At 47.5% G+C, this 60948-nt stretch overlaps 1 protein-coding gene across 5 annotated transcripts; it reads left to right on the top strand.

Moving 5' to 3' along the window:
- Positions 1-26262: 26262 nt before the first annotated feature.
- Positions 26263-60098, top strand: XIRP1 (xin actin binding repeat containing 1). 5 transcript variants are annotated; one of them, XM_018089208.3, is made up of 8 exons: positions 26263-26345; positions 27719-27864; positions 29110-29164; positions 30546-30956; positions 31767-31848; positions 48379-48539; positions 49785-49838; positions 51424-60098. In XM_018089208.3, exons 2-8 carry the CDS (start codon positions 27737-27739, stop codon positions 59119-59121), a joined length of 8589 nt encoding a protein of 2862 aa, XP_017944697.3. In that variant the 5' UTR covers positions 26263-26345; positions 27719-27736; the 3' UTR covers positions 59122-60098. The 5 variants fall into 5 exon arrangements, with proteins under 5 accessions (XP_017944697.3, XP_017944701.2, XP_017944698.3 ...); XM_018089212.3 differs by having other exon boundaries at positions 30894-30956; XM_018089209.3 differs by having other exon boundaries at positions 26271-26345; positions 27725-27864.
- The last annotated feature ends 850 nt before the right edge of the window (positions 60099-60948 follow it).

Below are 60948 nucleotides of genomic sequence, written 5' to 3' on the forward strand. Positions count from 1 at the left end.
TTGCAGGACTCTCCTTGATGAGGCAGAAGAAAATCTTGGAACAACTTCAAGAAAAGCACTGAAGGCCCCTCTAGGGCTGCCAAAATGGTTACAGTTAAACCTCATGCTTGACTTCATCTTCAAGGTCCTCTTGCCATGGCAGTTCAGCAGGAGATAACAAGGAAAATCCCTCAGTTAATCTGGCTGGCCAAAAGTAGAGTTCAGTAAAAACCTGCTGTATCATCTCCCAGCTAACATATTTTTTTGCAGGGTCTCTATGTACACATATGTAAGTGTGTATATACCTATCTACAGCTACATCTATCTATATCTATTTGTCTCTGTATAGATATATATATGCCATGTCATGTTCCAGTCTGTTAAGCAGGTCAGATTTCTTCACATGAGTAATTTGCACAGCTTTGCTTAACTGAAAATATTGTGCCCATGAACAAGCTCAAAAAAAAAAATGAAGCTTTAAGAGGGAAAAATCAATCTTGGATGCAGACAATTTGCTGAAATATTCTTTAGTGTTCCCAGACGAATTTTTGCTTTTGTTTGTTGTTTTGCAAGACCCTGGCAATGGTCCTTTTGTGTTCAGAAGGGTTAGACTTCACAAACAGTGCAGTTTAATGCATGATAGTTAATGAACTTGTTTAATCTGACCCACTGCATCTATATGCAAATATACTCTCAAAGACACTGTGCAGAAAGTGACCTGCTTCCACTAATGCCCAGACAACGAGGAAATGAGGATTTATGCCTTCAGAGACACTCCCCCCTTGGAGCACATCCTCCAAGACGTTCAGTCAAGCAGTCACTTCAGCACAACCTCCAGAGGGAAGCCCAATCATTAAAACATGACATTTCTGTGCTGTGTGATGAATGACAAGTGAGCTGGCAGCTCAGCTTTCATCCAGACTGAGGACTTATCCCAGCAGAGCATTGATGTCAAGAGAAACAATCCCTTTGATTTAGGGTTTGGACCAGGTTTCAAATGCAGAGACCAAGGGCAAGAGCTCGGTTTCCAGGGAGTCCTGAGCTCTGTCACAGCACATCCTCAAAAACCTTCCACAAAGACATGCCATGGCTTAGCTCCTCTGGGTCTCTTTTCACTGCTCCAGGAGCAGGCATGTTCCAGTCAATCACAAGCCCTACAACTCCAGCAGCATCAAATTTAAAACCACAAACCACTGTCCTTTTGCACCTGAACCAAGACCCTTCTTGAAGGTGGACATTGGGAGTCAGGGCCTCCTGCTCAAAATCTGTGTGTACCTCACATTTCTGATATACCCAGAAGGACAGCAGTTTGATATAGATCCCAGCTAGGAAATACAATCACTCCCTAAGCCCAGATTGCTGTGGAGATGAGGGCAAGTTTATCCATCACAACAGAAAAAGTTGGAGCGCTGTTGTGTTAATGTTTCTCTTCAGTGGCAGAGCTGGGTCTCCTACAACTGATGAGCAGGAAAACAGGATGGGACAGGTATCAACTGGTTAAAGATATCTGAAGACACATAAAAGTGGGAGGGATAAGAGGAAAGGGAAACTCCAGCTGTAGTAATTCTGGAGTGCCTGCAGAAAAACTGCTGAAACTGATATAACTGGATTACTTAAGACACTCTTAACCAATTATTTGATTTCTGCTTTCCTTCCATTGCGGCTGGAGGTGCCAGATCCCATCACATTTGACAGCATGCAGAGCAAGGTCTGCACTGTCCCAAGAAATCTCTTTATTGCCAATACATTGCAGACCCCCTTGAAGATTCCTTGGGTGCTTAACTCAGCCAAGGAGTGATATATTGAAGAGTTTTACATTTTCTAAATTGCAGGGCAGTAGGAAAAAAAAAAAAAAGCCTGTAGCCACCAAAGCTCTCAGTTACTTTGAAATGGAAACTTTCCCCTTTGCACAATCTCCAAAGTATGGCATGTGGCCTAATTCTATAATTACACAATAGATCCGAATTCCTTCAAAGGAACTCTTGTGTTCCAGCAGGTACATAATAACTTTATAGTATCAGCTAATTACACTGTTATATAAGGGTCCAGAATGACTTTTAAAACCAAGGGACAGACTTTCTACTCTATCAAACACATATTGTTTTGTTTGGTGATTTTTTTTTTAAATACCTAAATATGAAGGTAACCTGTGCTTTCTCCATCCTTTCTAAAGAGGATATAAATGTTAATATGATGCAGAAAGCGCTGGCCTTAATACTGGGTTGGTGTACATCATCTCTACTGACATCAGCGGATCATTTCCAATGCCAGCAAAATCCAAATAACATACGTAAGTCAATGGCTCAGAGCCCATGTTAACTAGGATGGTGTCCTCACAATCAAATGGGAATTACAATGGTTTAAGCAGCTACTGCCAACTGTTGTCCATCTTGTGTCACGCTGGCTTGAGCTCACATGTTCAAACCCACAGGTGGGAAAGATGTAGGAACACACAGTTATGGGCTCAGCTGAAGGGGGTATCTGATCTGTCACAGCAGCTCAGTCCTATCCCGCTGTGCCCTTACCCTCTTCACCCACAAAAGACATGGAAATAAAGGTGGGGTTTGCCACAACGAGCCTCTTGCTGCCAACTTTTCTCATGGGTGAGACTCTTGAGAGCTCTGAGTCTCACAGTTAAGAAAAAAACTGTTTCCTTTTACAAAGTGGCATCAGGGCTAGGATCACTCAGAGTGTGGGCACCACTTCATTATGTAGCCTCAAGGATGGATGGCCAGGGTGGAGTAGAATCATGCAGAAGACCTTGAGAGGAGTCACAGTACTAGATGGGATGAGGGAGAGCTTCCCTAACAAATTCCTGTCTGGCTACCCACATCCAGAAAGTGCCCTGTCTGGCAGGTACCTGGGCATTACATTCAAAGGAATTTGAAGCCCTCTGCAAGCCTGTGCTCCTTTTCCTCTCCTGTGACCAGACCTGCTTCATGCACCTCATATAACCCCAGACAAGTCCCCACCTCTCAACACCCCACAGGGCATTTCCCCGTTACAGCAGGGGAAAGTCGAGATGTCTGTCCCGGCAGAAAAGGAAGGTGAGATCAGGAATCGCCCCACCAACCTCCCCAGAGCTGCTGTGATGTGAAGCCAGCACGATGGGGAGGGCTCTCTGACCCAGGGCATGCAACACATGTGCACTTTGTTATCAGCTCTTCACCCCTCGGAGAGCAGCTGGGATTCCCCAGCTGCCACAGCACGTCGGTGGAGCTATAACTTTGTAAACTCAGCTCAGCCTTTCAGGAAGAGATTTCTAATTTTATCCAGGCCATTCATCCACCCTTAATTTGCAATGAAAAAAAGAAGCTGTTGCAGGGTTATTATTAACTATTGGCCAAGACAGAATGAACTCCAGGCTTGGCTGACTCCCTCTTTGGTAGAGAGCAAGTGCACAGACAGCAGACACATTGCTGGTTTGCTTCCCAACCATTTCTGCTCCTGAGTGAGGATGTCTGAAAGCCAAAGCAGAAGGAAAACCTTTATTTCACAGGTGTAGCTGCATTGTCCAGGCTCCACCTCAGCCAACTGGGATTAGAGGCCTTTGGCTGGCCAGCAGTGTTCAGCCTTGCTCCACTTCCACACTCTCATAACACCTTTGCTTTACTAAATTGAGTGGGAAAAATCCCTACTGGCCTCACTCAGGCTCTGAGATCAAATCTCAGATACAGAGAGCAGTTTTTCCACCATCGGCTTGTGAAGTTCATCAGTCTCCACTCCCCCCAGCAGTGGTACCCCCAAATGCTCAGGGCACAATTCCTTGCAGTACAGAAGGACATTCAAATCACTACATCAAGCACACAGAATAATTCCTGGGCTTTGGTATGAGGCCAAGAAAGCAATGTTTTAGTCCTCCCACCATTGTTTTCCAGGATAGAGATGTAAAGTTCCCTAAACTGGATACCTAGAGCCAGTCAGGAGAGGACCTTCAGCCACACCCTCATATCCTGCTGTGCCAGACTTTGAGTCAGTCTGCCCATGACATGTTGGCAAGAGGTGATTAATGACAAATGTTCAGCTATGAGAAGTCTTTGTAATAAAATAAGTAAGGTAACAAATAATAGCAGAAAGAAGAGTCAAGAAATCCACATCCCTATTAGCTGGCCCAAGGATTGAAAAATGAAAGTATCTTAACCAGAAATATTGCAAAGGTTGTTACACTTTCCCTAAATTCTCCTAAAAAACCCTGGTTATTCTTATGCCCGTTGTTGCAGAATTTGCCACTTGCTTCATACTTTTTACTTTGATGACATAGTGGTTTCACCTATATTGAGCTTTTGGAATGTAATGAATATTCCAAGAGACAGAGCATGGAATGTAATATTTAAAAAACCCTGGTTCTAAGGGCACAACAATTTATCTTGGATAAATTCAAGTAGAACTCCCTTGATTTTATGTATTATTGTAATTCATGTTGTCCTCAACTGATAATCACACTTTATGAAATTTATATCTATTTATTGCAAATGTAAAAACTAACACAATTATAATTATAAATTCTTCTTTCCATACAGCTGCAAGAGTTTGTCTGTGATCAATTTTTATTTTTTTTTTTGATCATACTGCTTTTCCCCAGATTCACCCTGGGAAAAAATGTTCCTGCTAATGCAACATATATCCCATTGCTCCACCTGCTCTGGCTTGCAGATCCAAACAGCACCAAACAGCCCTTCACTGTAGACATAAATCAGCTTGCACCCAACATCTGCCCAAGAAACCTCATCCCAGAATTTCCTACCAATTCCTGGCCAAATGAGAGGGGAGAGGGGGGACAAATCAGGTCCCAGAAAAATATACCTTGCATATGTGACTGTGCAAAGCTGTGGGGCGTGGGGACTTCCATGGTAACTCTGTGCATAAACAGGACCAAACAGCTTGAAGTAGCTGCTTTCCTTGCAAGGCCGATGAACAAAGTATCTCTGTAGCTTGGCCAACACAGCAAGCTCCAGCCAAATGTAAATAGCCTGCGGGGCTTTTTGGCACTTTGCACTCTATTTTGCATACAGCTGGTAATGTTTTAAAGGCCAGACCCAGCCAAGGGTAATGCTTCCAAGAACAGTGCAGGAAACACTTTGTGTACAGCAAAGAGTCTCAGGAGAAATCAGTGAAATCTTAGGACCTTTTGTGTTTCTTTCTGCCTCCCCAAATCAGCAAGTTTCATTTTTATGTCAAATACTTCCAGAGCTCCAGGTAGGCTGCCAGGATGGGACCATCTCGTTCCAGGTTCCAAGTGCTTGGTAAGAAAGGTATTATCTTGGCTCCTGCAGACACAGAAGCACTTGCTGGGTGTGGGCAAGTCCTGCTGAGCACATCCCTGATGTCTTTCAGGGTAGAATCTCTGGAGCCGGCTGGCATTTAGTGCAAAGTATGAGAGATGGCATCAAGGGAGGATCAAGGTTGTATCAAAGCATTTAGTGACACTCTTTGAGTTTTCCACGGCACCAATACCAAGGAAATGCCACAATATTTCCAACTGTCTGGGTATCATTCAACCTTTTGGTAAGAATTAGCAGGACCTAAGGCTTAGGATGGGTTGGTGTGTTGGGGTGAGGCAGCAGCTACCTAAAATGTACCCCCGCTCTCCAAGGTGGGATGGAATTTCCCTCTTAGTTTTCCACTGGGGAACTGAGACTACACTATTTTGTTTGCCTTATCACCTTAACACCACTATGTAGGGTATGAAAAGGAGAAATCTGACTTTCCTGCAGCATCTCCTGCTCCTGTGTGCAGAGGGTTGGGAAGAGGATGCATACATATTGGGCAGAGCAGAACCACACTGAGCATGGAAGGCTGAAACAGGCAGTCACCGAGGAGTAATATTGCAGCAGAAAATTTGTTACCATGTTTTTAAAATCACAGAGTGTACCAGCACAGGCATTTTGCCCACCTGGTCCTCTCCTTTCAACCTCATTGTGTTTGAACGTGTTTGTACGTCAGGACCATCATGTCCTAGAGGGAGACTGTCCTTCTGTTAGCTGTCCCAGGCACTTGATTATTCAGGGTTGAGGGATGAGAGCTGGCTGAGTTAGCAGCAGCCGTCAAAGCTGGCAGCAAAAGGGAATATATGTCAATAACTCAGAGAAGAGAAGCAGAGACAACCTGGAGAGGAGTTATCGCTACACCCGCACGAAATCGAAAGCTCTGTTTATCATAATTTAGTGTCCTTTACTTTGCATCTTACAGATGTCTGTCCTTCCACAGGTAATTCATGTGTGCAAAGTCAAATCGCTGCCCTCCAGACAGGGCTGGAGCACAATGGAAGGGTCACGCTGCAGAGGGACCCCGGGGGACAGATGGGGGACTGTGAGCTGCTGTCAGATGCTACAAAGGGCTGTGCTTTCATGTCTTTGTGTTGCAGCTGCACATGGTGGGCCAGCCAGGGAACAGAGAAATGGGAAAAAGCAGAGCTGGGATCTATAATGAAAACCATGCATTTGACCCCTCTGGCTGGGGACACGGCCTGAATCTCATTGTTGGCTTTAAAATTACAGAATCAGGTCCTCTCCTCTCAGGCCATAGTCCCTTTCCCTCTGACCAGCTTTGTCATGTGTGTATTGGACCTTCCATTGGATTCAGAAACTCTGGTTCTGCCAGATTTCAAGAAACCAAACTGTCCTTGGCCAGGGGGATGTGATGACACACAAACATGCAGCTGTCCAGCCTGCAAATTGCTTTACATACACTTCTTATTTCCAGATTGAAAAGCCTCTTGGACCTTCCGGGGTGGGCACCTATTCTCCTCATCCCAAACCTTCTCCTTTCTTTTCCAGACCAGACAAGGAATAAATTCCCACTCCAGCTCTTCCTGTCTACAGGGATTGCAGAGCCTAAATTGAGATTAGCAGTCACAGGAAGATCCCCAAAATGCCCCTACTTCTTTTCTTGAGAGAGAGGAAGTGATAGAGAGAGGTGTCAGCACAGATCTCAAAAAGACATCCTGGAAGAAGCGAAAGAAAACATTTTCTTATCTCCAGTTTCAAAATGTCCTTCTCCAGTCCCAAAAAGTGGGTGGCACACATGCAAATGTGACTAAACATGTGCTTGTACCAAGTAACTTTTGAACCTGTTAGCCAGATGCAGGGGAGGATACTTCATAGGCAACTACAGTACATGAACAAAGAGGAGAAATTAATTTCCTGGAATCAATTTGCCCTTTGAATTTTGCAATCCAAAGGGATTCCTACAGTCAGACATGGTTGCTGGCAATGTGTGAGTATGAGAAGAGGTGATGGGCTTATCCAAGAAAAATGAGAGCTCAACACAGACAATTTCAATAATAATAATAATAACAACAATAATAATAACAGTAAATTGTGAGATACTCATCCACGGGGAAAGTGGAGAGAATGGTGCTCACAAAACTGTCACCTGGCAACACTTACCTTCATGAAAGGTCAAATTGTGGCATTGAGACTGTGATAGGGAATGAGTGTCACCTCTCAGACACACAAGTTTAAATCAAGGAGCAAGTCCCTTGCTTCCCAGAGCAGGTACTGATGGGCTGCACCAGTTATGTGTCTCAGCAATCTGCTGAGCACGTTTTGTCCCAGACTGCTGAGAGAGGTTGGGCTCAACCCCAGCAAGGGCCTGCAGAGCCACTTGGCTTGAACCTGTAGGAAAACAACATATAGGCTGGTTGGCCCTCACTGATGCCAAAAAGATCTTCTGCCTGGATGTCTCCAGGGAGCTCAAGAGCTGCCCAGGGTGAGCTGCAATATCAGAATTCAGCCCTTTGCTAGTCTGGGGGAACAGAGGTGGGATGGCCTTGCAAGACAAGCAAGCACAAATGGCTAAAAAAGCAAGATAAATATGGGACATAAATATGTGATGGTGCAGGAGGCGGTACCATAAACTTATTTTATTGCCACTTGTCTGCACAGGCCAACATAACTCACTCCCTTCGCCTCGCTCTGTCGTTTGTGAATAATGAGATTGCCCAAACAGATGCCAATAAAAACCTCCTCACACCCAGCACCTGGGCAAGGAAATAAAGGAATGGGGGTTTCTAACAGTGATCAATCCCCTGCTCTTCATAGCCTGCATACCTGATGTGGTGTTTATCGATTACCAGTACAATCAGGTCATTCATGTTAGTTCCTACGCAGCTGCCCTCTGGCTTAGCCCCTGCCTTAGGAGGTCTTCAGTGGTGATAAAAGTACAGCTGAGCCCAGGTCCTGCAGGCAGAGGTCTGTGGTGTTCATAAACTGCTCACAGCCAGTGCAGCCCATGCTGTGGGCTGAGCAGGTCTATGCTAAGGCAGCCAGCACAGTGCCAACACCCATCCTGGGGCTGAATTACTCTTCCCAGACTCTCTGCAGGGTCAGTGAGGGGTTTGGCTCATTTTGGCTCACCACAAACCACACAGGCGTACTTGCAGAGCCAGGCTGTGCCCAGAGGTGTTGACAAGGGCTTGATCCATGCCTCCAGCGGAAGCAGGGAATCTGCCTCATGGTTTTAGAGATGCATATTGAATTACAAGCACTGTGCTACTAGAACTAGCAATGAGAGGTTAATACTTATTACCATTTTGCTGAATATCATCTTCCTACCTGCCGCAGAGGTCTGTGGATTCAGATGTATTCCCCTCCCTCCCTGCCCTGGCCAACCACATCCCCACAGCCTGCTCCAGCCCCTGCATAAGCCAACATCCACCAGGAAATGTGACAGGCATGTGTGGGACTGACTGTGCCAGAGCCAGAGGGGAGGGAACTGGATCAGGCTTCTGGATATGCAAAGCCACAGACAGAGGTTTCTGGTGCCTGAGGTGTCCACGGCTGCATTCCTGACCCATCACTCTGGCACATGGATGTGTGGGAATGCCAGAGCCCACATCCACACAGCTTCTGCCTTCCAAGGGGAAAGCCACTTCAGAGACAAATGTCTCTTCCCTGCACCAGCAGTCTGAGCCTCGCCAAGCAGCCCCTGTAGGAGTCAGAGCCAGAGTCACTCACTCTCTCTGCCAAAGGGCAAAGCAAGAAAAAGACAGTGAAACAGGGAGCAAGGGTCAGCAAAGAGACCCAGAACCTTTTTCCAGAGCCCTCAAGGGAAAATTGCCATAACCCTGTGCACAGAACATCAAAGGGCAAGAAGTGCCTGATGGATGATGCACACGCAGAGAGCTCATCCCCAGAACTAATCCTCTGTCCTCCTGTTAGGGACCAGCACTTCTGTGTCACCATGGTCACAGGGACAAAGGAAAGCTGCCTTCCCATGAGTGGGTGGCAGCAGCATGTCCCCAGCTTGCATCTCCCCAGCATCACCTGCTCCATCTGGGCTGAGAGCTGGAAGCTGTAAATCAAGGCATCCGGTGGAGGTCGTAAGGGGATAAAGCATCCATAGTAAAATTTCTCTGACAAGTAGTCACAGCTGAGATATCATTTGATGAATGGCAGGAGAATTCCCAGCGCAAGGTGATGGATTCTCTGTGGTTGTGAGCAGACTGAACTCGGTTGTGGCTGACAGGGCTTTAGGACATCTGCCACTTGAGCAGGTACATGTGAGGACGTACCCAGGACCTGCCCCTGAGGACACTCAGCAGGAAGCCAGCACAGGTAGCTTTATCTTCCAGTTGCCTCCAGCTAGGGAGAGCTGACTTTGCCATTAAGCCATCAAACACACAGGCATCGGTTTTAGTCCCATCTTGAGCACTTTGCTCTTCTCCACCTCCTGGTCCACACAGGTAAAAAGGAAACAGGTAATTGTCTCATCTATCAAGGGTGGTTTCTCCAGAGCAGAACTACCTACAGGCAGTGACAATCACAATGTGCACCTCAAAATGGTTGGATCAGTGCATAAAGAATTACAGAAGGTGTTAAAAAAGTGGAGATATGTAGACCATGACAGCTACACCAGATGCCAGGACATGGGGCTCACACTATATCAGATTATGTCCCTAGAACTGGAGTCAACACCAATGCTGAGCTCTGTCTTGATGGCCTGGTTCCCAGGGGTGAGCTCAAGAGATACAGGAGAAAGTTCATGTCCTGATTAAAGCCAAGCATCCCAAGGGTTATTTTCAGGATGGTGGGAATGTCCTTGGTCTCCTGGAACAATCCCCAGACAAATCAGGATGTACAGCTACCCTGCAATAAATACTCATCCTCATTTATGGTATGATCATAAATGTTACAGCAGGAACTGTAACAGAGAAAATAGTACCAGATATGGCTTGGAAAAAAAAAATAATCAGGGCAGGGCTTTCCATTTCTCTTTGCTTTCCTGGAGATACCAGGAATTTCAAGAGATATGGTACATCTCTAAGATACTCTGGTACTCTGCATGCTGAACAACAGGCCTAGTAGTTATTTGGGCTGTAAGAAGTGAGGTCATCATGGGCAACTTCCCAGAACTAAAGAATTGCATTTCAACTTCAAAACCACTTACAGTATCTCAAAAATAAAATACAGGCGCCTAAATTCACTCAACTGGAGTACATACAGGGTTGGGTTTACTTTGTTTGTTTGCTACCTGGGAAATTTTCAAATGAAAGGTAAACTGTGGGTTTGGTCAATGACTTCTAGGGGAATTGCTGGGATTTTGGTAAAGTTTCCTCCTGGGTTTTGGGGTTTCTTAGTTCTGTACTGAACAGCACTCACTGGTGGTTCTCCCTGGTGAAGGAAACAATTCATCACAGAGTGCATTGCTCCTGGCACACAGTTTGCTTGGGTATCTTCACCCACAGAAGGGGGAAGGAGCAAAAGTTACCACTCTGATCTACTCGTATCACCAATATGCCCATGTTACTCTTATCAGATCCAACACAAAATTGTCTCATATGTTGGGGAAGAAGATTTCTGAGAGGTGAGTCCAATTTTTCAGCTCAAGACTTCAGTGCTCAGCAGATGTGTTTGATGGAAGAGAAACTTGGACAAAAAACTGTTGCTTCTCATAAAAAAAAAAAAAAGGTAGTATTTTATTTATTTATTTATTTTTGGAAAAGATCCAGTGTCATTTTGTGACTGCCTGTGGGTGGTGCATAACTCAAGCATGCTGGAAAACCAGTCTGGTCTGCACCAAGGGATAAAAATGTACATTACAACTGAGGACCTTCCACCAGTATCTCCCTTTCTGCAAGGCCCAGCCACAGAACAGGAGACCACTGTGTTATACAATAGTCACACACCACTCAGGGTTTTACATGCTGTGGTGATGCTCTAGATACAACCTGCACACGGCGAAAGTCTATAATAAACACCACTGCAAGACAATCTCTTTCATTTCAGTGCAACTTTTCTCAAAGAAAGGAAAAAGAAATTAAAATCCAGAGGTTCAGGAAGAAATACTCAGACTAAGATGATACTTGGATCAGGTCCTATTTTAGGTTCTGTTTGCTGGAGCAGAGATCTAGGCTGCATTGTGTGATGCCCAGACATCCAAATGAGGGACTTCTGGAGACCTTAGAAGTCACTGTTTGAGTGCCATGAGCTGCCAAGCAGCACCTGGGAGCTACAATTAGTTACCAGGCCTCCTCAACCCTCTTCTTTCCTTCCTTTTTTGGATCAGGACAAACTTTTTAGAGAACTGAACTGACCTTGCACTGCCCTACGTTAACCTTCCACTCTCACCATGCTTTCCCCTGCTTTTGGTACCAATCAACAGTGACAGCACATCATTTAAGTGAGGGGAAGGCTGACATTTCCTAAGCATTTGGGCTTTCTGAGGTTTGATACACATGACAAACCTCATCAGGATGAAGATCTGGGATTTCTTGTGCATGACCCTAAAACTGGGAGCACAAGAGACCCACATCCTTGGCAGAGGGGGCACAGAGGTGAAATTGTTATCAGTTCACCAAGGTGGGGTTGCAGCACCTCGAGTCTTCGAATGGTCCCCACTGGTGTCACAGTCACCTCCTTGGTGAACACCAGGGTGTGCTCAGGGAGCTGAGATTTTTGAACAGCTAGACCAGGGATCAGCTCAGGCACTCAGGAGGATCTCAGCTGTGCTTCCTAGCAGGTGATGCTGAAGAATTACATCCTTCTGACAGACATTGTAATCCAAAATCTGTCACTGCTACAGAAACTGCTACACAGGAAAAAAAAATCATGTGGCTGTTACCCTTTAGCACTTTGTCTTTCTCTTTGCAATAACTTGCCTTCCTGTTAATACAGATTAGATCAACACTGACAAGGAACATGATGGAGTCTAACCACGTCAGACAGCTGGAGAGCTGCTCTGATGATGTTTAAACCAACCAATTCATTTGGGAGGGGGGTTTTGTTTTTGCTTTAATGTTGAGCACAGGGCCGACTTAGAACTATGGGAATAATGGAGACCTGAAAGTTTCCAAGTATCTTTGCCTGTATCTATTTTACCCATGCACTTAAAATCTGCAGCCAAAATGGGAAATTCCTAGAAATGCCTCCTACCTTTTAAGGCCTTCTATCTCCAGGGTCACATCATCAGCTGGAGTATGTGGAGCTACACTTAGATGAGATACACTTAGAAACTCTTTACTGTGAGGGTGGTGAGGCCCTGGCACAGGTTGCCCAGAGAAGCTGTGGATGCCCCATCCCTGGAAGTGTTCAAGGACAGGGCTTGGAGCAACCTGGGCTAGTGGAAGGTGTCCCTGCCAATGGCAGGGAGCTTGGAACGAGGTGATCTTTAAAGTCCCCTCCAACCCAAACCATACTATGATTCTATGATTCCACTGCAGATGCAGCTTTGAGTCCTTGTAGTAGCAGAGAAATTGGTCTGGAACAGTTAAGTCACACAAACTGGATACCAAAGATGGAATTTTTCCTTTGGGGCATTAAAAGAGTCCTGGGCTCTTTGATGGGATCTATCTATCCCACATTAGGTCGAAATCTCTAATGAATTTAAACAGTTGCTGTTTTCAGAATGCATCTCCATTTTTCCAAGACTTGCCCTCTTTCAGTGCTAGGCTGTATTATTGCTGATATTTTTCCTGTTTTCAGGTAAAATACTGAAAGGTTACATCTTGGGGGAAAAAGGGACAAAGTGTGAGGACTCTCTTCTCCTTGGGTTTATAACCTCTTGCATGCTCAACTATTGGTGTAATTTAAATAAAAGAGGAGGTTGGAGGAGAATTCCAGCCTAATTACACATTACAATGGTGCTGTTCTGCTTCTGGGAGACCAGCCAGGCATCTGGAAAGAGGTTCAACTCCCAGCGGGGGAGAACTGACAGGACAAAGGAGAGAAGGCTGGGGCGTAAGCACACAGAAAATACAACCAGGGGAGGGTGGCTCAGCTTCAACCAGGAATTGGCAATATTACCCACACCAGGCAGCGTGGACATGGCAGGCACGTGGCCAACCCCAGAGGTAAATCTGGGTCATAGTGGTTTGAATCCAGGTGCCTCGGGCTGACCCTTAACCTTGATGAAAAGCTGGCACCAAGAGCACACAGGATTCACAGCTGGGCTCCCCACTGGCCATGGACCACCCTGGAGGCCAGTTCAGAGAGTCATCACCACATAGTGCTTGAGAGTTTTGCTCCCTTCGGGTCAGCTTGGAGGACCTATCAAAGCACCATCCTAACACTGTGTCCAAGGCCTCTGGTTCCTCTCCCATCAACACAACAGCTCTGCACATTCCATGGGAGCAGATCTCCTCTGAACCTCACTCACTTCCAAGATGCTGTTAAAATTATCTCCCAGCTTCCCCTTGGACATGTCCTTCTTGCACAAATTCACAGGGCAGAGGTGGGAATATAGGACCACCTTCCCCACATTTTCCCTCTATCCACGAGGTTTCCCTGGGCAACACCAGCAGCTGAGGATGGTTAGTAAACACTGGACTCGTGTGCCTTGCAGACAAGGGCTGGTCTTGACTCTCTTGGCATACAAAGAGCAGAAGAAGGTGCCCTGGCAGCTGTGTTTGTGCACTGCTTAAGTGACTGCAAAGAGCCAGATGGACTTCAGCCCTGAAGACTCGAGTGCCCTATTTAGCCAAAAAGAGGGGATGCAGTGAGATTTTCTGTGCAGGCTGCCTCAGTATTCTCTAGTCCTGGTTTGGAGGACTCCATCCAAGCTGGGTCTCCAGATCCATTCAGACCTGCCAACAAACTGCCGGAACAAGCCTGGGGAGCTGAACAGTGAGGAGCCAACCCATTTCACCAGCCCTTCAGATGGTAACAATCCTTCCCAGCCCACAAGCCCATGAGCAGGAGAGGGGAAAGACTCCAGATTTCATTCTTAATCCTCAAAGTTATTCATGCTATCCCCATTCCCCAGCATTAGGAAGGACAACGTTGCCTTATACGGTCAAGAAGAAGTGGAGAATATCTGCAATACATTCTCACATCTGTGCTCAGCTGAGCCTGGCAGAGTGTCCTTGTGAATGCAGAGGTCGGAACCGCCAAGAGCTGTGGAGCAAAATGCCTCCACCCTGCTGTGAAAAGGCAGGCAAGGGGGATAAACAGATACGGGTGGAAACATTGCAAAATGGATCACATTAAGCAACGCTGCTCATGGGTTTATGGTATCTGATCTGGGATGTTTTCCCGTGCAAGCCTGGAGCCCAGTGGGAAAAGGAGACTTGCAAATCTGAAAACAACAGTAAGAAAACACAGCAGGGCCAAGTCCTGGAGGAGTAACTAGAATGGGGCACGTTGATCCCCAAAGGACCAAGAAGGAAACTGGTCCTGCTTACTCAGACAAATAGGTGCACGTTCCCCTAATTAAATCCTCCAACATCTTGTCTGATATGAAGGTCAAGGTTTGAAACTGTGGAGGTTTAGGAGGAAGGAGGGTTCCAACAGGCTCTTCAGGGGAAAAAAAGGAGAAGACCATTGGGGAGATCCTTCAAACAGGTAGCAATAGGGATGTAAAAAGGGAAATGTTACCACATACCTACTGATAGAGAATTTTGGAGTATTTAATACCACTATCTGTGCCATCTCGTGCACAAGACACATCTGAGACGTTGCCCAGGCAGTGTTTGCCTAATTATTGATAAAGCTCTTAACCACATTGATTTCTTAACAGCTAGATGTCCAGTTTTCTTTCAGAAAGGATCAGCTATTCAGCAGATGGGTTTAATTTTTGCAGGACCCTTGTATGCACATTAAAGAGAACCAACCGTGTTTTTAAGTGTAATCCACAAGTCTGAGAGTTTTCTGGGCTAATAAAGATTCAGCCTGCACTGCTGAAGTCATGGCATGTATTACATCCATACAGTGAAACCCAGAGCAATGTGGCCACTTCCAAACTCAGCTCAAGAACTGCCCAGGGTCACACTGTCCCAGGCCAGAACAGTGCCAGGGTGTGTGCTGATGACGAAAATGTGTTTGGCTGTGACCTGCTGGTCTTTCAAAAGGGTCTTTCCAGGACACAAGATGTCCCTCTCTGCCCTCCTACTACCGTGGCGGGGGGTCTGCAGCCAAAATTCTCCATGGTGATGGTTCAGAGGGGAGGCCATTAGGCACCAGGGCAGCAAGATGGGCTCAAAGACACCTTGGGTTTCCTTCCTGCCTCCCATATCCAGTCCTGTCAGAGGATGTTCCAGGCCCAAGGACAAGGCTGGGATCAGAGGTTGACAGGGTTTGTCTGGGGCTGAGGCATGGAGAGGAGGAGACAGACACAACCTCATCCTGACTGCCCCAAATTTCTTTCTTCTGATGAACATTTGGATTCGACCTGGGATGAGACAGTGGAGAAGAATGTTCTGTTTAAGTCACTTTTAACTGGCTGAAAAGGACACACAGTTTCAGAATCTGGAATTGCTGCTCATAAGCCCCCTCATCACTTCCAGCCCAAAGGAGCTATGGATGCTCTGAAAATCAAACCCTTCCTGTGTCAAGCTCCATATTTGAGAAACTAAACACAGGCATTCTGATTTTCAAAGGTGCCAAGAACTTTTATCTTCATTTTCCCCTAATGGCCTTTGTTGCTTTTTTAAAACTAGAACACTTTAAAAACCCCTTTAACATGTAAGTAGTGTTTGGGGAACATCCTGTTCCAGAGCACAGCTTTACACATCAGAAAATGGTCTGATTTTCAACAAAAACCTTTCCTCCCATAGAGCAGTTTTTGAAAGCCAAGCATCTTAAAAGTATCTTGATGCAATGGTATTAAAAAGAATAATGATACCAGGCAGTACAGTAACCCATCCAGTGTCCCCCAGCACTCTCAGAGAAGAGAAGCCCACCATTTCTACATCCTGGAGACTATGCAGCCTCAGGAAAACCTAAAGCTGTACTGTTGTGATGAAAAATACCCCAGTGTTTTGATTTTCTCCTGAAGGCTGTATGAGGAGACGTGGCTGGCAGCACGTTCTGTGCCTTCTCCGGGTCAGCCCTGCTCTGGTTACAAACATTCTGTCCCTTTCTGCCAGGTCTGTAGCAAAAACATCCCTGTCCAAACACAGGGAGGGAAAACTTCTTTGGAATTTCTGTGTTGAAATGGAGGTGATAAGACAAGGATGCACAGGAAAAGTTGGGTGCTGCCTAATTAGACTCCATTTGTGAGCAGGTAACAATAGGTGTAACTGCAGCACTCCCTGTTCTCACAGCTGCAATGAAAGATGTTCCCATTGCATGGATGTCCCTTAACTCTGTGCTCCTCTGGGAAAAGCCTGTCTGTAAACAGCCTTAGAGCATCCCTTGAAGGGGGATGGAGGAAGGAAGGCAGGCTCCAACACAGGAGTCTACATCCAGGTCCCAAGAGTGAGATTCCAAGATATTATCACTACTGTACAGCTTGGACATCCAGGCAGTTGGTCAGACACCAGATATGGAGCCTTTGGATATTAGAATTAATAAAAAGCATATTTTACTGACAGTCTCATGAAGTGTCTGTGCAGGTCAGCCTGGAGGTCAGGGGTACTGTGCTCTCCATCTGCAGAGCATGGCTGGGATACAGCCATCAGCAGAGCACAACCCTCTTGGGAAAAGGACACTTGGGAGGAAACTACTTGTGTTAGATGGACATAGACAGCATGGTTCCTCAACCTCTGGCAACTTTCTTACATGTTCTACCTCCCCCTTGGTGGTGGGAAGGCCATGTGTTTGATGTGCTCGCTGCACCCCCTCTGCTGCTGCACCCGCTGGGGCAGCGAGTACAGAATCCATTCCCTCTGCCTTCACAGGCTCCCACCTCCCTTTTTAAACCAAATTTCCCCTGAATCCATCAATTCTGTTGCAGTCAGAGAGGATCCCAGCGATGCCACTTTAACATCTCTGTGTTTCTCACAATGAATGATTGAAACCAACGACCTGTCTCTGAGCCAAGGTCTTCTGAGATACCCTTTGAAAATCCACCAGATCCTGAAGTAGAACATCCCCTATTTTAAACACATAAATATGATTTCATTTACACTGTGGGATGCTCTGGAAGTCCCTCAAGGATGAAGCTCCCTTTAGCTGAGAGCCTTGGAAACACATATGGAGACAAGTTCCCTGCTTCAAGGACCTTCACCCAACCTTCCCCAGCTGACTGGGTGAAGAGGAGAGAAAACCCTGCAAAAGAAGGAATGCTCCCCAAAAGTAAGGTGGAAGCGCCCTCTTGTGTCCTCGGAGTAGGTCATGTGGGTTCGTTATCCAAAAATAGATGGGTACACACTGTTCTCCAGGTCGTTTTGCAGAAGTCAGAAGCACGATGAGCACCTAAAGTTCAGAAGATGGGGAACAAGGAGTTTTCCCAGTGTGACACTCTGTTCCCGGGAGAAGCTCAATCTCTCATTGTAAACACAGTGAAAAAGACTGTGCAGAGGTAGAATGGAAATGAGTTGTATCACACTATTGAGAAACACAGCACAGACCCCACCATGCTCAGGGAGAGAGTTCTGGGGAGGAAAATGCCAGATGGAAGACAGCAGTGAGGGGATTTGAAAAAATAAACTGCACAGAAAGATGAAATAAACTGGAATTATAATTTTAAGCATATTTTTGCCTTCTGAATCCTTTCCATAATGGGATGTGGTTGAGGTACTGACTTAGGGCATCTTCCAAGAAAGCTTTTATGCCCTGAACAAGTTAAGCTGCTTTAGTGTTTCCCAATCCCCTCTTGGCATAATGCTCCTTCAAGGATGAGGACAGCAAAGAAGTGTATGGCACTGATGGCCTCCATCCATGGAAACAGGCTCTGACCAAGATGCCTTGTCCCTGGACACACACACCTTTGTAAGCAGGACCCTTGGGCATCACTAGAGGAGCCATGTCTCGGGCTCTGTCCCCTTTGCTCACTCAGCTGTGGGTGACATGCACCAGGGAGAGCAGGGGGTGGATGGAGCTCTCCATGCACAGGCAGAAGCAAACTCAGGGCAGGTGGTTCAGGACAATCCCAGCAGTAAAATATCTATTTGGAATAGTCCTATTTGGAAGCAATAATTCTACAGCCCCCCAAACCTGCCATTTTCAGTGTTCTGCCTCCTTTGTGTGGACAAACTTCCCAAACACACTTTGGGGGTACCCTTAGCCATTTCACAACAGACCCTCTGAAGTCAGGGGAGCTCTGAACCTCAGCCATTCGAGGTAAAATGATTGCAGCAACCCACATTTGGAGGAAAAATATTAATTATGGAAAACACATGCGAACTGCATGACAACCACTGTACTTGGAGTATTTGCTTCTGAAGATGTGACAACGAGACAGAACAGGGTTGTAAACAAAGAAACGAAGCTCAGAAATGCAAAGAGGTCAAAAGAAAGGAGAAGGGGGGATGCAGCAGCGGTTTGAGCCTGTGCAGTTGAGGGTTTATTCACAGCGTCTGTCCACAGGTAACCCTGAGTTTTCCACAGAGACAGCAGAAGTATCTGGTTGAGCAGGCAGCAGCACTGCCAAATCAACCTCCCCCACCACCGCGTGTGCTCCGTGCTCGCGGACTCCTCTCCATCGACAGCCCGCAGCTCCCACAGGGTTTGGTCTTGTCAGAGGCACGATAAGCTCCTGAGGGCACATGCTGTACACGCCTGCCGACACACTCCTCCATATGTCCCCACGCTGCTGTAGACAGACGACCTCTCTCCTGGTGGGGACGTCCCCAGGGCTCCGTGTGTTTGACAGATGCGGGATGAGCACAGGCAGCCTCCGAATCCCTTAATGCACCATTTCCCGTGGCTGGAGAGCACTTTCTGTATTTTGAGTAAATGGTGGCACCACGGGCTGGGAGGTTTCAGGCTTCACAAATCTTTCTCCTTGCAGGAAACAAAGAGCTGGAAGCGATCTCTTATTTTTACCTACTCTGCCTTTCAGAGACTAGAAGAAGCACGCCACTGTTAATAATAACAATAATAATAATACTGAATAAATCTCACTTGGAACCTACTTTGGTATGCAAATGATTCCTCCTTATTTGCATCTTTCCAAAGATGCATGCAGATATGAAACCAGATCTATTTTTTAACAGTCACATCAAGTTGGCACGTGAAGACCTCCAAGATAATTACACGGTATTCGGGAATACAGCTCCTCAGTGAGGACTTGCAGGCATTAAAGTGTAATAAAACTGATACCCAGCCAGTTCATCTATAACCTGTAAGCCCTTGAAGCCCACTGCAAAAAACCCAACAGAATACATCTGCACCTTTCAACCTACAGTTCCTTCTGATATCTGATCTCGAAGGTCAGACCAGGCTTGATGAAGGGGAAAAAAAAAGCTGTTTCTTAGGCTAACACGAGCAGTTTTGAGTCCTGACGTACACAAGGCTAATGCAATTCTGCCCCATTTCCAATCCCCTGGCCCAAAACCCTTTCCCTGCTCCTAACCACGCACCAGGAGGGAACTCAGCCCAAGAGGAGGCGATGACAGCTGCCAAGCGCCCCAGCCAGCTGGAGAGAGGCTGAGGATGGAGCAGAGCTGTCTGGGCTGGGCCCTGGGGAGGTGCCCCACCACCTCCCAGCATCCCTGGATCCTGATGCAGCCTTTATGCTCCAGATACGCCCAGGGCCAGACCCCAGCTGAGAGCGATGGAGCAACACACATTGCGCTCCTCGTGAGACGAGGCCGGCCGGGTTTGCCGCTTGCGCAGTGATGCAGGACTTGAGCTGCTTCTTGGCCCCTCGCCCACCCTGCTGAGCCTGACGTGGGGAGCATCTCCCCCTTACCTAGACACACATTTCCAAGACAGATCTTAACAGATTTCCCACATCTTTGCTGCAAGGCTCGTGGTCAGGGCTCTGGCAGGCAGCAGCTGTTCAGCCGGATTCCCCAGAGCTGCTCTGCAGTGGTGCCTTTCCTCTGAGTCTATGTTTTCAGGTGCAAGAATTTGCACTGCCAAGAGCCTCTAGTGCAGGCATGGAGAAAAAAAAAAGACATACCAATAGTCACCAAACCTTTGCACACCTTTCTAACAATCCAAAAATACACTGCAAACTGTGCACAAGGGCGTGTTTACCAGGGAGGGCAGAGATGCTGAGAGGTTTCTCTTTCCTTTAATATCAGTGCAGTGTGTATGCTCCAGGTCCCTAAAGAAGAAGGAGGAAAGCCTTATATTATGGCTTTTGCCCCATATTATGCCTGCACCCAGCCCTATGTATTCCCACAGAGTGCAACAGCACAGCACATGCACACCAAGTAGTTTGCACACACACGCATACACAGAGCCCCACAGTGTTTTAGAGGCAGCCAGGAAACATTTCCTCCTCACAAGAAACGTATTTTTGCTGGGTTTAATTTTCAGAGCTTCCCAGGGGGGAAATAAAAAAGATACTTTTCAATGAGAAGCTGAAGCCTGAACAATCTGCGGTTTCACATTTTGCTGGGTGGAAAGAGGGTGGAAGAAACATCCACCTCTGAACACTTTCATAAAACCATCTCAGGTAACCACTCCTTTTCTCAGTGAAAAACCTGTGAAATAAAAACATGATCAGCCTGAAGGGACACTGCAGCCCTATATGACAGAATATGATGGTTTATGCACCAAAGATTGAAAAGACAAGGTCTTTCCTTGAGAAAAAGCAGTGCTTGGGATGAGCAGAGCACTCAGCATAAGAAGTTATCCAGCTTTTAACTGCATAATCTTATTGTATTCAAAATTGAAGGTAGATATAGTTCTTCTCTTCCTTCCTTCCTTCTTTTCTTCCTTCCTTCTTTCCTTCCATCTTTCATTCCTTCCCACCATTTGTCCCATTCCAGCATTCATTTTTCACTGACATATAAATGGGCAGTTTTCCTTCTGTGATAAATAAGTGAAGAGTTAAGAGACTTGTACCTGTGGAAAGGAATGGAGAAAATCAGGGGGATTTGAGGGATGGCCATTTTACTTTGAGACCAGCTCAGGAAAGTCTGAAGCATTGATCCACAGGCACAGTTGCAGCAGTGCCTCCTGATCTGCAAAGGAAAACCAGTGTTCCCCTCCCAAGCATCAGCACAGGGGCCCCATGGTGCAGCCAGTCATTCCACTGGATCCAGGAAGGGTGGATTCAGCTCAGGATTCCCATGGATTTATATAGCCATGGGGGTAGGCACAGAATCCCCCTGGGAACAGAGTAAAACAGGTTTTAAGCAGCAGCATTTTGGGGAGATGAGTCAGGTTCTAACAGGGGGAGCTCACAGCTCCGTGATTAAGATGCACCACAAGAGGATGTGAGCATTGACAGGAGCCAGTGTCTCATTTTCCTACAGCCCAGAGGGAACTTTGTCTTCACACACCCTGTGTTGGTGGGTGAATTTGGTAGTAACATTGATGTCCTGAGGGCCACATCATGACTCCACTGAAGTCTAAGTTTTGCTGCATGGCATTCGCTGAGGCCAAACAGGAGCTGGAGTTGGCCTCAGATATCCCCATAACCTGAACCTACATCGCTGGCCGTCTCTGCAACTCAACCTCCACGTGAACCTGACAACATGGAGTCCAAAAAACTTGAAAATTTTCAATCTTCTTCTTCCCTTAAGGAAGCCAGAGGCCATCCGATGTCTTGAAGGGAAAATTACCAAACGTGGTATTTCCAGCCATCACAAAACCCAGCCACTAAAGAGGTCCCCCAAGAAAACCCAGTCCCCCGAGCTTTCCACCCTGAATGAAAAAAGAAAAAAAAATAAGAAAAAAAAGACTTGGCAATCAGGGAGTATTCAAACAGAACACACATCCATGAAGGCTCTTGCAGCAGTTTTCCTGTGCTTGCCATGGATTTGTGTTTCAACATGCTGGGGTGAAGCTGGGGTGAGACTGGGGTGAAACTGGAGCCCCGTGGCCCCGGGGGGCACGGGCAGCCCGGGGTGAGCACACACGTGGGCTCCCTCCCCAGCACGTGCTGGTGCTGTGGAAGCTCATTAAAATGGACCGAGGGATGTGCCAGCTGTAAATGCAAAGACAGGTCTTTTCAAATAAGCCCCATTAGTTCCACATGTGCATTTGATAGATAATTTTTATTTTTTTTTTTTTGGTTACGTAACATGAAACCAATAATTATGGAAATGACTGTGAGGATCCAGATACTCCCCACAAGAAAAAGACAGAGAGCGGAGAGCAAACAATACCAGAGGCTTTGCAGGGATTTTTTCCTCCCCTAGTGCAGCCATCCTTAGTAAACTGCTCGTGCAGAACCCTGCCCAGTGGACCAGAGGAAAGGAATTGGCTCTGGGAGCACCAGCTCCCTGGAGCTGCACAGGGCCTTCGGCTGCAGGATTAAAAACTCGCTATGCAGTCACATACCCGACCCTGAGGCCACACAGGCAAACGGCTCTCCTCACCCCCAAAAAATGTGGAGAATGTGCTGGAAAGAGTGCAAAATCTGGTTGTTTCCTCCACTGCTTGTGGCTAGTTTGCTGTAAATTCCCTGACCGGGGATCAAATCTGGAGGAGGTGCACATCCCAGCCGGAATTTTTCAGAAAAGTATTTATGCATCAATCTGTTTATAACAAATAGCAGATCTCTATTCACACCCAAAATGAGTTATTCCCTCTCATGCTCGCTCTCATCCCACCATCCCTGCTCACACTCATCTGACAAGCAGGGCACAAACCTGCTTGCAGCAAAGCTGGGCACATGGGGGAAAAGAAAGAGGAACACACACGTTTTTAGTGGGAATACAGCTATCAAAACAACATTATACAATTAGGAAAAAAAAAATAGAGGTGATTATGTAAACTGCTATCCCTGTCTGGTCAGCACAAATCTCATGTGGGCTTAGGTCAGTCCGTTTGACACAGCTAGAAATGATTGTCTGTGTTAACCATTAGTAGCTCCCAGTTCAAAGTTCCCTGCTAGCTGCCTCTGTCCCCTGACAGTATTCCCTCTGTCTGGCTCAGATAAGATGCAGGCAGCATTTCCCAGCCCTGGCCGTGTCCATGCTGGAGAGCTCAGCACTTCAACAGGGAATGAGACACCAAACCACAGCTTCCAGCCTGGATGTTCTGCCCCAGAACTGAGTACCCTCAGTGTCCCCACAGGTTGTCTGACCACAGCAAAGAAAACCAAAGAGCAGACCTTATTGTTCCTAGTGTGGTGGTCGGGAAGCCCTGTAGTGCCTGGAATAAAACCCCAGCCCATACCTTGGAAAAGTTGCAACCACAGGACAAGGAAGAGTGAATGGCTCTTACAGGTAAAGTTGTGACCCTATAGAGGAGCATGGCAGGGGCATAATTTGTTGCCTGTGGAAGCATCTGAAAGACTTTCTACTTCTCCTCTTATTTTCTGCAGGGAAATCCTCCTTGCTTAAGGGAAACGAGTGTGATTTGGTTGTTTTTCACTGAAGGAGAGAAGCCTGACTTCTCAAAACCTCTCAGCTACCTTGTCTCACAAGATGAAACCCCACAGAGGCGTCATCAGGATGGAAGTACACATAAGTAACATGGTTGTTCCCACCTTCTGCAGGAAACAAAGGAGGTATTTGGGGTTGGATGCTTTTTCTACTGGCATACCAGGCCACCACATTTTATTTAGTGTTAAGGACACCTGGAAAGGCCCTTCCAGAGGCACAGTCAGTGCTGAACTGTTTGCTGCTCTTGGAGAACAGGAGCAGAGCAGACAAAAGACAATCTGTGTCCCAAACAGGGCAAGGGCTGCTTGGGCTGGTGACTGGAAGGAGCATTTGGGCACCACAGGGACACTGAATGATCCTCACAGCACCTCTTTACTGCTTCTCCTCCACCTGGGGAAACTTCTGAAGCTCAAAAATCATGTCCCATCAAAGCTTTCAGTTTCTACACAAGATCTCTTCCAGCTTCTCACAAGGCAAGACACAAATTCCAAGAGTCTTCAAGAGTAGTAATTTCCCTTCTTTGCTTATGGGAGGAAAAGGTGTTTTGGGGACTGGTATATCCAGTCTCTCCATCCTCTAACTAGTCCCCCACTGCCATGCCTTGGTACCTGGAGGCAAATTCAGGCACCTTTCTATGTAAATCAGTGAAAATACTTGGAGCAGTGTGAAAATACTTGGAGCATCCTGAAAATAAGGACAACAAAAGAAGTAGCAGGAATTAAGACATCAGGGATTTTGTCATGGACAGCAGGGACTAAGAGGGCCAGTCGGGGCAGCTCAGCAGTGTGCAGGTGTGCATAGCTCTGACCCATTTCTCTCTTTCTAGAATGGGTCTCACCTCATAGATTACAGAAACTGTTTGGCATGAAGAATTCCTTCCCATCTTCCCACAGATTCTTGCCAACAGAACAAACCCAGTGCACCGCTAATAACAAAGACTAAAATCACTGTCAGCTGAGCAAGGCCCCCAGCAGAGACAGTAGCTGAGGAATCAGCCTAAGGCCCTGTAATCCTGGCAAAAACAGTTTCAAAACACACTTTATCTAACCAGTCTGCCTTAGAGCTATGCAGAGAATTGTTTCATGCAGCCTTTTTATGAAGAGCGGAGATGGATAGCAGTAGCTCCCAAAATAATTCACGGGGCTTTTAGCAGCTTCTATTACTGTTGGATGGACTGCAGTGTTCATTGTTTCATTCTGTCAGCCAAATCCTCCTCCTCCAAAATAAATAACTAACAAGGATGCATCCCAGCCTGAGAGATGTTTTGCCCATGCAATTAAAATCCTTCTACCCTCTAACAGGTTTGTGTATTTATAGTCCAGCAGCTACTGTACTCTACCGGTATTTTCCCATTACCATGCAGGGCACCCTGCACAGTCCTCCAAGAATTCGATCTGGCTCAGTGGGGGACATCCATCAGGTCAGGGAGCCCCTGCTTGGCACAAATCTGAGCATGTACAAAGCTGAGGCTGAGTTTTAGGCTGGTTCTTAGGCACTGCTGCAAGGAACACGACTGATAGCATGAGAGGAGTCTACCATGTGAAACCAGACTTGCTGGATCTATCCACAGGACAGAGAATTAAAATCATTAGTGCTTCTCAGTTGTTTTAGATGCTGAAATAAAAGCTCAATAAGGAGGTTTGTTCTAGTAAGAGCTGAATCACAACACACGGAGAAGTGCAAGCTATTATTTCACACAGCAATGGCACAGACACTCAATTTGTTTATCCAGATCTACTTTGCCCTGGCTCACTGGCTTCTCATCTCAAAGGTTCCTTGCTTAGCTTAAGCATTTCTGAGTAAATTATTTTCCAGCTTTTGATGTCACATACAGCTTTTCTTGTTCATTATAAACCAATGCAGTGATCTGCTCTTATTTGTGCACTGGCTTTGCTGCTTGGTCAACTTTCCAGCATGAGTAGAATAAATCCCTGAGGGAATTTCACAGTAACCCAGTTACTATTAGGTGAAAAGCAGCTCTTTTTGTGGCCATGATGTTTTCTGAGAGGGTGAGTAGGGTACTTTTGCCAAACTCTGACTTTAATCACGCTTAGACATCAGCTAAATCAAATCTCCTCAGGGAGGCCTGCCCTCTACTTCCCCCAGTAATGAAGTATTTCAATTCATTTCATCTGGACTCAGGCCTGCCTTTCGTTTTTGCCAGGAGGAGCAGTGTATTCCCTGGAGCTGTTAACATCCCAGAGAGATGCCTTCCCCTGCAGCTCATGCAGAACCTCCCCAGTGAAGCCACAAGCCCAGGGGACTAAGAGTTGAGCTGAAAGCTCTCTCTGGTTTGGAGGATGGATATATGACCTGGGCCAGAAGCACCCATTTAAAAATCCCCATGCAGACAAGCTCGTTCCTGCTCCTCCTGAGACAAGGTGGGGACATGGATTCCAGCAGATTCCCACCTAAATCAGAATCCAGGTTAGGGTCTTGATGGCTGTGGGTACCGCAGGCAGGATTTGAACTTATCGAGTGTTTTTATGAGGAAGAACGAGACCTCAATAATTGGTGACAGGCTGACAGGAGGAGGGAGGAGGCCTCGTCTCCTCCACTCTTCAGTGCCAGCTCTCCAACTCACACCATCCCCACTTGCACATCAGCTTTTAATATTTAATTGCAGCTTTGCCAAGGGACTTTGCCTCCTGTCTTGCAAAGGAGGGGGAGAGGAAGGAGTCAGGAGAGTGGTGCTGGAGAGCCCTGAGGAGACTATCAAATGGCAGCTCTCGGGTGGAGGGAAGCGCTGTAGCATGTAAGTGATTTTACACAAAAAACCCTCACAGATCATGGAAGATGGAATGAATTAGTATCAGAAAAATCCTGCAAACCCTTAGCAACTGGGGGATGCTGAGCTGGTTGTGGGAACTGCTCGGGGTGGGCTGAGGAGAGTATTTCCATCAAGTGCCTGTACTGTATTTAAGGAAAAGGGCAGATAGGGAGCACTTCCCTCCTAACAGGCTCGTTTTTGCCACGGAGTAAATCCCTCGAGGGCTCTTAACCTGGAATTGTTTAATGTTAGACACCACCGCAAAAACAGGAAACAATCCCCAAACTGTGGGAGGTGGGAGCCTGTGATCTAACAAACCTGTCTCTTCTCTAACATCGTGGGAAATGACCTGGAAAATAAAAATAAATTTAAAAAAAAAATTTAAAAAAAAAGCAACTAGTGAGAAATTTATCTCCCTCCCTCTAGACTTGCTTTCAGATGTCTTAAAGGCATGAGAAGGGAGGTAGAGATCCTCAAGCTGCTAAATGACACCCCTATCCCCCAAGAATCTGCCCTTCTTCAGTACATCTGGAAGTGGACACCCAAGCACGGGTGGACAATGACTCTGGACGCTGACTAATATTCAGGCCAGCGCCAGAGAAATCGCTGATGAAACATATTTTACAGGCAACGTGGCTTTTAGAACAAATACTTTCAAAATGTAAATACAAGTATTTAAAAATCCCGCAGTTCAAGTGTCTGTGTCAGTAATTAAAAGGCAATTACAAAGAACTTGTAGGTCCCCAGAGCTCTGTCTAAATTCAGAAAATGAACCCCAGATGACCCAATGTACTTCCAAGTGTCAGATCAGTCACTGCAAATACAATGCCTGAGACTTCTGCTGCACATTTTTGAAGTCTGGAAAACGAGAACATTTTCGGCAAAAGAGGCCAAGGGGTGCTTAAATCTCCAGTAACTGCCTGAATCCAGAGCTGGTTCAGGTCTATGTGACATTGGAAACATAAGAAAATTCTAGCTAATGATGAATATACAAAATGCCACCAAATAACTTTAAATTATTTAAAGCTAATTGTTCTTCACATCCTTTCCTTCTCACTGTCACAGAGATGAACTTGGTGATCTAAGAGAAGGGGATAAGTGGCAGAACTGAGTGGATAAAAAACATTCCCTGCATTAGGAGGGATTTAATTCAACTTGTGTCTTCTTTAACCCCATTTTAGTTTTTCAGAAGTGAATTTATGTGATGAGGTTTGCAGATGTATCAGTGAAGACAGCATTTGTTCCACAGCCTTTTACTGATGCACCAGTCCCCTGAGTGGAGATGGACACACTAACTGTTGGCTTCTTTCCCCTGAATCTTCACATCCAGCACCATAACCTTTGCTCTCTTGTTTCAATGCCAGCAGACAGAAAACATGGAAAAAGCTGAGAATCTGAGGCCAGCTCAGTCCTTTCCTTCTCTGTTCTGTTCTCCAAGGAGCAATCCAGAGCTCAGAGCAGTTCTTCTGAGGAAAGCTGTGTCCGTCTCTGAACTGGTTGCCAGGTGGGTGGTTAATCTGTGGCTGCAGTTGAACTCAGACCTGAGGGGCTCCAGGGTGGACTCTCCCTCTCCCATCTCCATAACAAAAAAATGTCACTCAGATAAAGTCTTTCCCAAGCACAGCATCCCAAATTGTCAGGTCTCAAGGAAGAGGTGGGTATTTTCTGCCACAAGTGCTCTTAGCTGTTATATATTTCCAATGCATTATTATGTCTTGGAAGACAAGTCCTGATTTAAAAGCCAGACACACTCGACAAAGATCACTAAAGACAATGACACAGAAGAATTTACCCTCAACCCCAATGACTGGAGCATTCCCAGGTGGACAATTTAAGCTTTTAATCTTGATAGTCTGTAAGGTGTCACGTGGGAAAGGAGCAAATGCTGGAGAGATAAGCTGATGAGGAGGCAAGAGAGGTATGGGCATTGCATCCCCTCCTGGTTTCTCTCAACTGTCTCTAACCAAAATGCTCCAGGGAGAGTCACATTTCAGTCCAGGCACCTTAAGGGCTAATTTCTCTTCTGGTTACAACCCATGACTGAGATCAGACCACAACACTGCCACGCGTGAGACAAATAAGATTAGGAACAGAGCCCAAAGGACATCCCCCTCAACATAAGAGTGACAGAGCAGCTGTCAAATCTGTCTCTTGAACTTCCCCGTGGGACAGTTTAGTTCTGAATATCCCAAACTTGGTTAATTTTCAATGTAAATAGCCATCTATCTGACAGAGTCTTTGGAGAAAGCTGGGAGTGCACTCCCCTCAGCAAGGAAGGGAAGGAAGGTGGTTTCTTCTGCAAAGGTCTCACTCATCACCTGTGTTGTATCAGGTCAGGTACTGACTTGGTAAATCACTTCATATTAGGCTAAAGCTGAATAAACTGACCTTCTGGAAAGCCTGACTTCAGCTCCAAGCTATAGGTCAGCAAAGTGCAAACCTCTTTCAGGCCATATAACCCCCCAACACATCCTCCAGCAGTGGAGAGATGGAGCGCTCCAGGGACACATCTGCATGGAGCTGGGGAGAAGAGGGCTCACATGGATCCAGCAGTACTGCACTGACCTAAAACCGGTCCTCTTTGGGGGGTTTCTCACATCTCTCTCACTTACCAAGATTTGTTTTGGAGTCTGTTGGGTTGGGGACTTCCAAAAGGTAGGGGGAAGGCAGAACGAGCCCGTCCACAATACGAAAAAATACATCCAGGCTAAAAAAGGTATTAAGGTCCCATCTCCTGTCTTCCCTGCAGGTACCAAAGCATCCTGGACTGTGACAGAAACATGACTAAGCAAGAACATCCCAAGGTGAGAGCCAAAGGGGGACAGGTTTTCCCAACGACAAAATGTTCCAGTTCTTGGCAATTAGAGACAAACCAAAACCTAACATTTTTTACAATATCCAGTGCTGTTCTGAGGACACCCCAGAACAGGTTAGATCCAATTGTCTTTTAATAGGTAAAGTTGGACTGGCACATATACCATGCTACAGGATGGGATGGAAAATTAATGTATAACATTCAGGTTGCTCTGGAGTGAGTACATTGCAGGGGTAGAGACCACCAGCAGCTGTAGGACCTGGCAGAGGATTTAGTACTGGTTAGAAAGTGAGGGAAGGATCCAGCCTGAGGTAAAGGTACACAAAGTCATTAAGGCACCCACTGGGCTGGCAGGGATGACACTCAGGCATCTCTACCCTCCTGCACCACCAGCTGGAGGTTTTTTGAGGTTGCCCTGTGTGTTTCAAATGACACCTACCAAAGAAAGTGGGTGATTGTGTCATTCTACCCCAGGGTGCAAAAATCACTTTCTTGGTGCTTTTGACTGTAATGGGACTTAGACATCAAGTCCACAGGTAGATTTTGCTCACAGCTACATTTAGATGTCTATTTCAGAATCTTACACAAAATTCCCCCCTAACTAGAAGCTGTTACTACTTTTCTCACATCATGGCAAAGGTGCATCTCCCACCAACCAGTGTCCCTTATGTCATACTTTGCTTGCAAACTCATTGGCATAAGGTGCAGTTTTCAGCTCTGTGTTTGCATGTTAAGTACTGCTTTGTCACAAGGGGCCACTTACACCCTGGAATATAAATGATAAAATAACTCCCTGGAAGGCAGATACTCTGGACTTTATTCAACTGATCAGAAAAAGCTGAATTTCACTTCATTTAAAAAAAAAAAAAAAAAAAAAAAAAAAAAAGGCAGAATCTGAAAATTTTTATTTTCAGTTCAGATTTTAAAGAAGAAACTTGAGGTTTCTTATGAAATGATATGGGGGTGGGGGGAGGTTTCTGGCTGAAAACACAGTTTCATAGAGTAGGGGGTTGGAGATGGGAATGGAACAATGATCCAAGAGGGAAGACAACCACTCGTCATATTTTTTCTACTCCAAGGCTTCCCTGCATGATCATGGACAAATGAGGAGGATACTCTGGAAATAGGCAAGACAGAAACTTCTTCCACACTTCAAAAAAGGGCTAGAGTTTAGACTGTGTCCCTGACATTTACTCAGAGAACATAAAGCAGAAAGTGATGGGATACGCTTTCATTCCAAAAAGTTAGGAGGTCAGTAGATGTGATGCTTGAAGTAGAAGAGTGGGAAATAAAAATTTCACATGATTTGTTACTGAAGTTATATAAGAACCAATTTCAGTGGGGTTTGGGGTTTGTTTGGGGTTTTTTAGCTCATGGAGAGAAGATATCCACCACAGGCCAACGTCCTTTCAATGGGGAAAACCTATGCCTTATCTCCAAGTCATCCCAGCAATATGTGCTCAAGCAAGTCCATGGAGGGTGTTCCCATCCCTAACATTGGTGCCCCAACAAGGAATCTCAAAGGACTCCTGACCAACTCTGACACTCCCAAAGTCACTCCACGCTGTAAGAGGTTACCTTGTGCTCCACTGAAGACACCATCTCCCAAAGGCCTTTTGAGGATGAGGGAGCCTGATGCCAGCACCATGACAACCATCCAGCCCCTGAGCATGGAGACCAAACCCCACAAAGACCCATCCTTCCTTTCCTCTCTCCAGAGCATCCAGAGGAAGGCACAGTGGAGTCCTGCCACCATTAAATGGAAAGAGTCTTCTGCAAAGGTTAGTAGATGTTCTTCAAAAGCTCCTGGAAATAATTTCCTTTGGGTGTCATCATTATAAGTGGTTGGGTTTCATGGTGGTGCTTCATCATCCACTGATGTCAATCCCTAGGCTTGGGGAATAGGCTTTCCTGTGGAACTTTATGTCTAGTGCCATCCAGCTCTGGGTGATTTAATGGTCTCGGGGGCACAGGTCATATGTTCAACAAACTATTCCTTGGGATGATCCTCTTCCTGGAGGCAAGGAATTGATAGGAATGGGCAGCCTAGATTGGAGAGAGACCCACATCAAGGAAACATGAGAGATAATATCAACATAAAATTGACATCATCTGGAATACTAATTATGGATGAGATCCTGCCTGAAATGGTCATGTTCATCCCACTGCTGTGTGATGCCAGCCCAGCCCAGTGATGGCTACTCCACATGAGGGACTGGTCCTTCACTGCAAATACAGCAAAGGGCATCTCCAATCACTACTGGGTTTGAGACACTAAAATCTTTGTGGGAGCTGGTAAAGGAAGTGGATGGATAATCCTGACTCTGAAAGGTGGCCTCAAAATCAAAGATGGGTAGAGAAAATACCAGTTAGCTCTGGAAATGGGGCGGGTGGGGAGCAAAAAGCTGTGAAGCACAGTATTGGAGAGAACAGAGCAAAGCCAAGACTGGGTCAGGTTTACAGGAAAAGAAGGCCACCTTTGCCTCTGGAAAGCCTCCTGTGCTGTCACCTTCCCCACACTGGGCCTTCGTGCAGTTCCTCTCCCCTATTTGTGGGAACTTACCTGTTTCCCTGCTGTTGTTGCCACGCAGGAAGGGAAGCTGTCCCACGAGAGGCCCACGATCATCTCCTCGGTGCCAGGCACAACCGGTGACTCAGCCCCGGGCACAAGCTGTGAGTTGGATTTATTTTGGCTACAGGTCATCACTGCTACTCTACTGCCAGCTCTACACTTGCAACTGGGAAGGGTCTACTTGTTCCTTACGCATAGTTGCATTTCCCACATAACCCAGTAGCAGACACCGACTGGGTGATGCTGGCTGGGGATCGTGTGGATCCTGCCAGGACTGACCATGCAGGAATATGGCCAAGGATAGGGAGCACAGAAAGCAGATGACCCTGTGACTGAAGCCTTCCAGCCCTGATGGGTCCCACTGCACAGAGCTGGCAAATCCCAGCACAGCTGGGATCTGGGCCAGTGATGAGTCCATAGAGCCATGCTGGCTCTCCCTGTGCTGTTATCCCAGCAGTTAAAAATAGCTGCTATTAAATACCAAGGCAGAAGTACGTCCATGTTTAGTTTGGGATGAGTAATATCTCCCTGCACCTCAGCCTTGAGGATAGGAAGAGGGAGAGGTTCCTTTGTACCTAACTAAGGAGCTTTGGCTGGGCTCCTCTTTGAATTTGGCAGTGGTGGTGTATCAGACACAGTCATCCTTGGCTTAAGATAGGACATGTAAGGGATCCCTAGTGCTATGATATCATCAGGACTAAAGCAGGTCAGGGATATTTCAGGGCAAGAGGCATCTGTGAAGAGTGACAGATCCAAGATTTGCATGAGAAAAGGCTGAATTTTGCCAAACTTTATTGTTTGATTTGGGGCAGAAAAGGCAGCTCTCCAAAAATCCCATAATGACTGGATTAGAGACCACTGGGCCATCCTGCCTTCTTTGGGCCTGGATCGGGAATCCAGGGACCCCTTATACCATCTATTTAGGATTTGTTCTCTTTCCTTCCCATTTCTTTCTTGTCTTTGGCACAAGAAGGGGATAAAAATCACACGCTGCCTCGATTTGAGACACTGTATTTAATTACCCAAATACGTGGGAAAAGACGTCTCTTACACAAGCACACAAATGATGGAGCTGAGGTTTCCACAGCATTGCTGGGAATTTGTTTTAATGTCAAAGCACATGATGTCACCACTCTATCTAGCTAAACACTGTCACAGTGTTATCTGTAGTGTGCCTTTTACAGCGCGAGGAACGTCTTTTCCTCTGGCTGGCGAAGGATGAATCATGGTCTATCTTAGAGCCTTACACCACTCCCCAGCCCCTGACTCAAAGGCCTTGTAATAGCAGTGGCTTCATGTTGTTGTGCTTCATCGGGAGGGCTTTGTGTGAGGTCCTTCTTGGGAGGCAATTCCATCCATGGAGACAGGAATATGACAGCTACCGCTGATGTAGGTGCTGGATTTGCTCAGAGACAGGAGTTGTAATGCTTCCTAAAAAAGTCCAGGAACCCGCTGTCCCAAATCTCTTCTGGGACAAGGCACGTCCCAGGCTATACCTGTGCTGTGTTGCATCATTCCCATGGAGCGAGAGAGATGTCAATGCTCCACGAGCCTCAGCAGGGACCAGGGCAGGTCTTGTATGGGAACTTCCTCACCATCCCACAGGGACTGCCCCACAGCCCTTCCCCAGAGCTGAGGAGGGGACACCCAGCCAATACAGTGACCTGGGATGGGGAAAGCAGTGTCTAGTGATTTGAAGCCACACAATAATGTAAGTTAAAAGCAGGGTACAGTTCTCAGGGTATGGAGGACAACAGCTTGGCAGTGTCCAAGACAGCTCTGCTGACTGGCATTGGGCTTATCAGCAAATGCATGTCCATGCCACAGTTCAGAGCTGAGTAACTACACACAAAGTCAAAGCAGCAGCTGCTGCACCTCTTTCCAGACATGCCACAGTCACCTCTGAGACACTGATGGAGACCAGAGCATTGCTCAAAGGGGGAGGCTCCTACACCCCTCAGAAAAGCCCATTCCTGGGCAGCTAAACTGGCTGGGCTGTATCCCTGGTCATGCTGATGGTATCAGATGATCCAGAGGAAGCTGCCACCAAAGACGTCATCAAGTCACTAATTAAAGAGGTACAAGTGGCTGTAGTCTGCAGTAATGAGATTAAACTGAGCACTGGAATACTCACACGATAGAACAAAATTCTTCCTAGGAATGAAGATGGCAAATCAAAGCACCATTTTTCCCAAAGGGAGATGGTTGAGAGCTTGAGTTCTTTAATATTAAAAAGGAGAAAGCACCAGCTAATTTACTGCAGGTAGAGTCTGCTGAGTACTCTGGGTTTAAAAATTAACAACTTCTAGATGAATTTTGGCAGTCAGAGAGAGGAAATCGCGGTCAAGGAAGAGAGAAGAGGAACATGCATGCGGGCACACACACATATGCTTGTGCATGTGTGTATTAACACAGCTCCATTATTCAGGGCTTTCAGCTGAAGGGCACACGGGGATGTCACCTCGGTGCAGAGCAAAGATGAAACAGGAGCCTGACGTGACTGCAAACCACAGAGCATTCAGGCAGCCTCCAAAACGCCTGTAACCCACTCCTCCTCCTCCTCTCTCTTCTGTGTTCATTTCGACCTCTACCCACGGGGAATTTTCAAAGCGAGGAGAGGAGGCGAAGGAGAGGGCAGAAAGCAGTGGGGTCCCCCATCCTGCATGCAGGGAGACTCAGGTTTGGTTCAAGGTTTGCTCGACAGGGGAGGCTCCTTCCCCTGCTCGCTGCAGCACCCACACTTTCTGCTGCAAGGGGGTGCGGTGCCATCTAGCGACAACGAAACCTCCTCACTTCGATCCCAGAATTGGTCTCCGCAAGGATGCTCCGGACACTGTGTCCCAGCCCCGGCGGTGGGGGGAGGCTGCCACCCTCCCTGTCTCCATGACCTGGGGCTTTCAGCCAGCATCCTCCTGTCTGCATCACGCTGTTCAGCAGACGGGCTGGGGAGAACATCACAAGTGAACTGGAAAGATCTGAAAGGCGGGGGGGAAATGCTGATTTAAGATAAAAGGCTGCGCTCATGCTACAGACGGCTCTGAGTTCAAGGTAGCTCTGGCACTTGCAATGATAGAGGCTCCTGCAGTTGCAATAATCCTTAAAAGCTCATTTCCTTTTCAGCAGTTGCTTTTCATGGGCATGACAGGCGGGAGTTCAATGTCAGGACTCCTGTAAGTGGTCAGTCTGTCCAGCTCTCAGTGCTTGGTGCCTCTGGGCCTCAGACAGGAGGGAAACCCTGACTAGAGCACTCCACATCACAGAAAGAAGGGGCAGAAGCAGGTGCCATCCATTCTCTATCATCTCTCCCAGCCTCTGGCAGCTGGTTGGGGGTGCTGGGTTCACAGGTATCTTCTGGGGGTGCTGCCATGGGAGCATGCAGTGGTTCTCAGGCAATCATGGAGGGCAGGGGGGGATCAGACTCTGCTGATCAGCCTGGCCAGCTCTGCCAGCAATCAAAGCACACAGACTAGTCTCTCCTATTTTGCTTTTTCTGCAAGCCCTAGCCTCTGCTCTCACTCAATCTAACCTAAAGAGCCTTTCCCCTGCTAAGACCCCCCTGTCCTCTTCATCAGGCTTCCAGCAAGAGCTATCCCATCTCAGCTGAGGGCTCAGGGTTGCCATCTACTCCCCACCCCCGGGCTGTTGATCTCCTCCATCACATTCTCAGTGCCTTTCAGAAAATCCCAGTGCCTCATTGATTTTTTTTTTTTTCCTCATTTCCTGCTTTGTAATTAGTTGCTGTCTCCCAGACAGGGGGAGGAAACCCTTTCTCCAGGAGCTGTGCAGATCTGTCAGGTAGCTCAGATCTCTCTGGGTCGCAGGAGCAGTTTGCAGGGACACTGATGGGGACACACCTGGAAGTCACAACCCACAGCAGACCAGGTCCTTCACCTAGAGATGGAGAGACACAGCAGCAGTGTGAACAACCAGCCATGTGTGCAGACAGGCCATACACATGTTGCAGATGAAGAGAGAGCTCCACATAAATATATTCATGCACTCCTTGTGTTCCTGCTGGGCACATGCACACCACAACACACACATACCCACTGAGAGCTGCTGACTGAGCTGATATGCTCTGCCCTTCACCTCCTGCCTTTATGTTGCTCCACCCACATGGAATAAATAAGATATCTCAGGCCCCAGCCTGTCACTGTTTGCTGACACCCCTGGCACCCACCTCACGCTACCTGAGAGAGTGTGTGTTTGCTGACAGCCTGTGCTATCCCCAGCCCTTTGCCTCACCACTTGGCTGGCAACCAAGGACCTGCCTATCACCCTCCTACCAGCTCTTCCCTCCGACCCCCATTTATTGGAGGAAGCAACAAAGAGCACAGAGAGCACTTCAGAAGGAGGGGTGATGATCTTCTGAGGCACCAGGCTTAACACAGACAGCAGGGTAATTCCTAGCCTTACAGAATGTTTAAAGAAGCTGGGCTGTGGTAGGGAGGAGCAGAGCCCTTCCAGGAGACTCGGTGAAAGCAAGTGGTCATCTGGAGCTGGATGTCTTGTGAAGTGATTGATGTGATGTGATGTGATGTGATGTGATGTGATGTGATGTGATGTGATGTGATGTGATGTGATGTGATGTCACGTGGTGTTGGGAAGGAAACCACGTCACGTGCTGAACTGCAGCCTGGTTGACGTGGAGCATCCTCTCCAGGGACTGACACCTGCAGACCCACAGGGAGAAGAGAGGGGCAGCAGCCTCTCCAAACAGCCCTGTAGAGCTCCAGCAGAGGTATTCAGGAGGAGGGCACCAAAAAAGCTAAAGCATCTCAGTAATTGAAGAGGGCTTTGAAAAAGAGGGAGTGACTTTTCACATGGGCAGAAAGTGATAGGGAAAAGGGGAATGATTTTAAACTAAAAGAGGAGAGATTTAAATTAGATGTTAGGAAGAAATTCTTTACTCAGAGGGTAGTGAGGCAATGGAATAGGTTGCCCAGAGAAGTTGTGGACGTCCCATCCCTGGAATTCTTCAAGACCAGGTTGGACAGGTCCCTGAGAAAACTGGTCTAGTGGAAGGTGTCCCTGCCCATGGAAGGAGGTTGGAACGAGATGATCTTTAAGGTGCCTTCCAACCCAAACCATTCTTTGATTCTACAAATCTGGAAAATCAGCAGCAGTTGCTTGGCCCTTTGGAGCAAAAAGCCCTTTGAGGACCAGAGTTGTGCTTCATCTACTCATCACAACTCTGCTGAGATCTCTATGTGACCAGTATGCCGAGCTGAGATGGAGATATCCCTGTGCAAAAACTGTGCAAACACATTGCAAGAAGGGTGACAGACCTTGGACAATCACCCTTACCCTGTGTTTCTGATGGTGCACCGGGGCACAGGAAGGCTAAAACAGCTCCTGCACTGGCAGATAAAACAGATAAGATTTTTGCCCCAAGATCACCTGGTCCAGCACAGCTCCCACCTGTGCATCTCTGTCCCCCACTGCTGCTGCCCCAAGCTGTCTGGCACTGGGAGCTGTGGGCCATGGGCATGGCCTGGGAGGGTATGAGCAGAGTGGGACCCAGCATGGGTCTCTTGCAGCCCTCACCCTGGGTTTTGTGATTCTAAGAACTTCTGAGTGAGTGTTTTATCACAGGTGATGGGAACTTCTGGTACTGGCACAGCCAATCCATATCTTTCATCACCACAGGGTGATGTACGCCAGCATACACTCTCTAAAGGTGTCAGAAAAGTAAACCAAAAAGACAACAGCTGGGCCTGATTTGATATTACTGGGTACATCAGCCATACCCTTATCCCAGCCTGCTAATGGTGGACTACTAAAACAAGCCCCAGAGCCCTTGGTTGTGTTTGTATTTATTATTCAGCACAGCCAGGCAGGGTCTCCAGCTCTGAAACACAGTTGTACCCACCATTAACACACTAAAAATCGTACCCATTGCCAAGCTGAGCTTTGAGGGCATCAACAGCCCTCTGGGGCTGAATGCTTTATTATTATCCCTCTCCAAACACTTCCCAGAGCAGCTGCCTGCGACACCACATGGCTACAGAGGGGTTGCAAGGATGGGGACAATCCCCAGCCTACCATAAAGCAGATAGTGTGGTTGTCCTTCTTTCAGTCACTTTCCTAAAGTATTTTTTTTTCTTCTTAGTTCTAAAATATCACAGCTTATGAGGGAACAGGGAACCAGAAAATGTGGTTAATACCTGTCACCTGCCCAGCTTTTCTCTTAAAAGTTTGGCTGTGGCCAGAGGTGACAGGGGCCTGGCTGTGTGGATCAAAGCCTGAGGACATGACAGTGAGTCAGGGAAATGCCTCTTCCCCATTGCACCATGGCCTGGAAGCATCCCCCTTCCCGTACTGGGTTACACCAGGGGTATTTTGAATGAATAAATTCTGAAAATAAGCCAGGGCCCCAGCCTTTCCCAGCCTCTGTGCAGGATTGCTAGGACTCATGATTGACTCAGCCTGGTGGAGGAGCAATTTCACTCTTCCCTAAAAATAGACCAAGTGGTTCATCCTCTCAACATAGCCCAGCACTCAGCGATAAAACCAGCTGCCAGGGACCACCGGGAGGCAGTGAACAGGACCGAGGGCGTGGGGAGTGGAGTGGGACTCCTTGTAGGATACACTGAAGGCTGCCTGGCCGTGAGTTTCTCATAGATTTTGGGGCTGTCTGCAGTGTGACACACCTGTCGGGACTACAGAGACCTTCCTGTAAGTAATATTGGGGTAGATTAGAGTGGGGCGAAGTGTTGCATGAAAACAAACCTCCAGCTGATCCTGAAATGCAGGGCAAATGAGGGTGCTTAGCACCTTGTGCTATGAAAGAGAAGCTGCAGCTTCTGGAAAGCCATGGATTTTATTCTGTTGGCCCAGAGCTTGGTGAATCCCACTGTCTGCTGCAGAAGTTGTGTTCCACAGGCGGTGGCTTTGGTCTGGTTCAACACCATCATCTGGGGCACTTGGACACGTCCTAGGCAGAAACAGAGCATTGTGCTCGTGTGCTTTTCCTCTGTCTCGAAATACTGAAGTTCACAGCTTTGAGGCTTAAATTCATGGGGACAGATCTCAGCGTCTATTCTCTCCCCCCAAAAATACTGTTATTTACCACACCTCTGGTCACTGCGACCCCAAATAGGGGTAAGAATCTGTATGGGATTGGGTTGAGCTGGATGGACACTGGGGGTGGAGGAGACCTTTTCTAGACCCAAACCGTGTTCAGGACTGGTAGTGGGTAGGCAGCAAAGTGGGGACTGTTCAGAAGCAAATGAGCTTTGCTTCATCTTACATCCCCGAGGAACAGGAGGCAGGGAAGGTTTAGTTAAGGAGGGAATTTCTTTCCTTCCCTCTTCAATTTCCATTCCAGAAGGGGTTGAGAAATATGTTTCTGACCCTGAGACAAACAAAGGCTTCAGGAGCCTGTTGAGTCAGCAGGATTAATACGGCCATACCACTCCCTGCTTGTGCTCACGTGTGTGGAAGGTAACTCCAAAAATCTGTGCCACTCTGTAAGACAGACCAGAAGTGTGTGCAAATGTGTGTCTTATACCTTATTATCCATTTGTCAAATCCTTTTGGCTCTGAGGTCTGTGTTGTGGTCAACAGGAGAGCCAGGACTGCAGGTCCAGCCCCTCAGTCACTATGGGAAGGGCCTGACCTGAGCTGGAATTTTTTCTCTACTCATTTTTTTTTTTTTGCTCATGTAATGGGCAGTAGTTGACATTTCCTTCTGAAATTCCCATCCTTCAGATTGCTGCAGGAACAACAGAAATTCCGTAACTTTCCCCAGTTCCCTCCATGTCTCCAGTTTTCACCTCAATCTTTGCCGAAAAATATGTGAAGTAGCTTCAGATTTTCATCAGAAAACAGAGATTTAGGGAAAGAGTGGTGGAGTTTCTTTTCCTGTGCTTCTGGTACAGATACCACTTTGCAAGAAGAGAGAAAATCTGAAAACCCATATTCTTGCCCAGGCAAAGTGGTAGATAGTTCATTAGTGGCAGTTAAGGGATCCAGCCTGGGTGGAATTTGTTTTCAGCCCTTGAATAGTTGCAGTGTTTTGTAAGACACAAAACCTTCCTTTAGGGGGGAAACCAAGCAAGGATTCCCTAACCTTGTTACTAGGAGGGTGAAGATCCTTCTTTCAGCACCAGCTAAAAGTCCCCAGTCTGGGTTTGAACACAGTAGCAGGAATCTCTGCATTAAGTACTGTATCTTACTGGTATCTTACCCCTTTAAGCCAAACATTTCTCCCCTCTCCCATATTCTTGCTGGCAATTTGCCTTATTCAGAAACAAACGGAAATTCCCGGGAATCTCAATAGCAACAAGCGGGTTGGGATTTTCTCTTTAGAGGATACTGCTAAATTAGTTTGGGGCATGGCTGTTTCTTCCAAAACAGCATTGAGTTTTCTTGGCTGTCTGCGATAAAGGGCTGACAGCGGCATGGAAACACCGGGATAAGAATAGAAAGCCAAGGCAGGGTCTCGCAGCTCCTCGGACCGTGTGGCATCCCTGCAATGCCCCCACGTAAACACCATGGCATGGCAAAGAAACCCTTAAAGATGCATGCCACGGCCCTGATCCCTGCTGGGCTCTGCATCCCAGGCAGGATGTGAGGCCGGTGATGCTCACAGGGCTCGTGCCTGTTCAGACATTCCCAAGGTATCTCTTCCAATCGGTTAGAGAGGGCTTCCCTTAAAAGGTCTGGTATTTGCGGCATGCCAAGAAGCCCTCTCCTCAGGCAGAGATTATTCCAGTGGGCAGCCTGGTGTTGCTTTCCCCGGGGGATGGGGATTTTAGAGGGAGGGAAGCTGCTGTCGTGAATGGCCATCCTGGATTGCAGCCTGCAAGGGCTGAGATGCTGCGCTGCTGCGGGAGGAGGGAGAGCAGAGAGAAGATGCTGGCAGAGGGGTAAAAGTAGTCCTGATGGTGGGATAGGTGAACTAGGGAAACGGGGGAATAAAAACAGCGCTCGCTGGATGTCAAGTGAGGGTGTTTATCACCATTTCAGTGGAAAACCGCTCTGTAAATAACAGATGAAGAGTCACTGGAGGGTACGAGAATGGTGCTGGCGTGAGCGGGGTGTGACACGATCCCAGCGTGTCAGAGGGTACTGAGAGCCCAGCGACACAAAGCCCGGGGAGAGAGCAATTAAACATCCACTTTGCCTTTATTAACCCTTTATTAACTTAGCAGAGGAACACTGAGAATGAGGTATTGCCGAGCAGACAGTCAGGTCTCCACTTACCTTCTCTAGACAGTTGGTACCCAAAAAGTGAGGTGATGGGGTGATGCTGGAGCCCTCTCTAGGGAAAGACATCCCACAGCAGTTGGCCCACTCGGGAAGGCCACGTCCCCAACCAGCAATGCCACTCGCAGCTGTCCCTCAGCAGAGCTTCTTGGCATTTTTTTGGTGCCAGGAATAGAGTCCTCCACATTCCTGGATTTTTGCAAAGCCCAGAAATAGCCCTGAGCTGCCTTGGGGCAGATACTCAGGTCCGCCTGAGGCTAAATTTTCCCAGCTCTTCTCAGAAGCTCTTTAAATTACCTGAGGGTCATGATGCTGCTCCTGCAAAGTCCAGCTGACGCTGAGGAGCCACAAACATTTGCAGAAGTGATGGAAGATCACGGACTTTCATTTTGGAGGCGCTGGAAGTTGCAAAGAGATCTGATTTTGAAACTCAAGGGCAGGAAACAAGATATTCCTCAGCAGCTTTTTCCTTCACCCCCCCTCCGCCCCCTCAGATTTGCAAATGTAACTTTATACACGTGCAAAATGTTAATTATTAGACTATAATTTAGTAGGCAATTCCTAAAGCATGAAATGATAATTTAAATCTTATTTCCTCTTCAATACAGCTGGTCTTTAGTTACATTATTTTATTTTGCTTCTTTGTTTAGCACCTTCCTCTGGTTCTGGCACTTTTCAGCCCATTTCCCACCCCAGAAATTCATCTATTAAATCTGCACACCAGAGTTCCGCAAGTGATTGCAACATATGGCTTGCAGACAGCACAAAATCTTTCTTAAAACCTTTCAAAATAGAATTATTTATATATTTTTATGTGTGTTAGTCATTACATTTATTTTCTATACCAGAGATGTCCCCCATCTCCAAATCAGGGATCTGCTGTACATGATGCTGTACAAACTTATTTGAAAGGGCAAGGTGTACTCATGAAAGTTTGAAATCGGAAAAAAAAAAGTGTTTTTAAGTTGCATGATTCTTTTTAATCATCCAGCTGTAATCAGTGCTGTTCTCTACATCTGAGTTGGTAGGTGAACTTGTGAAAATCTTAGTTCTCACTTTTAAAGGTTGATTCCTAGCCCATATAGTTATAACAAACAGGCAACTTGGACCAAAACAGTAAAACAACACATGATTTCTATGTAAAAAGAACATGTTTACAATTGCCACTCTGTCACATAATGAGACAACCCATGGCAAAAAGAAAAAAGCTTGAATTTCAAATCCTCACGGTCCTTTGTAGGACTGAAAATGAGAGAAAGTACTGCAGTTTTCAAACAGAACAAAGTGTGATCCTGGCGTCAGGAGGGAGCACCCATGAGGGTAAGCAGGTGTTTTAGAGCATGACTCATCCTCAGTCTTTACTAGAGTCTGGCTAAAATCCCATTGATGCTCCCTGTTGCATCTTTGTCCTACCTTTTCTTCCCCTTCTTTCGGAGAAAAACACATGACATTTTAACATTCTCTAAAGCCTCACGACCAGGTCATGAGGGCATTGAGAAATAGCTAGAGATACTCTCCTGTCCCCAAATCCTCACACCTCCCTCAGGACTACCCCTCCCTGCTCACCTTCTTGGCAGCCTCCAGACTAGGGTAGCAGGGAGCTTGCCCCACTTCCCACTCCTTCAGCATGTGTCTCCTCTGGAAGAGCTTCCCTATGGACCAGGACCACTGGCTCAGGGGTTGGGGCAAAGGTTTAAACCTTTCCCCGCTGACTGAGCACCCCCAGTGGGCTGCCTGGCTCTTGGATTAAGCTGCAGCACTGGTTTCCCAGCCACCTTTTATGGGTGCTTACCCAGCCATGTAAATTCCCACAGCCCAGCCCTGGAGCAGTGCCAGTATTTGGGAGTCACTTTTGTCAGGGAACTGATTCTCCAAGAAGAAAAGCTGGTAGGAGGATGGGACAGATGTGATTCTGTACATGCAGCTGCGACATCCAAGGGCAGAGGCACTTCAAAATGGGGTCCCCATCTGCAGGGATGTGCTTCCAGCTTCAGGAGGGGTCACTGAGCTGCTGAGGTTTCACTGACATGCAAGCCAGGGACAAGCAGTTGGGAATGGGGACACATGTCCAGTCACACAGCCTGCATCAGGGGGCTGAGCTGGTCATGACCATCCAATTGGGGGTAGCCCATGGCTAGTCCCAGGCAGGGGGGAATAGCAGCCCCAGATTCCCAGGAAACAGCCAGCCCAGAGCACCACAAACCCAGCAGTATTTCCAGGTCAGTTCACCTCCATCTCCCTGGAAAAGAAAGTTGCATTCACAATGGAAAGATATCTCTATTTTGTCTCTGATTCCCCTGGTACTAAGGAGTTCCAGGACACAGGTCCCTTTGCTCCAACTGGCCTTTGAGTACTGGGGTTTTGGGTTCTGCACCATGGGATGCACCAAAGGCCTCGTGGTACCTGAGCCGTGGCACAGCCAAGGGGTGAGATGTCTGTGCTTTGGGCACAGGACATGCCAGGTACAGCAGCCAACACGGCACACCCAAAACTGACCTGCAGAGGAGCAACGTTGGGCAGCCACACAGCAGGTGATGGAGGATGCCAGATTCGGGGTGAGATGGTCGCACAGCACTGCTCCCTTCAGCGAGTGATGGAGCAGGACAGGACCCTGGCAGAACTTGCCCCACTGGACTATCCCTCTCCCCCCGACTCATGCAAGCCCTGTGCGAGCCCCCAGCTGATCTCGGCCCCCGTTACACAACCCCCAGCTCAGGCACTGCCCGTGGGGCGCACAGGGCCACACAAAGGGCTTTGCTTAGCAGCTGTGTTTGCTCAGGGCGGCTGATTTTGGGAGCAAAGCCGATGACATGTGGTTGGCCAGGCGACCCGGGAGACTGGTGCTGAGCTTGCAGCTTCCTTTTTTAATAGGTGACTCAGGCGCTCGGTAGCTCACTGGGGTTGGTGGTGGGAGCTGTGAAGGAGTGCCAGCAGCAGAGGTGGTGGACACCAACAGGTGGGTAGCGTTGCTTCTTTATAGGCTAAATAGGTTTAAATAGGAAGCAGAGTGACACAAAGCTGCTGTGTTACTGGTGAGATGGGGTTTTCTCAGGGGAGGGCAGAGGTGGGAGAGGTTTTGTTAGTGATTTGTTTTCCACTTGTTGGGAGCTGACTGTCAGATGTAACATGATTTTACGGTTCAAGAGACCTGTAATATTATCTTCAGTTGAAGACAGAGCAGTTGAGTGATTTAAAGGCAATAATTGAAGAGGAAGTGAGTGAACTTTTAAATGAATATTTAAGAATCTTTTAGCCCCATTGCCTTGCCTTTCCCCCCTGTGTCTAGAAGAACCAGTGAGTACAAAGGAATACAAGGAATTATTTTTTCCCGTTGCAAGTTTCCAGTTCCCACAGCCCTCCTTGCCTTCCCGGGGTGCGACTTATGGGGCAGAGAGGCTGTAAACTGAGCCCGAGCTGCACATGGGTCGGGCATGGGAAGAGCTCAAGAAACCCGACAGCTGCTCCCCATGGACAGTCCTAACATTGCAGCCCCTCACACGAAATGTGCAGATTCATCCGGCGCCAGGCACTGGCACCAAGGACATTTTGCCGACAAACGCCAGCGGGGAGGAGCATTCCCTGTATCCTTCACTTAGGCAGCAGAGCCGTCGGCCGCAGTGCCAGCCGCTGGGCGGGACGGGAGGAGGGGGTTTTCAGGAGCTCTTTCCTTCTATTTTAGCTCACAGGCGATGCTTTAATGCTGGAGGTATCTGGTTTAAAGTCCCTGGGGCTGCTGGTCAATCAGCGCCACGCAGGATGCATCACTCAGCGCTGGGTCGGATGCCGAATGTGCCAGCGGAGCTCTTTTGCTCAGCGAGGCAGAAATGTGGAGCCCAGCACAGGGTTCAAACTGGGCTTCTATCTCATGCGCAACAAATAACACCCTAAGCCCGGCCTGCATAACAACCTTTGGCTTTGCTGTAGCATCCCCAGCTGGGAAGCTCCCCGATCCCTCCCAGGGGATGCACCTTGCTCACAACTCTGGATGCGTCCTCGGTGCCGCTTGGATGCCGTTATCCACACACACGTGACAGCTCGGCTTTCTCGTTAGCGGAATGAACTGCTATTCTTTGGCTCTTATCTATAATTAGCAATTTGAAGGGTGGCAGCAGCCTGTTTCGTCAGGCGGAGACGTGTGGAGAGACCAGACTTTGTGGAAGCGCGGAGCCAGCCGCCCGCCCGGCGGGTTGGAGCGGCCCCTATCTAAGGCAGGCGGGGTTTGTGAGGAGTGATAAGCAAACAGAGGGCTGTGCACAGCCTGTGCACTGGAAAAAAAAAAGAAAAAAAAAGAGAAGAGAAGGAAAGAAAAAAGAAAACAAAGGCAGCGATAAGGGAATGGCTTCAACGAAAGCCTTGTATCTAATTATATCTGTCATTAAAACAAGCCCTGTGGCCTTTCATCCACCCAAGCTAACGGATGAAGGACTCAGCAGCACTGACACTGTGCTATTTTCCACTGCAGGGACTGGAAATATTCCTTCAGCTGCACTATTCATTCCTGGCTGGAGGGGTACATTGCTTTTCTTTGTGCAGTATCTCTACCTACAGGCCTGTAGGTCAATACAAATTATATCATCTCAGTGGTAATACCCATAGACTGGGGTGGGAGGAGACCAATAAATATCACCAGCCCCGCTCTAGGACGTGGGGATGCTTTTGCTAAGCGCTTTGCACCGAAGTGGTTACGCACAGTAACACTGTGTCAACCTAGGCAGGAGCCCTGCCTTGCCATGGCCCATCTCCTAGAGATAGTTTTCAAGAGAGCCACGGATTTGTGTTCATTTTCCCAGCCAGAAAGGCTGCAAATCTGTGCTTGGTTGCCTTTCTGCTTTGAAGCTAACAAGGCTCACTGTCTCCCCACTGCTCTTACTGGGAGGCTTAGCCAAACCTCATCACTGTACAAGGGAGAAAGCTTCTGCTTGCCAGGCTGATTGGACCCCTTTTTGCCTTTCCACTAGGTAACTGAGCAATGGAGGAGAAAAGAAAGAGATTCCCAGACAAGATTTTCCAAAGCCCTCCTCAAAGCCTTCTGCAGCCAATTCAGCAAATGCTGCAAGGCCCCTTCTGATGTCCATAGGACAAGGGGGAACAGTTTTAAACTAAAAGAGGAGATATTTAGATTAGATATTAGGAAGAAATTCTTTACTGTGAGGATAGCAAGACACTGGCACAGGATTCCCAGAGAAGTTGTGGATGCCCCATCCCTGGACGTGTTCAAGGCCAAGTTGAACAGGGCTCAGAGCAACCTGATCTAGTGGGTGGCATCCCTGCCCCTGGCAGTGGGATTAGAACTAGATGGCCTTTAAGGTCCCTTCCAACCCAAATAATTCTAGGATTCTATGATTTCCAGGATGCTGTTCATCTCAAAAATCCAGGATCTAGTCAAAATTTGGGGTGTCTTGAGTAAAGTGGGGAAAAGTGATGAAACCAGAGGGTGGTTGCAACCTCTCAACCTATCTCAAGATGCACCAGGTCTGCACCAGCCTTGCACTGTCTCCACTGGCTGTAGACAGATAGTTCCTTTTGACTTGGTGTTTAAGCTGTGGACAGCAGAAATCAGGGAAAAAGGTGCCATATTTACATGGTGACTTAGCAAAAAAAAAAAAAAAAAGGCATTAAGGAAATACCTTCTTCTGTTTCTGCTGACCTTCAGCAGAACTGGGCAGCTAAATGTGTATTGCATCCCACTGCTTCCTCATGTATCCAGCCTTGGTTCATCATCCAAATGCCTGCACATATGCAGGAGCAGCTGGAACAAAGGACTACAGAAATCTAGGGGTTTGGCACCTTCCAGCAGCACACTGGTCAGGGTCTGACAACTCACTGAGGCCCCTCTGCTCTTGTTTTCATGGCTTTTTGGTTCGTGTTTGTGCCCACAGGAACTGGCATTTCATTTGAAGCACCAGCTCCTGGAATCCTGTTAGTGTATAACATTAGCTGTTGTCAATTTAAAATAAAACCAGAGCAAATTTCCTTCAGCATTTTCTAGACAAACTTGAAAACCTGAACTTAAAATGCAGAAAAAAAGAGTCATGGGGTTTGTTATTTACTGATTTTCGTGATTTGAGGACTGAGATTTGAGGGCAAAGAATGCTGGAATGGCTGCGGTGCTTCTAATGCACACATATTAAAAAGTACATCAGCCCTTTCCTGGCTGTGCAATAGCTGGATTTGTGGAGAGAGAGCCCATTGTTCAAACAGAAAGCATTGCAAATACCACACTAAATCCAAATGCAGCAGTGCAAGCCTGCAGAGAACGGGAGAACCTTCTCGTGTTTTTACAGTGGTAACAGAGAAATTACAGCCCTGACTAACCTGGAGAACTGAGGTGCATCACGTAGGAGTAAAGCTCAGTACATGTCTCTGATGGGAGGTGGAGATGGCATTACCTAGCAGGGTAATGCAAAAAGAAAGTTCTTAGCTGGAATTTGGGGCTTCTGTGAAAACTGAACCCATCAGCATTAAATCCATTGATTTTGACCTGAACCTCTCTCTGGGGATGGACACAGCTTTCATCCTCAGTGGGAAGGGAAGCCCCCACTGTTTAGGGGGATGAGGACCAAGGGGGATGGAGTACAATAGGTAGGAATGAGGCACCATGGCCTTGACATCATCCAGAAGTGTGTGACTGCTCCAACCATACCATCCCTCTGTGTAGCCCCCAGGAGGTCTGGTTAATAGTTCACCTCCTCCTAGAGTGGCCATTTCTCCATGAACCCAATAGGGACAACCTCAGCTGTAGTATCTCCATGGGAGACATCTGAACAAAGGTAGGAATGCTGAATATCTTGAGTATCTCAGCAATGCCATGCTGGGCTCCATTGGGGGCCCCATGGGAGCTGGTGCAGCTCAAAATATCAGTTCTCTAAATTAAGAGCAGGGTTTGGTCCTCTGGCTCTGCCAGAGGCTCCCTGCTGCATCCTGGGACAAGTCTTGTAGCCTCTTCATCTCTCCATTTCCTGAAACAGGCTCCCAGAGAAAAGGTGAAGATAAATGGATATAACTGCCTGAGAGGCACATCCATAGCAGAGTGGTGGGAATTGGCTCAAGTTAAACACATGGAGCTCCTTCGCATCCTCTGACTCACTCGTGTTTGGTGATGGCCTTGTCCAGGGATGCAGGAACGGGGGTGGGCTCTGTGCCCCACCAGCAGGATGGTGGCATCAGGTCACTGCCAAACGCGTGGCTCTCATCCAGGCTCAAAATCCATTTCAGCCATGAAGAAGGTGGAAATGTCCGTGATTTTTCTCTGAACCAAAAGGGCATGATGTTAAGTTTTGGGGGGCCAGGGCAGGGGCTGCCAGGGGGATTGGTGTGCAGATGGCAGAGCCCGTGGTGAGCAATGCCCAGGCTCCAGGCTGACCCTGCCCTCCCGTCTTTGGCTCAGGGCTCACCACGCACGTCTGTCCCTGTTTCAGATGATCGGACACGGTCATTTTTAGACACATCAGACAACACTATCCACATACTTCACCAAGGACGAGGGAGGTCCTCTGCGCCCTCCGTGAAGGAGCTGTCGGCTCTCTATCTCTCCCAGACAGCTGCCGCTGCTGCTGACGCCGGCAGCCCCGCACAGCCGGTAAGCACCAGCATCCTCCCCCTCCCAAATCACCAGCGGCATCCCAACAATGTCCCGCCCAAGCAAGTGGCTGTAAGAGAGTGAGAGAGAATGTGTGTGGTGAAGTAAATCTGCAGAAACACAGCGTTTGTTTTTCCAAAAAATGAGCATTTTTTTCCAATTGTCGCTTGAAAATACTGGATGAATGTTATCAGAGGTGCTGGTATGTGTGGGATTTATAAGCTGTGTACAAAAAACCACGTATTATATACATATTAAATTCACACATACACACACGAAGCACACACACATCTACATCCACGAGCCCATAGAGTTTATTCATGTATAAGATTTCTGCTTTATTTGCGTGTATGTATTTACACATATTCATGGAGGAAATATTTAGCCCAGAGCAAGACCTACGTCTCCATCCTATCCCCATTCCAGCACACACACATACACATGTCCATATATACCACACTCAGACATAACTGTACAGTGCAACCTCCCGTGTTCCTCTGTTTGTAGTCCTTAGTCTGGAATCCAGGGATTTAATCCCGCACTCCAAGATGATCAGTGGGCCATAGGATACTTCAGGGTTATGAGGCACATTTTCCCCATTTCCCCCGTACCAGTGGTGATCCAGGAGTAACATGGGATGCGATTTCATATCTGGACCACTGCTGCAGGCACGTTCCTGTTCCCCCCTTACTCTCAACCTTTTATGGTGTTCAGAGATGTAGTCTCTCAAGTGTGTATTGGGACTCCCTACTGGATGAGTCCAGACTGAAACAGTTCCAGTTGAAAATAAGTGAATGGAGACTGCAGCTGAAAAATTACAACTGGTTAGAAGACTTAAAAAAAATAAAATTAAAAAAAAATCCAAAACAATGAATTAAGCATTTTGTAATGCAATTACAAATATAGATCAGTCTTGTTTTTTAGAAGTTGAAGTATAAACAAAAAGAGAGCCTAAATCAAACTTTCCTAGTTTTGATTTCCTCTAACTCTAAAAAAATGTGGTTTGGGTTTTATTTGTTGGCTGAGATTTTAGGAAACGTACATTTTTGATCAACCTGGAATAAGATTTTTTTTCTCATCTGTACAGAACTGCCAGTGACCCAAAAAAGAAAACCTGACCTGTAATGGTTTTCAGGTCTCTGGAGTTGATATGCACCTTAATACACATAAATGCATAAAAATACATATACAGATAATGTGTCTTTCTATGCAGTTAAATGTCATTTCTCCACATATCTTTTACAGAGTGCTGTGAAGGACAACTCCATTCACTCTCCCCACAGGCAGAAAAAAAGCAAGGTAGGAAATGTTTAAGATAAGCACCGTTATCTAACCAAATATTTGTGGCCTGTGAGTGTGATTGAAATACCCACACAAGGCAGCAAGGAGCACTTTAATACTGAATATAGCTATCAGCTGCTCAGTCGCCCTTCCCCACGTTCAGAAGTTCTTCACAGATAAAAAAAAAAAAAACCAAACCACCCTTATTTTTAAAAAGTGCATTCAAAGTAAGTTGGCTCACGCGAAAGATTTGCATTTTACACTTGCTGCAGAATATGCTGATTTTCGGTATTCTGAGTGTGGGTTTCTTTTACTAATGTTGAAAACTTATTTTTAGCCGGAACAATCTGCGTGTAACAGAGTGAAATAACACCGCGCACCACTGCTTTGAGCAACAACTAATAATATTCCAGGCATAACTCCACAGACGTAACTGCACAGGCATGCCAAGGGTCAGCAGATCTGTTTACTGAAAGGAAAGCCACCAGGATTACAGTCTCTTTTAGACAATGGTTAAAGGCTTCAGCTACCTTCCCTGTGGACAAACGCCCAGGCAGAGCAGGTTGCAGGTATTCAGTTCAGTGTTCGGTGCCCAGGGTTCCCAGACTAAGGAGAAAAAAATGCAGAAAGGGAGGCTCAAAGGTGGGCTGGACATCCACAGCCCACTCTGTTCACTTCTGTACCAATGCTGCTGTGAATATGAGCTGAGCTCAGACTGAGTTTAAACAGGTCTAACTTCCCTGGCACCCAGCTATGGGTGTTACCCCAACCTCTGATCCTTCAGCCTTGTTTTTTCTCCTAAAGGAATTTGGCCTGCTGATCCCAGCAGTTTGTAGACCTTAGTCTCATATCTGTACAAGTCTGCAAGTCAGAAGAGCTTTATTTAAGTCTCTAATTGTATAACTGTCCATCTATTCTTGTGTAAATGGTGACATGGGGTACACCCATGAGTCCAACAGAAGAAATCATTAATCAGATGAACATCCTTTCCCCAGCTCTCCCTCTTGAGCAGTAGGCAACCCATGGTGCTACCAAAAGCTCATCGTGCTACCTCCCTACCCAACATCATCAGCTCAGTTTGACACTTTGGTTCCCTCTCCCCCTTTTACTTCTTGAGACCTCTTCACAAAAAACTCCTTGACTTTCTCCTGCACCCATATCCTGTGTTCCCAGACTCCCTGCAGGTCCTCACACTACCCCAGACACAGGGGAGCAGGAAGGAGAAGTTAACTTTTAGCTCACTACTCTAAGACAGCCTTTTCCACGTCATTCTTGTGGTCACTCTCTTGGTGGCACAGCCCAAATCGAGCACCTCTGTTATGCTGTAGCTGGACTGAATCCTGGGGACTGTAGACTAACCACCTCACCTGGATTAGAGGCCTTGCCTTGAGCCGTTGCAGTGGAACCAGAGCTAACACCGAGCCTGGAGCGTGTGCAGTGGTGTGATGTTTTGGAGTGCTGTGTGCTGCTGAACCAAAGGTACGGAGCTTAGCAGGTGCACGGAATTCCCTTGTTGGCTTTTCCCTTTGCCGTTCTCACCATTAACGGCCGTGGGGTTGGCGGGACAGAAACTGTTCTGACGTTTGAAACTGTTTCCCCAAAGATGTCAGAAGCTCAGAAATCGTCTAAAGCAGCCACCAAGAAAATGGAAGACGACTTGCCTCCCCCTCCCGCCGTGAGCTCAGTCCAGGTCATCGCTCCGGGGAGTCAGGATCTCAACCCACTCCCTGTGCCTCCTCCAAAACAAGCCTTCTCCAAGTTCTACCAGCAGCGCCAAGTGAACGAGCTAAAGAGGCTCTACAGACACATGCATCCCGAGCTCAGGAAGAACTTGGAAGAAGCTGTGACTGAGGACCTGGCAGAAATGCTTAATACCGAAGACCCCAATGCACAGGCCTCTGTGAACCTGGATAAAGTTCTCCCAGGAGAGGTTCAGTCCATGCGCTGGATTTTTGAGAACTGGGCACTCGACTCCATTGGGGACCACCAAGCCACCAAGAAACTGGCAGAAGAAGAGATCATTCCTGGTGGGGATGTGAAAAGTACTTCCCTGAGGTTTGAAAGCCAGTCAATTAATGGATACAGCCTGTCAGCATCACCCAAGGTGTCAGAAACAGACCTTGCCAGAGGAGACGTTCGTACTGCCCGATGGCTCTTTGAAACCCAACCACTGGACACATTAAACAAACTGTATTCAGATGAAACTGAGGTGCAGGAGGCAGTTCTCAAGGAGCCTGTCCAGGGAGGTGATGTGCAAGGGGCCAAACAGCTCTTTGAAGCACAGTCCTTGGATGCTATAGGACGCTGCTCCTCAGTGGAGGAGAAGAGCATCCTACAACTCAAGTCAGAAATCCAGGAGCTAAAAGGCGATGTTAAGAAGACTGTCAGGCTCTTCCAAACAGAACCCCTTTGTGCCATCAGAGACAAAACTGGGACTATCCATGAAATCAAGTCCGTCTGCCGAGAAGAAATTCAGAGCAATGCAGTCAGAACGGCTCGCTGGCTGTTTGAGACTCAGCCCCTGGACACCATCAACAAGGACACTTCCAAAGTGCAGATAATCCGTGGGATTTCACTGGAAGAAATTGGAAGGCCAGATGTCAGTGGAGCAAGGTGGATATTTGAAACCCAACCCCTGGATGCCATCAGAGAAATCACAGTGGAAGAACAGGACTTCAAGGCTTCTACAGATTTTGTCACAGGGGCAGATGTCACTAAGCAGAGATTGCTCTTTGAGACCCAGACTCTTGACTCCCTGAAAGGAGAAGCTTCAGAAAGTGTTGTAGCCAAAGAACAAGTCATTGGAGGTGATGTGAAATCCACACTCTGGCTATTTGAGACGCAGCCAATGGAAACACTGAGAGACAATTTTGAGGTGGGACGCTTAAAGAAAGTAGAGCTTTCAGCAGAGGAGAAGGGAGATGTGAAGCAAAGAAAACACGTCTTCGAGACCTGTCCCCTTGGTAGCATTTCCAAGGCATTTGAGGAAGAAATTCCAGCCACCAGCGTGGAAGAGGTAGTAAAAGGGGATGTGAAGTCTTTCAAGACCTTGTTTGAGACTCTCCCTTTAGACAGCATTAAACAGGCTGATGCTGAGCCTATCACCAAAGAAGAGGAGGAGAAGATTCCAGCTGGCAACGTCAAAGCCAACCAAATCCTCTTTGAGACAACACCTCTGTATGCCATCAAGGATAGCTTTGGCAATTTCCATGAAGTCACCTCTGTAAGCAGAGAGCAGATCATCAGCGGGGATGTCAAGAACTACAAGTGGATGTTTGAAACCAGGCCCCTGGACCAGTTTGATGAAAGCATCAAGAAAGTGGATATAATACGGGGGATCACAAAGCAAGAGATGGTGGCTGGTGATGTCAGAACAGCCAAGTGGCTCTTTGAAACTCAGCCTATGGATGTCATTCATCACAAAGCCATGGAAGGAGAGGAGCACCCCTCAGTGAAGCGGGAGATCTCCCAGAGGGGGGATGTGAAGACCTGCCGGTGGCTTTTTGAGACCCAGCCAATGCACACCCTGTACGAGAAGGCTGAAAAGAAGCAGGAGGAGGACGGCAGCGTGCCCCAAGCTGATGTGAAGTCATACACATGGATGTTTGAGACTCAGCCCCTGGACTCCCTGAAAGGCCAGGAGGAGCAGTATCTGCAAGTCAGTAAGGCGTACAGTCAGGAGGAGTTACAGGGAGTTGATGTCAAAACTGTCCGGCACCTATTTGAGACTGAGCCCTTGGGCAGCAGCACTGTCGGTGAAGCTGACAGGAAAAAGACCATGCGGTATTCCAGCCGGGTGGAGATACAGTCTGGGGAAGTGTCCAGAGTGAAGGAGTTCTTTGAAGCTAAGCCCTTGGATACAGCCACCAAACCAAAATCCCAGAAAGATGCTGGGACAATTGAAGCCGGATCCGTGCACAAGTTCACATGGCTCTTTGAGAACTACCCCATGGATACCCTGAAGGACAACTCTGAGGGCATCCAGGAAATCCCTCCAGAAAAGGATATCAAGGGGGGAGATGTTGGAGGCAAAAGGTTCGTATTTGAGACTTATTCCCTTGACCAAATCCATGAGGAAGTGGACGAGACAGAGCTCCAGAAGATCCAGAAAGACACCATGAGCAAAGCAAATGTCAAGTCCTGCACGATGCTCTTCGAAAGCCAACCCTTATATGCTATCCAGGACAAAGAGGGGGGATACCACGAGGTCACCTCAGTGAAGAAAGAAGAAATCATGAAAGGTGATGTGAAAGGTGCCCGGTGGTTGTTTGAAACTAAGCCCCTGGATCAGATCAAGAAGGAAGAAGAGGTGTTTGTGATCAGGGCTGTCACCCAAGAGGACATCAAGAAAGGAGATGTCCAGGCTGCCCGGTGGAGGTTTGAGACAGAGCCTCTTGACTCCTTCTCAGTGGGAAAGTTGTCTGTGCCCAGAACTGTAGATGATGTGCAGAGGGGAGATGTTCAGTCCAACAAGCAGCTCTTTGAGTCCCAGCAGGTGGGCCAGAAGAAGTACGTGAGGATGGTCAGTGTCAGTGACGTTCAGCGGGGTGACGTGAGGACATCCACTTGGCTTTTCGAGAACCACCCTGTGGATTCCCTGTACGGGGATGCAGAGAGAAGCTCATCCATGAGCACAGTGCAGAGAGAGGACAGCCAGAAGGGGGACGTGAAACGCTGCACCTGGTTGTTTGAAACCCAGCCAATGGACACGCTTAAGGACACAGAGGAGGTGGTGGCCAACGCTGGGGCCCAGGAAGCAATCCCTCATGCAGATGTGAAAAGCACAACGTGGCTCTTCGAGAGCACGCCCTTGGATAAATTGAGTGCCTCTGAAGGCAGCATAGAAATAGAACTGAAAGAAAGAACCATGAAGGAGACTTTAGAGACTCTCTGCACTTGCCAGGCGATCCAGCATGATGGGATCCTCATTGAAGCCAATGATATGGAGAGTGTGAAGATGGTGAAGTACCAGCTCAGCAGCCCCGGTGCTCCAGAGATCCTGAAGGAGGAGGTTGTGGGAGGCCATTTGCAGAGGATTATGCTGCAGCTCCTGCACAGGACCAACGTGGAAGCACAGAGTGTGCTGGTAGAAGAGGACAGAGATGGCAAGATCAAAGTAAGCCCATTGCAGCTGCTGGACCAGAGTGAAGCTGTTAAAGGCAAAGAGGACTTCAGTGGAGATGTAGCCAAGGCTTTACAGGGCCTCCTAAGTCAAGATGCTTCCATCAAAAAGGGAATGGTCTTACAAGAGACAAAGTCAGGATCAGTGAAGATGACTCTCTACTCCCTCCTGTTTCATTCTATCCAGCAGAAAGTCATCAAGGGGGATGTGAAGTCAACGATTGGGAACCTGTTGGCTTCTTCTCAGGAGCAGAAAGCAGCAGCAACCATCAAACGGGAGGACAACGAGAAGGGAAATGTCCAACTTTTTGCGAGCTGCATTGAGAAGGGAGATCTCAGCTATCTGAAGAATCTCCAGCAGGAGTCAGAGATACAATCCCTCATCAATGCCCAAGCAGAGCAGGGGGAAGACGAGAGTGTCCCACGGGTTGTGCAGGGGGCTAACATACGTATCTTACCAAATAAAGAACAAATAGGGAAAGTAGTTGCAGAAGGTGAGCCAGGGACTATGGAGGGAGCAAAAAAGGGATTTGTACGTGAAAGCACAGGCAGAGAGGGTGTGTTAGAGAGAGAGGCTGTGCATGCAGCAGGTGTGACAGGCACCGCAGTGCAATGTCTTGGGAAGCCCCTGCCCACAGTGGTGGGAAAGGAAGAAATTCTGTCCGGAGGTCTTAAAGTGACTACAAAGTCAATCCAAAGGGTGGCTGATGCCAGCAAGAAGGCAGAGAAAGCAGAAGCCACCACTGCCCAGTTGAAGGAGCCCAAAACTATGACGCAAGGCACATTTCCAACCCAAGTGACATCTCAGGGGGCAGAAGTGGATGGGAAACAGCAGAGTGTGGTGAGCGGGGGACCAAGCCAGACTCAGACAGAAGAAAAGGCCCTTGGGAGTGATCTCCAGGCTGCAATGCAAAGCCTGAGGCTGGCAACAGCAGAAGCAAAAAACATTCAACACCATGTCCAGAGCAAGTTCCAGAGGAACAGGGAGGAGGTCCACACAGCCTGCAGGCAGCAGACAGTCAGCACACAGGGAACAATGACCCTTCAATCAACCATGCACCAACAGGACTCTTCATCCACCAAGCAGGAGAGCAGCAGCACTGCCACCAGGACCACCACCACCAGAGTCCAGGAGGCATCCAAGACCCACACAAGCGTGTCTCAGAAGAGCGTAGCATCACACAAAAAGGTCAGTGCTTCTGAGGAAGTACAGGCAGGACAACTATTGAGCCAGGAAATCCAAGTTGTGCCTAGTAGAGATTTTAGCATTAAGGATGGCCTTTATACTGCCACACCCGTGAAAACCTATATAAACCCTTGTGTTGAGTCTGATTACAAAGAGCAATCAGTGCAAGAAGAAAGAGATGTTGTTGTCAGAGGGGATGTACAGACAGCTATCAGAGCACTGCAAAGTGCCGCCACAGAACAGCGCCTGGTAGAAAAGGAGGATGTTGTCCGAGGTAATTTAAAAACCACACTTCAGTCGCTGGAAAAGTCTAACGTTAATGTCTCCAGAGGGGACTTTAAAGCTGCTATGATATACAGAAATGCAGGGCAGTCCTATTCTGTGTGTAAAAAGAAAAATGAGACTCAAGTCGCTAGTAACCAGACTGCTGTAGTGGCTTCAGGGTCGCAGGCTGATAATGACTTTCCTCCTCCTCCCCCAGTTGCTGTGATGAAAGCAGAACATTGCCCACCCTCAACTAAAGCAGCAAGAGAAGGTGCCCTTCCATTACCAACCAGCAAAGATGAAGTCCAAGGATGTTCTGCACCACTCCAGACCCCTCTTCCTGCCCTCCCTTCTCTGTCCTGCAAACCCAGTGATCAGAGTCCTGCAGAGAAGCCCAGGACTCCTCCAAAACCAGAAATTATTGGCCCACACAGGAAAAAACCTGTTCCCCCTCCAAAACCTGAGCACTTCTCACACGAGGCACATTCTGCCTCTGCAAGTAACAGCACAAGCAGATCAACCAAACCCATCCCTCCACCCCTGCCTCCAAAACCTCTAGGCTTGAAGGAAATCATCAGGCCAAAGGCTCCCACCACGGAGCTGGGATCAAGCTGCATGGAAGTTCATGAACAATCAGGCTATGAGGAGGTTCAGGCAAAATCCTACAATTTGGAGACATCTGTGAAGAAGACTGTCACAGTTCAGGGTACAAACACTGAGAGAAAGGTGCCAAAGTACTCTGCCAAAACCCCTCTTCAAATAGCAGAAGAAAGGTACAAGGCCAACAAAGCAGGACAAGGAAAGGTGGAATCAGACAGCGCTAAGACTTCAAAGCCAATAAAAAATGGAGTGGCTAGTTTTGAAGTCAAGCAGGGAATGGTGAGTGGGAAAGCTGCTGCTCCAAGGAGATGCCCAGGTGAGGTGGCTCAGAGGCACACAGAGCTGTGCCGAGATGAGAACGGGTGCTCTTCACTATCGCCTCCCATCTGTCCTGGTAGAGCACAGACAAATAATATGCCAGGACAAACTGAGCCAAGAACCTCCCCTGTGGGCCACACCACTCCTCCAAAGAGAGATGACACTGCACAAAACGCCTCATCCAAGGTGGAAAGGGAAAGTGTATCTAATTCTTACGGATCGTGGGATAGTCAGAGAGTCGTGCAGCAGGTGCATGAGAGGAGGCAAATGTCTCATTCAATGTCCTTCCATCAGCAGTCAATGAACTCCTTTGAGGAGCAACATCAGGAGACCAGTGGGCAACTGAAATGTCTTGATGGGGAGGCAGAGACACCTGCCCAGGAGAAGCCAGTGGTTGTTATGAGAGAAAAAAAAACGAGAGAAACGGAAGATGAGCGTCGGAAGAGGCTGTCAGTACACAAAGAGGAGATCATGAAAGGCAATGTCAAGGAAGCTATGGAGATCTTTGAGAACCTCAGGAGACAGGAGCAGCTGCAAGAAATCTTGACTCGAGTGAGGGAGTTTGAGGAGGAGACAAGCAAAGTGGATGTGAAAGCTCTGAAGAGCTTCTTCGAGAAGGTCCCTGAGTGGGTTGTTCGTCAGAAGGCCCACCAGGCCAAGCAAAAGGACAAGGCTGAGGCACTGGAAAAGGAGGACACTGACAGTGTCTCCTCAATGGAGCTGGTTTTTGAGGACCTGGAACGAGCAAGCGCTGAGATTATGCACCTGAAGGAACAGACACTTGCCCGGATCCAGGACATTGAGGAGGCCATCAAGAAAGCTATTTATTCTGTTTCTAGTCTCAAGTCTGAGTCAGACATTGCAGGGTTGTCAGGGCTGTTCAAGGAGTCTCTGGGGAGCACCCAAAGCTCTGTGAGCAGTAGCAATATCCGTAAAATCAGTATTGTCTCAAGCAAAGCCAAACAGGAGGAAGTCACACTGGAGACGGGGGAAGCAACATCTGTGGAAAGTGCAAAGGTGGCAGAAAAGACTGAGGCAGCCAAGGTAGAGCTGGGGGTCCCCCGCCTCATTCAGTCTCGTGTCAGCTCTCCCTCCTCACCTTCCTACATCACCATCGAGTCTGCTGCCAGGAAACCAGCAGAATCACCCAGGACAGCACATTCCCCCCAGGATGTCCCTTCGCCAGACTGTCTTGACTCTCCAGGGAAGAGGGGTGCTTTTGCTCATAACAGCTTTAGCTCCATTACCAATCCATCAGCTGGGTCTACTGGGCATGACACAAAACCCTTAGAGAAGAGACCAGACCCCCTCCAAACAAAAGCTGGGCTGAGCTCAATGAAACAGCACACCCTTGGCAATGCCAACCATCTGACCAGTGACAAAGAGAAGGGCTCCCTGGACACCTCCAAAGACAGCTGCCACTGTGGGAAGAAAGGAGGCTTTTCGGAATACTGCTCCCTGAATGTCTCCAGCCCACAAAATCCACGGAGGCAGAAAAGCATCCTGGAGCTGCAGACGGGGCCCGATGGCTCCAAGCTCTACGGAGCCACCCGGACTGTCATGGAGCAGTACGAGGAAATGGACCAGTTCGGGAACAAAATCATCACTTCGTCCACCACCGTCACCAAACAGTCTGAGACACAAACGTCTTCCACGTGCGATGTGGTGGCTCATCCCCAGTATGAGGTCTCGGCCTCACCCATGTTTCGGAGGTACTTGAAGAGCCCGGGCGAAAACTTCCACACCAACGGGAGTTTCCAGGAGCCAGGAGTGGTCTTTGTTACCTTTGGCAACTCCAAGCCAAAGAAGTAGGAGATTCTGGAGAGCAAGAGAAGACTCTCTGAGACAAAAGAGAAAGGCCACGATAAACATTTCTCCTCTTTCAGCTACATCACACACAGGGATTCACCTACACCCTAGGGACTTCTCAGGGTCGTCGTCTTGGTGTTCACACACAGACAGGACTAATGCAGTCTGCCTTGACACTGGAGGAGAACAGCCCTCACCTGGCCAACCCAAGAGACTTGGTGCTGCACCACAACCCAGAGTCCTGGCACTCTTAGAAGCACAAGGGAAAAAATCCATCCATGGGGCACCTTAGGGTATCTTCCCCCTGAAGGTTTGGAGGGGGGCAGCTCGTGGTGTTGTCTCGGGATTCTCTGAACTACTGCAGAAGGAAGGATAGGTAGGATCAGCTAAAGAACCAACCAATCTGGTCACTGGCGAACAAACACCTTCTTTCTTTCTAAGAAGGGCATCCTACACACACATATATATACACAAGCTCATATTGATGGGTGGGTTTGATAAGTTTTCTCTTAGCCATTAAGAAAAGAAAAGAAAGAAAAGGAAAAAAAAAAAAAAAGTCTTGAATTGCTGTCACTATTGGTTTTGGGAGAGGTGTTTATCAGTTTATTTTTCAGTTCCTGGAAAGTGTTTGATGCTACTGGAAATTGTCAAGCCAAGACCTACAGCTATTATCAATGCCATTCCCCCAAAGAAAGATGCTATGAAAGATTCTCTGCTTGAGTCAGAATGGTTACTGCTTTCCTTTGTTTTTTTCTAGAATTGTAATTTATTATTCAACATATACAAACCCCTTATTTTAGATTTTCCATGCTTTCCTACATGTTTACTGTTTAAATTCACTTTGAGACTTTGTAAAGCAATTTTCTTATTATTATGACTTTGTTTTGTACATTCTCAACTGAAGATTTTAGATATTTTGTGGCTTTTTTTTTTTAACTTCTATTGCTGCGTTCTGAAGGTAAACATTACCTCTAAAAATACTTTGGTCTGGTTGAGTTTCTTTTGTTCAGTGCCTGTTTCCATTCAAAGTACCTAGAAACCATTTCTCAATGGGCCAGTTGAGTCACATATTGAGAGAGCTCCAAATCACTGGAGGGATTTGGTCTACATCTGCTTTACAGTGTGGGTGGATTATCAGCCCTGCAGCAAGGAGTGTTCATACTCTTGTTTAAAAAAATAATTGAGTCCAGGGCAATATGGACACCCCAGTCCAGGACTCTGTGTAGGTGGGTGGAGACTGGGTAGGATGTATACACCAGGAAAGGTCTGGACACTTGTCTGTACCCATTTTCCCCAAGTGAGAAGGCAGCAGAGGTTGGAGAAGGCTCCATAAGCCTTGAGAGGGGGGGCAACTGATGAACCAACTTTTAGTTGATCTATGGCAAGTCACCTCATTTCAGAGTGCATCAATTTATATTTCTGAGATTGGGACAGTAACTTCTTTTCAAAAAAAACCCCATCAGTTAGTTGTTATGGTTAATGTTTGCCTTTTTCCTCTGAGCAAAAGAACCCACACTAAGGAATCAAGAGCAGGGCACTGGGGAGGAAGTTCAGAGTCCACCACTCCATATCCCTGAGTCCATGAGTCCATAGATAGGTTTTTATATAGCAGATATCATGCATCATGCATGATGCATCATGCAACACCTTGTTAAAGGTGTTGTAGACCACACAGGAGTTCTGCTTCCTTCCTCAAAAACAGGTACACACCCAGAACTCATTGATTTACATCTAGAACCCCATAAACTTGAAAGTAAGATGTACCAAAAGAAGAGTAAGAACATGATTTTCAGTTCCACCGGAGTAAACACTGAAGGCTGAGCTAGAAGA

The sequence above is a fragment of the Manacus vitellinus genome, unplaced genomic scaffold, assembly GCF_001715985.3.
Source record: "Manacus vitellinus isolate BGI_N305 unplaced genomic scaffold, ASM171598v3 scaffold_12_pilon, whole genome shotgun sequence".
Lineage (NCBI taxonomy): Eukaryota > Metazoa > Chordata > Aves > Passeriformes > Pipridae > Manacus > Manacus vitellinus.

Excerpts from the sequence above, each read along its gene's own strand:
- XIRP1 (XM_018089208.3), top strand. The coding sequence starts at position 27,737 with ATGGAAAAAGCTGAGAATCTGAGGCCAGCTCAGTCCTTTCCTTCTCTG. Across the intron at positions 29,165-30,545 it reads CTAAGCAAGAACATCCCAAG|CTCATGGAGAGAAGATATCC; the intron begins GTGAGAGCCAAA and ends GGGGTTTTTTAG. Across the intron at positions 30,957-31,766 it reads GGAAAGAGTCTTCTGCAAAG|GAAGGGAAGCTGTCCCACGA; the intron begins GTTAGTAGATGT and ends GTTGCCACGCAG.